Source organism: Chelonia mydas, chromosome 19 (assembly GCF_015237465.2).
Source record: "Chelonia mydas isolate rCheMyd1 chromosome 19, rCheMyd1.pri.v2, whole genome shotgun sequence".
In the NCBI taxonomy this organism is placed as follows: Eukaryota; Metazoa; Chordata; order Testudines; family Cheloniidae; genus Chelonia; species Chelonia mydas.
The window spans coordinates 8,074,494-8,144,847 of record NC_051259.2 but is presented as its reverse complement, the minus strand read 5'-3'; the positions used below and the strand labels follow the sequence as shown (position 1 = coordinate 8,144,847).

General features: G+C 40.6%; 4 protein-coding genes and 1 long non-coding RNA gene across 10 annotated transcripts in view; 3 read left to right on the top strand and 2 right to left on the bottom strand.

Annotated features, from left to right (window-relative positions):
• MYOM3 (myomesin 3) overlaps positions 1-35,316 on the top strand; it is a 72,756-nt gene extending 37,440 nt beyond the window's left edge. The window contains exons 11-37 of the mRNA XM_037882006.2: positions 718-859; positions 1,167-1,366; positions 2,074-2,127; positions 3,244-3,371; positions 4,272-4,455; positions 5,418-5,592; positions 6,894-7,015; positions 7,693-7,880; positions 8,958-9,084; positions 10,083-10,261; positions 10,338-10,452; positions 14,547-14,703; positions 15,313-15,422; positions 16,157-16,201; positions 16,700-16,836; positions 19,940-20,084; positions 21,228-21,287; positions 22,718-22,785; positions 23,078-23,188; positions 24,082-24,169; positions 25,307-25,345; positions 26,352-26,457; positions 27,344-27,507; positions 28,162-28,198; positions 30,088-30,110; positions 30,211-30,266; positions 32,590-35,316. Coding sequence (XP_037737934.1) covers positions 718-859; positions 1,167-1,366; positions 2,074-2,127; positions 3,244-3,371; positions 4,272-4,455; positions 5,418-5,592; positions 6,894-7,015; positions 7,693-7,880; positions 8,958-9,084; positions 10,083-10,261; positions 10,338-10,452; positions 14,547-14,703; positions 15,313-15,422; positions 16,157-16,201; positions 16,700-16,836; positions 19,940-20,084; positions 21,228-21,287; positions 22,718-22,785; positions 23,078-23,188; positions 24,082-24,169; positions 25,307-25,345; positions 26,352-26,457; positions 27,344-27,507; positions 28,162-28,198; positions 30,088-30,110; positions 30,211-30,266; positions 32,590-32,853 — 3,224 coding nt within the window. The 3' untranslated portion in view covers positions 32,854-35,316. The remainder of the gene's footprint in view (positions 1-717; positions 860-1,166; positions 1,367-2,073; positions 2,128-3,243; positions 3,372-4,271; positions 4,456-5,417; positions 5,593-6,893; positions 7,016-7,692; positions 7,881-8,957; positions 9,085-10,082; positions 10,262-10,337; positions 10,453-14,546; positions 14,704-15,312; positions 15,423-16,156; positions 16,202-16,699; positions 16,837-19,939; positions 20,085-21,227; positions 21,288-22,717; positions 22,786-23,077; positions 23,189-24,081; positions 24,170-25,306; positions 25,346-26,351; positions 26,458-27,343; positions 27,508-28,161; positions 28,199-30,087; positions 30,111-30,210; positions 30,267-32,589) is intronic.
• A 2,649-nt stretch (positions 35,317-37,965) lies between these two features.
• LOC102931185 (fatty acid-binding protein, liver) lies at positions 37,966-42,634 on the top strand. 2 transcript variants are annotated; one of them, XM_007068033.3, is made up of 4 exons: positions 38,017-38,160; positions 39,547-39,719; positions 41,253-41,342; positions 42,452-42,634. In XM_007068033.3, the coding sequence occupies exons 1-4, from the start codon at positions 38,094-38,096 to the stop codon at positions 42,500-42,502; spliced, it is 381 nt and encodes a 126-aa protein (XP_007068095.2). In that variant the 5' UTR covers positions 38,017-38,093; the 3' UTR covers positions 42,503-42,634. The 2 variants fall into 2 exon arrangements, with proteins under 2 accessions (XP_043388378.1, XP_007068095.2); XM_043532443.1 differs by lacking the exons at positions 41,253-41,342; positions 42,452-42,634 and adding an exon at positions 39,878-39,996 and having other exon boundaries at positions 37,966-38,160; positions 39,547-39,765.
• Positions 42,635-43,939: 1,305 nt separating this feature from the next.
• On the bottom strand, positions 43,940-48,151 carry LOC114021329. Its single transcript, XR_003565934.3, has 3 exons — positions 47,844-48,151; positions 44,535-44,576; positions 43,940-44,108 (listed from the first exon to the last, which is right to left on the bottom strand). It is a non-coding gene; the product is annotated as an uncharacterized LOC114021329 (long non-coding RNA).
• On the top strand, positions 47,338-58,120 carry SRSF10 (serine and arginine rich splicing factor 10). Of its 4 annotated transcripts, none has more exons than XM_037882048.2 (6): positions 47,338-47,533; positions 49,855-49,959; positions 51,672-51,775; positions 55,283-55,445; positions 55,750-55,800; positions 55,964-58,120. In XM_037882048.2, exons 1-6 carry the CDS (start codon positions 47,469-47,471, stop codon positions 56,259-56,261), a joined length of 786 nt encoding a protein of 261 aa, XP_037737976.1. In that variant the 5' UTR covers positions 47,338-47,468; the 3' UTR covers positions 56,262-58,120. The 4 variants fall into 4 exon arrangements, with proteins under 4 accessions (XP_037737976.1, XP_037737975.1, XP_027686006.2 ...); XM_037882047.2 differs by having other exon boundaries at positions 47,338-47,539; XM_027830205.3 differs by having other exon boundaries at positions 47,342-47,533; positions 55,747-55,800.
• On the bottom strand, positions 50,692-69,146 carry PNRC2 (proline rich nuclear receptor coactivator 2). Of its 2 annotated transcripts, XR_006286625.1 has the most exons (4): positions 68,796-69,146; positions 66,898-67,103; positions 61,012-65,616; positions 50,692-51,838 (listed from the first exon to the last, which is right to left on the bottom strand). XR_006286625.1 is itself a non-coding variant. In XM_027830198.3 (3 exons), the coding sequence occupies exon 3, from the start codon at positions 65,596-65,598 to the stop codon at positions 65,173-65,175; it is 426 nt and encodes a 141-aa protein (XP_027685999.1). In that variant the 5' UTR covers positions 65,599-65,616; positions 66,898-67,103; positions 68,796-68,996; the 3' UTR covers positions 62,894-65,172. The 2 variants fall into 2 exon arrangements, 1 of the variants encoding a protein (XP_027685999.1); XM_027830198.3 differs by lacking the exon at positions 50,692-51,838 and having other exon boundaries at positions 62,894-65,616; positions 68,796-68,996.
• Positions 69,147-70,354: the final 1,208 nt, after the last annotated feature.

The window sequence follows — 70,354 nt, the reverse complement described above, 5'->3', positions numbered from 1 at the left end:
TGCTGGACAGTTGTCCAGTTCTAATTGCAGGACCTGTTTGCTTTATCAGCATGACAAATGTTTTTCACTCTGATCAGATGCTGGATTATTTTTTTTATACACTGAGTAGGTCAGTTCTTGTTCTTCTCAAGATCTTAAAAAAAATTGACCTTGTTATTAATCTTAAAAGAAATTACTCTTAATATGAATTATTCAGAATTGAATTTGCTAATATTTTCCATTCCTTGTACATTTATTAGGGTCACAGTATAATATAGGAAGTTCCTCCATTGTTGTATTCTGGAGTTATGTCTTCCTTTTAGAGCTCAATGCATTTATCTACAGTTTTAAAATGTGGATTTTTTCCTCACCATGCAGATCAGACAGTTTGTTTTCCCTACATGCTCAAAGACAACAACGAAACAAGAAAGAGTATAGATAAGATTGTAAACTCTTTGGGGCAGGGACCATCTTTTTGTTCTGAGTTTGTACAGCACTAGCACCATGGGGCCCTAAATGCTTCTGCAATACAAATGAATAAGAAGAGTAGGAAAGAACAGGATGAATATCTCCACGAGAGAGAGCTCAGAGTGTGTGTGTCTCCTCTGTTGCAGTCTGCAGCAAGCTGAACACAAAATGACAGCCTCTCTCTGTAGACAACAGAGTGTTTGGAGATTGAAAGATTCAGAACACAAGCAGGAAAGAACAGCTTAACGGAATTGCTCTATATTCCTTTAGATGCTATGGCAGCAACAGCCGGTGCACCTGGATCCCCCCTCAATGTGAAATGCCATGATGTAAATAAAGACTGCCTGCTCCTTTCCTGGGTAGCACCCAGCGATAGTGGAGGAAGTCCAATCTTCGGTTATTTTATTGAAAGGTCTGTATGATTATGTTATTGTAGTAAAGTGGTCATGATAGGGTTACTGGGGATACCCAGAATATTATGGGATGGCACCCTGCTCCACTCCTCAATTCCTGTTTAATCAATGGGAATTTTCTCCTCCCACCCCAATTATGTTGTGATGCAGTTAAATAGAGCAGCAAGTACCCAGCCTGCAGTCCTGTGAGTAAACATATGTTTGTTGCACTGAGCGGTCCCTTTACCAAAGTTATAGCCTGCAGAAGGCCCGCTGCCACATTGGGGGAACACCATGGAGGTACTGCATGGTCTTGCTTCATTGCAGGTGCGAGGCGGGCACAGACAAGTGGATGCCATATAATGAAATGCCCGTGAAGACCTGCAGGTGCCCTGTTTTGTGCCTCACGGAGGGAAAGACATACCAGTTCCGGGTAAAGGCTGTCAACCACTCAGGCATCAGTAACCCTTCCAAGGCCAGCGACCCAGTCACAATGAAAGATCCCAATGAGGAAAAAAGAGTGATAAGTACGTATCAGAAACAGGATATTATTCCCCTATGTGCTCTGTGAGGCTGCGGCGCTAACTTGGGATGACTTATCCCAAGTGCCCTATTCTCATAAACATCACTGCAGCCCCTATGCTGCAAACATGCCTCAGCCCTGCTGGAATCACGAGCTGAAGTCATTCGTCCAGACTGAAAAAGCTGGAGACAGACCGACCTAAAACACCATTCTCACTTTGTGAACAGCACTGGGTAGGCAAAGACTGTGAGTAGATCCTCGGCAGATGTAAATCATCAGAGCTCCAGGGAAGCCAATGAAACCAGGATGACTGACACCACCTGAGTGTCTGTCCCTATCATTCCATGTGTTACTCTCTTACCCAAACAGTGCTCAAGCTCTGCTCACACACCCCTGACTGTCTGGAGTGCTTGCAATGGGAAGACAAAAGTGGCAATGGGTAGACTGAATCTGGGCCTAAAATGTGTCTAACTCAAAATGATTGTTTTTGTATTTTTAATGTCAAGGAAGTTCCTATAATTTTTTAATTAGTTTTCAGTTTGTCGCACTTCTCTTGGTACAAACTGGTACAGCAAGGGAGAAGGCCAAACTACCCCAGCTTATGGGCTTTGTGTGCATATAGGGAAACTCAGGATTCTTGTCTCTGTCTTTCCACTAAACTTGTGGCTTTTTCTCCTTGTGAATAATATTGATTTTTTTTTAAATCACTAGCCATCCCTTATGATGATGGAAAGGAGATTACAATTTCCAAAGATGAACTGGAAGGTAATTTCAAACTTAAACTTAACCTTCCTTTTAATGCTTGTTATTGTACAATGATGCCAAAATAATACTTCATAGGACTCTGGGAGGAAATATGCACAGGAAAATGTCTTCTTACATTCCAAGAAAACGGAAGCATTCCAAAATACAAGGCCAGTTTATAATGGAGCCATTAGATACTGTTAGACTTGTGATTGTGTCAAGCCTAGAGACTTCAGTCTAAGGAGTAGTGTAGAGTTTTTATTAAAAGCAAAGGATTATGGGATAAAATTTTCAGAAGTGCCCAAGTTCCATTTTTAAAAGTGACAAAGGCCCAGATTTTTACTGGTATTTAGGCATTGTTCTTCACTGTGTTGCAATGCCTAACTGAGTGTTAACCATGGTGTTAGGCACCCAGATGCTTTTGTAAATCCCACTAGGCACCAAAATACCTTTAAAAATCAGGCCATAAGTCTCATTTTCAAAAGTGACTTTGGCACTTAGGAACCTAAGTCTCATTGAAACTCAATAGGACTTAGGATCCTAACTCACTTTTGAAAATGGTATGTAGGGACTTTTGAAAATTTTACTTGTGGAGACAACCCATTGTGAGGTTGCTGAGGGTTAGAATTCAGCCCAGACACAGCCATCTGGAACTCTGTGTTACCAGTTCAACTCCTGAGAGGGAGTTGTATCTGGAGCTTCAGGAACATGGCCATAGGATTAAGAAGGACCACAAGGTTCTGGTAATGTGCACCGCAAAATCCTCTAGTGTTTTGAAACTGGGTGTAATGGAAAGGGACACTGGCAAAGTAATGTACTCAAAGGTGGACATTGCAGGCAAGATCCTGGGCCCTTTGTACCTCCAGAGCAAGTGAGAGTATGACGACAGCTACATCCCTTTATTTAAACAAGAAGATGAGAGCAAAGAATGAAATAATTTATCATTAAAAATTATCAGAACATTGACAACCAAATGAACGCATATATATCCCCAATGCATGCAAAGAGTTAAAGGCCTCTCCTTTACACCAAAGGAGCTTACCTGATACTGAAAAAGCATAAACATCCCTGTTTAATAGGAGACTCCTTTCCTGGTATGTTATCACTGAACCGGTATCAAATTCTTGCTTCCCACAGGCAAGATTAAAATTCCTTTGCCACCCACCAATGTTCACGCGAGTGAGATCAGAGAAGATTACGTGGCCCTCTCCTGGGATGAACCAGATCCCAGAGGCAAGGAGCCACTGAGTTATTATGTGGAAAAGGTAAGGAAATAATCTATGGAAGGGTGAATATTACCACTCTGGACACTGGCAGTGGAATACATCCCCTTTTACCTCTAGGTTACGGCTCAAAGTCCAGCACAGGTCAGTAGTGACGGAATGCTTTTACCAGCTGATGGCTTGTCAGTGGCGGGCTATGTACAATGAGTGGGTGACTTGAAGACAGGCTTTGCACATCACAAAGGCTCTAGCACAACTAGTGCCCTTGAGGGTAGCCTCAGCAGAGAGGCAATGAGGTATGGATGCTGAGTTACGCTCTCTCTCCTAAGCATGGCCAGTCCCGATCTGGAACGAGACACATGGAGAGGGCAGTGTGTGGGGAAACTGCCAGTGCTGTGCACATTGTGTGGGTAACTGAAGGCCTACTGCCTCCGAAATGGCTCTGTCAGCCTTTCACTAGTACTAAATTTAAAAGAGCGTAAATCCAGATCCTGATGCCTGGCCCATGATGATAAGCCAACAAGCAGGCAGGGAGGAAGGAATCTTCCTTCCATAGGCCACATGCAGGAAACTACTCCCCCTATATGGATGGAATAACCTCCACGGGGCCTTACCCAGCCATCAGCAGTAGAGAGGATGGGAGGAACTGCACAGTACCAAACATTCTGGCTTCCCACCATCCCTCCCCTGCTCCATTCATATCTTACCCCCACGCGTCCATTCCCCATCTGCACAGTAGCACTGCACCACCTCTGCCGCAAAGAGGCCCTTTGTGGCCGACAAGGAAGGGGCTAGATTAGCCCCCAAGAAATATTTAGTTCAGGTAAAGAAGATCTTTATTTCTCAAAAACAGTACACAGTTATGTTGTAGGACCAGGGGAGTAACCGCTCCAGAAAGTTTTCATCACTCTGGATTGTAAATTGCCATATTTTCCTTTCCAGTCCATTGCAGGCAGCAACAGCTGGCAAAATGTCAATCTGGAGATGGTGGTGAATTCCCCAAGATTTGCACTCTTTGATCTTGTGAAAGGAAAATCATACTGTTTCCGAGTGCGATCTGCTAACAAATACGGAGTAAGCGAGCCATCCTTGCCCAGTGAGCCCATTACTGCTGGAACAACATTAGGTAACAATATAAAAAGCATGACACTAATAACATGGAAAAGGTGATATGTTATAACACTAGCATTGGCTTCTTTTCTCTTTCTTTTGTGCACTGCGGTACACCATTACAGCTCTCACTTGGACTTCAGGAAGTCTCTCAAAGCCTTAAATCCATATTTAATTACATTGCAGTTGCTCAGCACACAGTGTAAATCTAACCAACCAATGAGGCTGGAATTAAAGTTATTAAAAAGAGGAAACAGATCAAGTCCCTATATTCCATTCCAAGCATACTTCTGGGACTCACTCAAATGTCTCCTGTGTCGTGCATGCTCTAAGACAGATGTAGCACATAGCAGCACAAGAAGGAAGGCCACAGCCCTATTCTACAATGGTGGGTGATGGAGTCAGTCTCTGGGGACTCCAGGATGAGCAGCAGCAGGGCATGGGATGTTTGATTGGGGGCGATAATTGTGTAATATTTGGGCTGAGATGTCTAGAATACGAGGAGGCAAAGACTCATGTTTCCCATGTGTCATGCCAAAGTTAGGCCTCTAGGCCTTGTGCTGGCCTTTTTCATTCTCTCGTTTGAAGGTGGCCTGAAGTTCATTCAGGGTGTTCTGTGCCTCTGGCTGCTCCCATTTAGTGTGACCTTTGTATTTTGTCCCCAAAACAGCATGTGGAGTTGGGAATTGGGGCCTGATTCTCCTCTGATTTAGGAAGGTATAAACCCCAGGAGTAACTCCTGTGTTATCAATGGAGTTACAATGGTGTGAGAGGAGAATGAGGCCTTATAAATCTAGAGACAGACAAACAGACACACCCACAGGCTGCAATCAGGAGATTGGATCAAGACACTGTGCTCTGCTTTGGGAAATGATGCCCCGGCCATGAGGATATCAAACATCCCAAGTCACCCCTGGAACTGAGTTACAATTTATAATAGATAAACCTTATTTTGTTCCATTTTTTCCCCTTTTTCAGCTCCGCTCCCACCTCCCTCTCAGGTTCTAGCTTTCAGAGACACCAAGACGTCTGTTGTTGTGCATTGGGATAAATTGAAGGAGGATCAGGAGCCCCTCGGCTATTACGTATATTGTCGGGAGGTTGGGACAGATGAATGGCAGACTGTCAACAATAAACCTGTGACGTGTAACAAGTGAGTTTAGCAATTGACCTCCATTCAGCAAATACGGTGCATTCACTTGGATTTCTGTGTTTATGGTAGGAATGGGGTGCAGATAAAAAAAGAAGTTCCCTACACATACGCGCACACATAACACACATCTGAAACCTTTGCCTGTTTTTAGAACCGAACCACTGTTCAGGTTCTGGAATGTCCAGATTTAATTTAACATCTGAGGCAAGTTAACATGTGGGGCAGCAAAGTAGCACATGTTTCCATGTGTTGTCAGAACACAGTCATTACTGGGGAGGTAGATCTTGCAGTGTCTGTGGAACAACAGACCATTTGTATTTGCTCTGTGGTTTAACAATGTGTCATCTTTCAAGAATGGGGAGTAAGGGAATGCCTCTTGTTATACGGCCTGATGTTAATGAATTAGAAAATGCCTGTAATAATACCTAGCTCTTATATAGCCCTTTACCAAGAAGGGCAGTATCATTATCCCCGTTTTACAGATGGGGAAACTGAGGCACAGGGAGGGGAAAGTGACTTGCACAAGGTCACCAGCAGTCCAGTGGCAGAGTCAGGTCTCCTGAGTCCCAGTCCAGTGGTCTATCCATTAGGCCACACTCCCTCAGAAAGTGCAATTTTGGACAGTGGGCAGGCATGGTCTGATAGAGATGCTTCTCGTGGAATGCGTTTTAGGGGATGCTCAGCACATGCTCAGTCACCCCATGAGTAAAATGCACTGGTGCCCACAAAGGGCAGGTGGCATCAGAGCATAGATACCTGTCAGGCTGAAACTCAATGGGGCCGGATTCTCATTTACATAAAGGCTGCTTTACAGCAGTCCAGCAGCACAAAGAGGTCTCAAGGTGAGTGAAAACTTTTAAGTCCCCTTTCCACAGGCAGAGCAGTGTAAAGGGACCTTAGTGTGAATGAGACTCTGATCCAATAAGAAGAGCTGGGAGACAGCCATTAAACACCCTCTCTCTCCAAGTTTGCCCCGGTGCAGAAGGCCTTCACTAAAGTTTCTTTTATCGGATCCAGATGTTGAGAGGTGCCAAATGCCCACAACTCCGGTTGATTTCATTGGGAATTGTAGTGCCTAGAATCAGCTCAATAACTCTCAAGATCAGACCCCTATTTACTGATTGTTCTATAGGTAACACTTTTGTGAGTCAATGCGCTTTAAGCTACAGGGGTAAAGAACCACATGACACAGAAATAAATTGTAGCACACTGATAAAACTATTGAAATGCCGTTTTCTTCCAAAGGGCTCTTTGCCTTACTTTGAACACCTATGTGTAAGCAAATTAATGATCTCTCATAGGTTTACTGTTCCAGGGCTTCAGCCTGGGAAGGAGTATGTATTTTGTGTGAAATCTGTCAATGAAGCAGGAGTGAGTGACAGCTCACCAGAATCTGACCCCATCATTGTGAGGCCGGCTATCTGTAAGTATTGCATTGCACATGCACACGCACAGAAAACTAGCTCCCTCGTCAATGTATCTTTTATGCACAGCTGGGTCTAGCCACTTGTAAATGATCCCACCCCTGAGCAGGTAGAGGTAGAGGGGGCTTTATTCTCTTCGGACTTGCAGCTTGTCTCCTCATTTGCACTTGTCCAAAGTGACTGTAGAATGTTATCACTCTGATTTGTTAGTGTTTCACATTGCATTGCATGCATTTGGCACAGGTGTAAGTGACCACACAAAATGCAAGAGAGCAGGGAATCTGGTTCAGTATCTTCCACTTCTCCGGTGCAGACCCCATTAGTAGCCTCCCAGCAGTCATGTCACGTGCCTTCATCGTTCTCCATTATCTCACACTGCTGCCTTTCCCCGACCCTCTCTTGCATTTGCCCTGCACCAGTTAAAACTATAAAGCTCCGAAACACCCAGGAGTTTCCCCACAAACAATTTAAATGAAAATTAGGCCCATTTGAAGGCCCCTTTACATAGCCAGAGTAGTGTAATGAAATGAAAATCTAGCCCAGTGTGAACATGCCTGGCACAAATAAGTCACTCTCACTGATTCAACATCAACAGCTCTTTTCTGGATCGCCAGCGGGATCCCAAATATATTTCATACAATATCTATTTTCCTCTCTCTTTTGTCCTCACCATTAGCTCGTCCGTCAGCCCCACGTGACTTTGCCCTGCTGAGCTGTGGGAAGAACGACATGACTATTGGGTGGAAAGCCCCAAAGCACAAAGGAGGAGGAAAGATTCTGGGCTACTTCCTAGATCAGCATGATGCTGCTGAGCTAGACTGGCATGAAGTCAACATCAGACCTATTGTTCAACGAGTTTACAAGGTACTGATTTCATAATGCAATACTGCATTTCTGTGTGAGGGAGTGGTGGCTAGATGAAGAGGTGAGCCATTTTCCTCCTCCAGCCTTGACCCTTCTGTAGCCCAGACCCCCTCCCCATCTTGCTCTTTCCCTGTTCCTCATCCCACACCTTTGAGTGTCCCCAGTAAGTCTGACAACTTCTCTGTTGGACCTGGGGGATGCAATTCAGTTCAAGTTTGTCCCACAGTCTGATGCCCAGTGCATCTGGGGCTGTTTGGAGAGTTCTGAGTAATACAATGTTGCTGCTATTCTTAATTCATCATAATTCAGCATCACACATCTCTTACTAATTATTCTACAGGGTTACTAAGACCCTGTGAGGTCTCGTTCCGGCTCAACAGAAAGAGCAATCAAGCCCCTTTATGGCATTGGGTATGGGGGCTACCACCCAAGGACCTAGGCCACACAGTAGGTCAGAGCTCAGCTGTGTGGACTGAAGAGCTTCCCTGATTGCGAGGTGTAGGATATCTGTTGCAGGTTGTGTGTGTTAGAGCAGAAAGCCAGGAGAAGCAGCTGTGAGTGTGACTCGAAGCGGAAGTAGAGGGATATGGCTCCTTGGACATGGAGCTCACAGGAGTGGCAGAGTTAGGGATTTCTGAGCAAAAAAAAAAAAAAAAAGGCCTGCTGTGGTTTGTTTCTACTTTGTTCAGGGAAACAAGACTTTGTGTAAGTTTTTTGTAAACGCACCAGATTACACCAAGACTATGCCTGACTCATATCAGTCATTTCTCCTCCTAACAGAAACAACTCTGCAAGACCCCACATTTTGGCTAACCACTCAGGCCAAAGGGGCAACAGTATGTTTTCAGGGTATCTTAATTGGCAGGTTGCTCTTTTCTTTCCTAATACAATGTGTACACAGGATGTTTTTAACAGATGCACTGAATTATCTACAAACGCTCTTTGTTACTAGGTTAGGAAGGGTTTTTATAAACCCTTTCCATGCCATCCTAAAAACATGCCCTTAAAGATCCTAATTACAAACACACTGTACTATACAAAGCTATGCTAATAATCTCTTTGCTTCTGATCTCAAAGGTTACCAACCTCAATGAAGGACATTTCTATGAGTTCCGTGCTTGTGCGACGAACATGGCGGGAGTCGGGAAAGTATCTGAACCCAGTGACTTGTTCAAGTGTGAGGAATGGACGATGCCACAGACAGGTAAGGACAACATGTCAGCAACAGCCAGAAAACAATTCTAGGGACATTAACTATCCCCCTTTCATAAGATAAACTGACTTACTCTTCTGTGATGTTATGAGATTTTTGGAAAACTATGGATTTGGTCATATTGATGAGCTCCGGTAAGAACCCTGGATTCAAACACACTAAACTTTGGGGAAGTTTGCATCAGAAGCCGTATTGTGATCTGTATAGCAGACAGAACCAGAAGCCCTGCTCAGAGCTCCTTCCACATTTTGGGAAGGCTGGGGTTGGAATCTGTGCCAGAGTTTTGCAGCTTGGGCCCATCTCCCAGTCACGCAGGTGAGTTGGGAATCTGAATCCCTTTCACTAAAATGTTAGCATACATGTCACCAGGCAAGGAGATACAAACCGTGCTGGTCCCGGAGAAGCACCTCTTACCTCAGGCATGCACAGAGGTGCAGCTCCCCATGGCCCCTAGCTTAGGACACCCTTTTTCCTGGGACTGTACTAAAGGAACACAGATAAAAAATAAGTCATCTGCTACAAAATAAAGCAGGCACCTCAGGCTCTGAGATCCCATCCTCAGAGCACGAGGAGAATCTCTATGGGACAGAGATCATCTTTTTGTTCTGTTTGTATAGCGCCTAGCACCATGTGACCCTGGTCCATGACTAGGATCCTAGGTGCTACAGTAATACAAATAATAAAGAAGAAGAAGGATCATTGTACACTACGCCACGTAGCCAGTTGGGAGCCCCATGCTCTGGAATCCTGTTGCCAGAGAATGGGGAACCCTGACGCACTATGTAAACCTCTCTGTATGTTACATAAGTACAAATGACATTAAATAGAACAACATGGCCATTTTCATACAAAGCCTGCTGGAGAAAGGACCTCTTCTGAACCCACCATTCATTCATTGCCCTCTGCGATCTGAGGCTCACACCAGAGGCACGTTACTGCATCGTCTGTTGTGATGTCCCTGTGTGACAGTCTACCCTTCTTCCAAACAGGCCCCCCCTATGATGTGAGGTTCACCGAGGTGCGGGACACAAACCTGATGCTGCACTGGGAAGCACCGTTGTATACAGGAGCAGGTCCAGTCACTGGATATTACATTGATGTCTGTGAAGAGGGGTCAGAGGAATGGAAGCAACTAAATAAGCAGCCGACAGCCAACACCCACATGAGGGTTTGTATACAAGCCAAGCAGGCAAGCATTCCTTATTATTTAGCATGGTGTAATTCATTACATTGGGTTTCCACAGGTTTCTGACCTGGAGACGGGGAAATGCTACATTTTTCGAGTACGGGCATTGAACAAGGCAGGGATTAGTCTACCTTCCATCCCCTCTGATCCTGTGGTGGTTGAAACCAAACCAGGTATGAGCCTAAGGGTGAACAAATTCTGTCTTTGTTGAGTGCCTCTCAATAAAAAGACACTAGGGTTAATTGCACAGGCTGAAGTGTGAAAGGAAAACAGAGTATTCTATCTAGTATACGTCTCCTGTCCCTGTTACCATAGGGTTCGCGCACCTCGTAATCTCCAACACATTTATCCTTCCTCGCAGCACACTGTGAAGTAGGGAAATGCTAGATTTCCTTGTAGTACAGAGGCACTCAGTGATTTGCTACACTTCACACACAAGTCCGTGGAAGAGCAGGGATCTGAACACAGTGCTTCCCAGTCTAAGGCGAGCATCCTACCCAATGGACCATCCTCTTTCACTACTGATTAGCTGAGTTTACAGTTCATCTCGTGCTATGATAAACATTTGCAATGTGTGTGAGAGTACCCACTGCACCTGCAGTGCAAACAAAATCACAGGAGTGTAGGGCTGGGGGTTAGGGTTGGGACCTCAAAAGATCCTCTACTCCACCCCCCCACACTGAGGGAGGATTAAGTATAAGGGACCAGCTGGCTTGCATGTACTGCATATTAACATGCTTCACAGTTGGACCATGTGCAATAAAAATGGTCCCATCTTGTGTTTCAGTCTGCGTGGATGTAATCTGTTCTGTCCTGCTAAATGAGATTAATTTAGCCCTGGCATAAACACATTTTATTTTATTCCAGTGCAGTTACACAAAGGATGAATTTGACCCTTTGCTTTAGGGGAAAAAACTGTCTATCACAACAGCCCAAGCATCCATAGCAAGGGAGTTTGCTACATATCTCAGAGATGCCGTGCTGTGATTTTTAACGGGGTACACCAAGACAGATTTCTCTAAAAATCTTATTAATACTCTGATAAGAACCTGCTTATTAAATATTTAGTTCCATTTTTATTTATTTTTAACAACAGCAAATGGAGTGACAAGATTAAAGGATATAGATGAGCAAATCCAGTGGCCAGAAATGATCTAAATTATATAGCTCTGGACTTCTCTGAAAATACAGAATACCGTCTTTCTTTGCATTCAGATCCCATCTTTGTTTGCACTGTGTGCCAGAGAGAGAGAGAAAGCTGAAGTCATCTGTGTGGACACTGTGTCCTGCTTTGTTTGGATAAAGGATCTTAGAAATGTAGGCTTGGAAGGGACCCTGAGAGGTCATCTAGTCCAGCCCCCTGCGCTAAGGCAGGACCAAATAAACCTAGACCTTCCCTGTCTGGTCTTTGTCTAACCCATTCTTAAAAACCTCTAGTGATTGGGACTAAATGAATCAAACTGTGCCATAAAATCTCTGTGGATAGAAATTCCATGCTAGAACAATAAGACTATAGCAGTAGGAATATACTACCAACCATCTGACCAGAATGGTTACGGTGATTATAAAGTGCTCAGGGAGATTAGAGAAGCAGAAAATGCAATAACCATGAGTGATTTCAACGATCCTCATATTGACTGGGTATATGTCACCTCAGGAAGGGCTGCAAAGATAAAATTTCTGGACCCATAAATGACTGCTTCTTGGAGCAGCTTGTCCTGGAACCTACAAGGGGAGAGGCAATTCTTGATTTAGTCCTAAGTGGAGCACAGGATCTGGTCCAAGAGGTGAATATAGATGAACCATTCAGTAATAGTGACCATAATGTAATAAAATTTAACATCTCTGTAGGGAAAACATACCAAAGAAACCCACCACATAGTATTTAACTTCAATAAAGGGAACCACACAAAAATGAGGAATGTAGTCACATGGAAATTAAAAGGAACTGTCAACAAGGGTGAAATGCCTGCAAACTGCATGCATATATAAAAACACCATAAAGGCTCAAACTAAATATATACCTCAAATAAAAAAAATAGTAGGAGAACCAAAAAAGAAAAAAGAAAAAAAAAACCACCCCCAGGGCGAAACAGCAGAGTAAAAGAGGCAGTTAGAGGAGAAAAAGGCATCCTTTAGAAATTGAAGGTCAAATCCAAGCGAGGAAAATAGAAAGGAGCATGAACACTGGCAAGTCAAGTGTAAAAGTAAAATAAGGCAGGCCAAGAAAGAATCTGAAGAGAAACTAACTAAAGACACAAAAACTAACAGCACAATATTTTTTAAGTAGATCACAAGAAGCCTGCAAAACAGTCAGTGAGGGCGCTGGATGATTGAGGCATTAAAGGAGCACTCAAGGAAGACAAGGCTGTTGCAGAGAAGCTAAATAAATTCTTTGCATTGGCCTTCACTTGCAGAAGATGTTGGGGGGGACTCCCACAGCTGAGCCATTCTTTTCACAGGACAAATGCGAGGAACTGTCCCCGACTGAATTGTCAAGAGAGGAGGTTTTTGAACAAATTGATAAATTAAACAGTAATAAGTCACCAGGACCAGATAGTATTCACCCAAGAACTAAAATATGAAATTGCAGAACTATTAACAGTGGTATGTAACCTATCACTTAAATCAGCCTCTCTATCAGATGACAGGAGGGTAGCTAATGTAATGCTGATTTTTGAAAAAGGCTCCAGAGGCAATCCTGGCAATTATATGCTGGTAAGCCTAACTTCAGTACCAGGCAAATTCGTTTAAACTATAGTAAAGAACAGAATTATCAGACACACAGATAAACATGATATGCTGGGGAAGAGTCAACACAGCATTTATAAAGGGAAATCATGCCTCACCAATCAATTAGAACTCTTTGAGGGTATCAGCAAGTATGCGGACAAGGGTGATCCACTGGATATAGTGTACTTGGACTTTCAAAAAGCCTTTGACAAAGTCCCTCCCCAAAGGCTCTTAAGCAAAGTAGGCAGTCCTGGGATAAGAGGTAAGGTCCTCTCATGGATTAGCAAGTGGTTCAAAGATAGGAAACAAAGGGTAGGAATAAATGGTAACAATGGAGATAGGGAAATAGCGGGGTCCCTCAAGGATCAGTGCAGGGACTTGTGCTGTTCAATAATCTGGAAAAAGGGGTGAATAGTGAGGTGGCAAAATTTGCAGATGATACAAAATTACTCATGATAGTTAAGTCCAAATCTGACAGCAAATTGTTACAAAGGGATCTCACAAAACTGGGTGAGAAAATGGCAGATGAAATTCAATGTATGTTGATAAGTATGAAATAATGCACATTGGGAAAAAATAATCCCAACTATACATACAAAATGATGGGGTCTAAATTAGCTGTTACCACGCAAGAAAGAGATCTTGGCATCATCGTGGATAGTTCTCTGAAAACATCCACTCAATGTGCAGGGGCAGTCAAAAAGGCTAACAATATTAGGAACCAATAAGGAAAGGGATAGATAATAAACCAGAAAATATCATAATGCCACTATTTAACTCCATGGTATGCCCACACCTTGAATACTGCATGTGATTCTGGTCACCATAATCTCAAAAAAGATATATTAGAATTGGAAAAGGTGCAGAGAAGGTCAACAACAATTATTAGGGGTGTGGAATATAGCTTCCATAGAAAGAGATTAAAAATACTGGGACTGTTCATCTATGAAAAGAGACAAGTAAGGGGAGGATATGATAGACGTCTATAAAATCATGAATGGTGTGGAGAAAGTGAATAGGAAAGTGTTACTTACCCCCTCACATAACACAAGAAGTAGGGAGTCGCCCAAAGAAATTAATAGGCAGCAGGTTTAAAACAAAAAAAGAAAGTACTTCATCACACAATGTGTGGAATTCATTGCCATGGGATGTTGTGAAAGCCAGAAGTTTACCTGGGTTCAAAAAAGAACTAGATAAATTCCTGGAGGAGAGATCCATCAATGGCTATTAGCCAACATGGTCAGGGACCCCATGCTCTGGGTATCCCTAACCCTCCAACTGCCAGAAGCTGGAACTGGATGACAGGGGATGGATCATTCAAAATTGCCCTGTTCTGTTCATTCCCTCTGAAGCATCTGGCACTGGCCACCATCAGAAGACAGGATACTGGGCCAGATGGACTGTTGGTCTGACTCAGTATGGCCGTTATGTTCTTATTTCACAACCTCCTTTGGAAGCCTATTCCAGTGCTTAACTATCTTTATAGTTAGAAAGTTTTTCCTAATGTTTCCAAAATTTTGTTTCTCTTATGCAGGCACAAATGAGATTGAACTGGGAGTGGACAAAGAGGGCTTTATTTACATGGCCTTTGAAACTCCTGATATGTGTGACTCTTCTGAATTTATCTGGTCAAAGGATTATGAGGGACCTCCAGATCCTAACCGAGTTGGAATTGAAGATAAAGGCAACAAGTAAGTGGGCAATGCACATTGGGAAAATGAGTGTTGGAAAGAGAGGCAGAGGACTGTTTACACACTAAGCTGGGGAAAACTTCAGGACAAAATATTTGCCAGAGAAATCATGGAAAGCAAAGCTTTCAACCTGCCAACCCAAATGTTCAACCTCTCCATTAGAGATGGTTGAAGAACCAGTATGGAAAATGTAAGATCCTTCCTCTCGCCCTTCAAACCTCAGATAAACATTTGCACTTTTACGACACATCTGACAACGAACCCAAACTTCCAATCTTATTAGGAACTCCAGACAACACTGCTGATGATACACCAGGGATGAATTTGACCCATTGCTTTTATTTCCCAAGCATATCTGGGCTACTGTCCTGACTTCCAAATGCAGAGCCCATGATGTGTGGAACTCAGTTAGGCCTTGAGCATCACAGAAAGGAAGAATCAGAGTTATTCTTCTGCTAAGGCTTTAAGACATTTTGGCTGTGCTACTCCCACAGTTGCATTCAAATTACTACATGTTTGCTCCTCTAGATTTACAAACTATGTTGCATTCTTCTCTCAAATAGCCCCATTTTAGACAGACCCCTACTGTGTTTCTTTTTCTTCTTCAAGATCTAAACTCATACTGAAAAATGCATCAGAAAAGGATCTGGGGACATATTCAGTGGAGGTAACTGATGTAGATGATGAGATCTCCGCCAGCCATACTTTAACCCAGGAAGGTAAAAATCCCTCATTACAAATATCTTCCCATGGGCTGTAATTTGTTAATTCTGAATGGCTGGGCAAAAGCTCTTCCCAGACCTTTAGCAGAAGAAGTGGTGCCACATAATGGGAATAGAAAGGAGACTTCCTATCCTTTAAATGGCCAGATGTGACTGATTACTCCTACGGTATGAGAACTTGAAGGTCATGACATATGGCATCAGAAAAGAAATGTTCTCATAGCCTCAGGGCTTGTCTACACTTAAAATGCTACAGTGGCACAGCCACTACCTACACCAACAGGAGAATCCTTCCCATCACCGTAGCTAATCCACCTCCTTGACAGGCAGTAGCTAGGTTGATAGAAGAATTCCTCTGTCAACCTAGTGCTGTCTACATGGGGATTTAGATTGGCTTAACAACACTGATCAGGGGTGTGGATTTTTCACACATCTGGCCAACACAGATAAACTGACCTAATTTTCTAGTGTAGACTAGGCCTCAGAGTTTTGCATATTACCACAACATCACAGTAATTTAGGCTTTTTTTAAAGCTGTTTCTCTAACTGATGCCAGCATTGGATATTATTTTCCCAGCTTCTTAATCCCTTCAACTATGACTTGTTTTGTACCTGTTAAGGACTACTTGACTGGATGATGAAGGGTCTGTTAACAAGATAAATTGATAATGAGTTGTGGTTTCAGTTTGGCTTTACTGATCTAAGTCCTGTGCTGTTCTTTGCATTTTCAGAACTGGACAATTTGCGGAAAATTAGTCATGAAATCAGAAACCCATGTAAGTTGAACTAGTGGCAACAGGCATTTGGGAACATCATACAGAGACTTTCCTGGGGACTGTGGGAAGACTTTTGTGTGCCAGTGGGAATTGCATGCCTGGGAGTTGTGTGCCTGGGAGTTAAGCCAGCAGGAGTTTGATCTCTTGGTAGGGGCACCCAAGCTGGACAGGTCAATGGGGAGGGACTAGACAAAGAGCCATCCACTGGCCCTCCAGGCTGGGGGTTGAATGATAGCTTTTTTATGAGGCTAGGTCATTGGCCTAAGTTACGGAAAGACAATATGGTAGTCATTCCAACAAAGAGCACAATAGACAGGGATGGAGGAGCCTTGTTTGTGCCCAAAGTGTCATCTGATAGCATGGGAAGGATTTAGATTCAAATATAATGCACAGTAAGGGTAAAATTGAGATCAGTATCTAAACTCCAACTGATACCATTGGATCAGGATTTTATCCTAAATCCTCAACCATGACCAGCCACATTCCCCCTCCTTCCAGTGATTGAGCTGATCTCCGGGTGGAACATCGATGTCCTTGAGAAAGGAGAAGTGCGTCTGTGGCTGGAGGTGGAAAAGCTGTCGCCAGAGGCAGAGCTGCATTTAATCTTCAATGGGAAGGAGCTTTCAAGCACTCCGGTACGTGTGTTCCTTCTAAACTCCCAACGTGTGCGTGACTTCCTCTGACCCGTCTTCACAATGGGCTAGACTGTCTCTATGAAACCAGAGCTCAGAGGAGATCATTGATTCAAAAGCCTATTGTTTCCCATCACATATTTTTATGCTTCGTCTTTTCAAACACTCCGGGCTTCATTCCCCACCGTGCCCCAGTGGTCTGAGAGAGAGCCAGTCACTGCTCCCGGATTCTCAGCTGTCAAGTCCCAACATTAGTTAAAGTCTATGATGTAACGTCCCTTGGGCATCTTGTGCCAGCAGAGAACTGAACATGAGAGAACCTCACTCCACCCTGACCCCTTCCCATCCCCATTCCTGACACACACCCTACATCCCCTTATGCTGAGAAGGGGGTTGGGAGCTGCAATGAAGAATATGACACAGTCAGGCAGCAGAGCTACCTCTGCCGTCTTTGCACTAGCAGACTTTCTCCCCGAACAAGGGGGTTCTCCAGGGGCAATCTCCAACCATTTTAAGTTCACTTTACATGATAAGCGAGCTTGGTGCACCAAAGAATCCAGTCTCCCATGACTAATTTAGCCTTGGTGTGAGCATGTGCTAAGAAATACTGTCTTTGCCAGTTAGATGAGGGGGAGGCTTAATGCTGCCCCTTCTGTACTACCCAGCAAGCCTGGCTGATTTTCACACCCGTCTTTGAGTTGGCTGTGTATAAATCTTCTGGCTTTTGAGAGCAGATGCATGCAACCCGTTTCCAAATTGCAGACATTGAAAATAACATTGCATCATGTGTCGCAAAGTACCCTTGCATTGCTGTACATTTAAAAGAACATATTAACCCCTTTTTGGCCCTCCCATCCCAAAACCTAATGCTATATATGTTTTAAAAAGTATTTACTTTGGGGGACTCGACGGTTCAGAATTAAGAAAAGGATAATGGAACTATTCACCTGTGGTTCAAATGCAGTCTAACAATGTCAAAATAACAAAGTCATGGGTGTTTTGTGATAGGCAAAACCTGAAGCCTCTCCTAGACTTTGTTGCCATGTGTTCTCCAGACACAGAAAGTGTCTAGCAACATTCTTTGAGGCTTTCCCTATGCAATCACTATCTTTTCTCGACTGTGTGGTTTATGTGGTAATGCATGATTAAACAGTGCATGTCAAGCTCTTTGTATTGGTAATATTTGCTTGCGGCAAACAGGTTGGCCACGACTAATGATGACAGCTAACATTTTTAAACGTCTGATGGATTTAAGCGTGTGTATATATAAATGTTCATGGTATATTAGTGAGTGCACAGTGCCATGGGGTGGAGGTGTTACCCTCACTACCACCCAGAGGTGCGACTACTTGCAACACATGGCTGCTGCTTTCAAGAGCTCTTTTTCATTACATAAAAATCCATGTGATCGCACAGAATCCTGGCGAGTTGGGAGTTTTAATACGCAGCAAGGGAGAATCTATTGTACTATGTGTTACAGTGGAAACCTCTTAGGCTGTGTTCTCTACAGAAACACCCTACCACAAGCAGGTTCCCCTGTGCTGATGTGAAAACCCAGTACACAAATGCATATGGACTTTTAATAGAAAACAAAAGTCATTTGGGAGTCAAATTCTGGACCATGATTACACCAGAGTAAGGGATGGGCATGAGGAGGGAGAGGGTTTGTTGGCCCCATTGTAGCCCTGGGTGTGTCTACACTGCAAAAAAGAAAAAAAAAGGTACATTCTTAACTTGGGTTAAAATAGCAATGAAGACATGAAAATAGACAAAGAAAATAACAGAACGCCACTAGCCGTCACCTTCAGCCCCCAACTAAAACCTCTCCAGCACATTATCAAGGATCTACAACCTATCCTGAAGGACAACCCATCATTCTCACAAATCTTGGGAGACAGGCCAGTCCTTGCCTACAGACAGCCCCCCAACCTGAAGCAAATACTCACCAGCAACTACATACCACACAACAGAACCACTAACCCAGGAACCTATCCTTGCAACAAAGCCCGTTGCCAACTGTGCCCACATATCTATTCAGGGGACACCATCACAGGGCCTAATGACATCAGCCACACTATCAGAGGCTCGTTCACCTGCACATCTACCAATGTGATATATGCCATCATGTCCCTCTGCCATGTACATTGGTCAAACTGGACAGTCTCTACGTAAAAGAATAAATGGACACAAATCAGATGTCAAGAATTATAACATTCATAAACCAGTCGGAGAACACTTCAAACTCTCTGGTCACGCAATTACAGACATGAAAGTTGCGATATTACAACAGAAAAACTTCAAAACCAGACTCCAGCGAGAGACTGCTGAATTGGAATTCATTTGCAAATTGGATACAATTAACTTAGGCCTGAATAGAGACTGCGAGTGGCTAAGTCATTATGCAAGGTAACCTATTTCCCCTTGTTTCCCCCCCCCCCCCCACTGTTCCTCAGACATTCTTGTTAAACCCTGGATTTGTGCTGGAAATGGCCCACCTTGATTATCATACAAATTGTAAGGAGAGTGATCACTTTAAATAAGCTATTACCAGCAGGAGAGTGGGGTGGGGGGAGAGAAAACCTTTTGAAGTGATAAACATCCATTTTTTCATGGTCTGTGTGTATAAAACATCCTCACTGCATTTTCCACTTTATGCATCCGATGAAATGAGCTGTAGCTCACGAAAGCTTATGCTCAAATAAATTGGTTAGTCTCTAAGGTGCCACAAGTACTCCTTTTCTTAATGAAGACATGGAGACTCGACTTCTAACTTGGGTTAGCAACTCAAGTTTTATCCCAGGCTCCCTTGCAGGGTTTCCCTTGAGCTGCTAACCCGAGTTAAGAACCAAGCTGCCATGTCTTCACTGCTATTTTTACCCAAGTTAGCTAACCTGCGTTAAGAATACACCTTTTATAGGCAGTGCAGTCATACCACAGGTATCCAGGGAAAATATACCAGGGTGGTTCTACAGGTGTAGAGCGAAGCCAGGCTCTATAGCTCCAGCCAGGCTCTATGTTGAAGACGGCATGGGGCTGGGATTTGATGCTGGAATAACTTCCCTATGAAAAACTGACCAATTTACCACCAATACTTTGTTTTACGTAGACACATAAGATAAACTTTGACAAAGCAAATGGCCTCATAGAACTAATAATCCAGGACTTCTGTGATGACGATAAGGGGACGTACACAGCCCAGCTGCAAGATGGAAAAGCTAAAAACCAGTTCACTCTGGCTCTCATTGATGACAGTAAGTAGAGATTCAGGGCTTAATCCAAAGCCCACTGAACTCAGTGGGAGTTTTTCTACTGACTTCAGTACATTTTGGATCAGACCCTTAGAGAGAGTGCCAGCTAATGGCCACATATGGTTTCCCACAGTTATATTGTGGGTAGTGATTGAAGGTATCAAGTATTTATTTTAATGCATTTATTCAAAAGCCAGGAATCAGTCTTCCAGTAGAAGCTATCTGAATGGCTCCTTAGCACAGATCCAAGACTTTAGTTTTATATCTGGAGTCCTGGATAATAATCTTTGGTCCTGCTAGAACATCACAGCCATGGATCTGTGTTCATATATTTTCTTCTTTATTTGCTCTATACACGTAATTCCCTCACAACAAACTATCTATTGACACACAGGGGTTGATGCTGTGTACTGTGATTTTTAGTCATTTTATCTTATCATAACATTGGCCTGAAAATTCAAGGACGTTAACAACTACATTTGAATAAGTGCAATAAAGAAACTGCAGTGAATAGAGAAAGTCCATATGGAAAAGAGAACGGAGCTCTGTAAGGTGAACAGATAGGCCCATATATGCAAGTGTACAGAAACATTTTTGGCTCTTTATGAACAGAAAGTTGGAGTTTTCCAGTCTAAATTCTTCCCTAAATAATACTGTAGCCTTTATTTGACAGTTCTCATTTTTAAACAGTTTGGCGATTGTTTTTAATCTTATTGGATTGAGTCTCTTGATGCCTGAATCTGTATTTCTAATATTTCTCCCTTGAAAAGTTTCAAGTTCCAGGACTCCATCTTGTATTCTTTACATACCCCAAAAAACTCCTATTTAAACCGATGGGAGCTTCCACTGCCTAAAGATCAGCTCTTAAAAGCAAATTCACTGTATCTTCTTGAAAATAAATATTACATTCTGAGCTGCTAGCAGCATGAAAGGCTAATAGAGTTGACCTTGCCAAGGATTCTATACTGAAGAACAGAGTTTAACTGAGGCTGGAGAGATGGCTCTTAGAAATATCATACACTGTATGTGTTTTAGAGTAACATCCTTCCTGGTTAGGAATCTATACCATATTACATGGAAAGGGGTTGTAATGGTTGTTTCAATGCCCTTTTGTTGACCCTGATCTGTCACTGTTTGTTCTTTCAGGTTTTGATAAAGTTGAGGCGGAGGCTGATGCTAAGCGGAGAGACTGGAGGAGAAAGCAAGGTAAGATAGCCTCAAGGTCACTGACTTTGCCAGGACTGGTGAAAAGTTGGTGAAAGCTGAAACAAGGATATTCTACTGAGAGCCCAAACAATAACTGAAAAGTAAATTGCTCTCTTCAGTATACTCTTATTTAAACTGCTTGCTGGACTAAGATAGAGCATTTTATTTTAGGTTACTGTTTTCTGGCCATTAAAAATCAAATCAAAGTTTGATTTGTTTTAATAGTTCGAGGCATGTGACCAGCTGTCTCTGGAAGAGGGCCCCTGAACCAACACCCTGACTCTGAACATGCCTGAGATTCAGAAAAGGTCCAGTTCAGATGGGACTCAGGTCCATCTTTATCTCCTGGTGGAAAGCAGAGAATGTGGAAATCTTCACTGTCAATGGGAGCAGTACATTCCCCTGTCTCCCTCCCCTACCTTGTGGCTGATGTATAAATAATGAGTATAAAAAAGCTGTTTTCATGGAAAAGAGTAGCTGATTCATAGATTCCAAGTCCAGAGAGACCTTTGTGATCATCTAGTCTGGCCTGCTGCATAACACAAGCTATATAGAACTCCCCCAAAATGATTACTAGAGCAGAACTTTTAGAAAAACATCCAATCTTGATTTTAAAAGTGTGAGTGTTGGGGAATCCACCACAACCCTTGATAAATTGTTCCAATAGTTAATTGTTCTCACCATTAAAAATTTATACCTTATTTCCAGTCTGAATTTGTCTAGCTTCAACTTCCAGATATTGGACCAAGTTACACCTTTCTCTGGTAGACTGAAGAGCCCATTATTAAATATTTGTTTCCCATGTAGGTACTTATAGACTGTAATCAAGTCACCCCGAGCCTTCTCTTTGTTAAGATAAATAGATTGAGCTCCTTCAGTCCATCACTGTAAGGCAGGTTTTCTAACCCTTTAGTCATTATCATGGCTCTTCTCTGAACCCTCTCCAATTAGTCAACATCCTTTTGAATTGTGGGCACCAGAACCAGATTAAAAATGGACAGATGAATTTGCCTTTTAATTGGGTTCACAGGTAGTTCATAGCAGGAGAGCAGATTGGAATATTTACACATTATCTATTCCATTGCCCTCTACCTGCAGAATATCCATAATCTTTCAATACTGACCTGACACTCAACCTAAATGAAAAGAGTAATTGGAGAGCATAATCTACCAGCATTTTAAGAAAAGTCCTGTTAGTCACCATAAGAACTATTGTCCTCGGGAACTTTTTAAAATTATACATCTAACATTATGGTGCCTACTGCATATAAAATACAAATTCCATAAAATTGGAACACAGAAGAGTTAATACAAGGAGGACAGTGCCGCGATTTACCACTAGATGGAGCCATTGCATGGTCTAATATTAAAAGCAGACCTGCAGGAAGGACTAGCAAGACTGGTTTTTTGTTTTGTTTTTTTACTTGTAGGTCCTCATTTTATAGAGAATTTGCAGTGGAAGGTTACTGAGGATTGTGAAGTTCTGCTGACGTGCAAGGTAAGTATTACTATACAATTGTTACTATGTACAGTAGCATCCATCTATTGTTAATATAGATGTGCATTTTAAGGAGACTGCATAAATAACACCAGCTCTAACTAATTGATATTTGCCTACTGATAAAAGGCAAGAACTTGGAAGTAAATCCTAACAGCTCTGGAAAACAAGGGGGAAAGCTTCACCTAATACTGAGGGAATCCCCTGGGACAGCTGAAGTCTCATAATTAGAAAGACATCCTTGCATTCAGAAAGATCAGTATTCTGATTGCTAAACCTTTACTTTGAACAGGCAACAAACATGAAAAAAGACACCAACTTTAAATGGTTCTTGGATAAAAAAGCACATTTGGACGGTCTGTATGATCTGCAGACTGGGACTGGAACTCTTCGGATTAAAAAGGTGAAAAACATAATGCAATTTGGGGGCATTCGTGATATCACTTCAACATGCAATAAATGTGGGTAGATATTACTAAGATATTATTATTATTATCATTTACTGTTTGTTTCTGGCAGTACCCACAGTGTGCTAGGCACTCTTCAAATACAGAATAAAGCATGAAAGAAAAAACAGCAAAGGCTGGAAGATAAAGCCAGAGAAGTTCAAATTAGAAATAAGGCTCATATTTTTAACAGTGAGAGTGATTAACCATTGGAACAAACTCCCAAGAGAAGTGGTGGATTCTCCTTCTCTTGAAGTCTTCAGATCAAGACTGGATGCCTTTCTGTGAGAGGCTTTGGTCAAACCCAAGTTATTGGGCTCAATACAGGAGTAACGGGATGAAATTATATGGCCTGTGATCTGCAGGAGCTCACTCTAGCTGATGTAATGGTCCCTTTTGCCCTTAAAAATCAATGAATCCTTGACCCACAGAGCATCAACAGGTGAATGAAGGGGGCTCTGTGGTAGAGTTAATGAACTAGAGTTTTGTCTGTGCAGAGTTATCCTGCTTGGTCTCAGTTTTTCAACTTAATTTCAAATAAACCATTTCCGTATCAAAAACCAGTATATACATAAGCGTGAGTGGCAATCTCTGCTTAGATGAGACCCAGGACCATCAATATACATCAATCCTGCAGGTGGAGACTGATGTGTATCAATACAGCTGTATAGGGGAAGCTTGCAAGGGGCTGCTTTCATTCTAGTCAATACTGTTGTTAACTCACCAAATTCACCCAGATGACCGGGGGAAATTCACCAGTACATTACAAACAGAGCTCTGATCTCACCCGCCCAAAACTGTCCCATTCTTTAGTGATATGGGAAATTTCCATTTTGAAATATTTTGCCAGCTTACCAGAGAGGATAAAGGAATATACAAAGCGGTTGTTTCTGATGACCGAGGAGAAGACATTACTGAACTTGATCTCAGTAAGGAAGGTAGGATGATTTCACACTAATAGGCAATATGTTACACTTTTTTATATGTGTGTGTGTGAGAGAGAGATCAGGCTTTCAACACGGCTTTAAAATTAAACTTTCCACCTGTTTTAAGTGTTTTCTATAGTACTCATTATTTTAATATATAAATGCTTCCAAATGTAATCAGGTCTACATTATGAGCTCTCTAGTGGACTTCAAGAGTTTTCTACTCTTTTCTCTTCTCTGGTACAGGAGGCTATGTATTCCTTTATATATGTATGTTGTAAATTTCAAGAATAAGAAGTATTTAAATGTGGGATTAGGATCAGAAAATGTACCAAGTACAAATAGCTCCTTTTTACTTACTATCGTCCTGATCCAAAGCCCACTGAAGTCAATGGATCATATCCTATGGCTACTCCTTGCATGTGTCTCTGTCATATCTCATTTAATGACTGACATATGCAAGTTTAAACTCCTGCTAGCTCTGCAGATCCTCAAAAGTGAGGGAAGAGCAACTGGGTACTGTTTTCCATTGTGCAGCCTCAACAAAACTGAGTTTCTGATTGCAGAATCTTTAGTACCAGTGATGTCAAATGCAAAAAGGACACTTTTACTTTCAACCCCCTGCTTTAATTAGCAGTGCTGTGAATTCTTCTAGAAGTTAGAGAGAGAGTAAATATTGACAATCCTCCCAATGTCATTCCACACAGTCATTTTTCAAATCGTGACCGTGCTATAAAACCTCTCGAGCAGCAGGGGATAGAAGGGGTGAAACTCAAAGATATTCCGCGCATTTAAACTCAGCAGGAATCAGGAGACTCTTTTCCCCAGGCTTTAAACTCTGCCATGTCATCTGGCATCTATCATTTAATCCTGATAGGTAAATTTGTATCCCATACGAGATACATCACTGTGTATGCTGAATGTTAAGGAAGCTGACAACATCTGAATAAAGTAAGATATGTCCAACATGTAGAAATAAATGAGTCAATGGCAAAAACTTTATAGCCAGTGAAGTTTACCAATAGGAAAACAACAAAATAAATACCATATACAGTAGGTTTTATGATCTGAAGAGGCTGTTGGTGAATCAGATGCACATTGCTAGTGAACGTATTTATGGCTGATTGAAGCTTCTTTCTGTGTGTGCAGGGTTTGAAGACATTCTCAAAGAGCTCTGCAGGGTTAGTGGTAAGTCTGTTTCTCATCTGCTTCAGACTGTAAAAATAATACTTATCAGAGGTATGTAACTATTATAACTATTGTACAGATGGGGAAACTGAGGCAGAGGGAGGCAAAGTGATTTGCCCATGGTGGGAGAAAGAGCTGGTCTCAGGGCTGGGATTGGGACTTAGGAGTTGTCCTTTGTTCGATCAAGAGGCCACTCCTTTCCCTCTGAAGTAAAACTCCTCTGTTTTGTAAAGGTGGCAAATGGGGAAGTAAAGTGAATGGGGAACAGGAGGCATTTAGACTCTGCTGTGAGTTTGGGGGGATTTGGGGAATTGAAGTATGGGGAGAAGAGTCAGTAAACAGCTGGAAATGAGAGGGGAAGAGAAGTGAGCTGAAGGCAGGGCTGCTGCAGCAGGTGAGAGAGGAGTTAAATATATTCTACTCCTGTTTTTCACCTGATCCTCCCAGAAGGTCAGGAAATGTTATCTCTTTAACTCTTGCTATGATCTGTTATTTCTGCCCAGACACCTGCAGTTGTCACATTCTAACATCAAAGTGAGCTGAGACCTAAGTCTCTCTGGCCTTGTCTATAGTAGGGAATGTGCCCATTGCTGACAATGGGTTCTGCTGGCCTGGTGCAGTGTAGACCCGAGCAAATCCCGTTCAGAAAGCATCGTTAAACCCTGCACAGAGCAGGCCTAGATGATGTGGTGGTAAAAATGTTACTCTACCCCCATCATTGGTGACTGCCCCAGTATTAGAACAATGAAAGGTGAGGTTGAGAGAAGGCCCTAATGTGTCTATGGGACCTCCTCTACTTAGGATCCAGGCCACCGGAGGAAGTATGCACATTTCTGCTGGGTGGAAGCCATAGCGCCTTCATATGCTGGAACGCCATGTCGCTTTCAGCTGCTCGTGTTCTCCAAACAGGGTGAAACGTTAGGTTCTTTTTAAAAAAAAAAAAATTGCCAGTATATAGACTGGCTGGTCACCCAGTGAAATTCCAGTCTTTGAATTCTCTTCTTAGCCCTTTCTGCTAAACCTCTGAAAGTCCAGCCAACTGCAGAAGGCATTCGAATCTACAGTGAAGTGAAGTACTACACGGACTACATGAAAACAACCTGGTATCACAAGTATGTACTTCAGATATGCTGGCAAGGCTCATAACATATGGACAGTCTGTATTATCTGTCATGGAAATTAAAGCACACTGGCTGAGAGCCTCAAAGTATTGTAGGCTCCTAACATCCACTCAAATCAATGGGAGTTAGGGGCCTAAATACCTTTGAGGATCGGGGTCATTGTGCCCGAACCTGCACTCCTTGAAGACAGTGGGGGATTCGTCTGAATGAGGATTGCAGGATTGGGGGGATAAGGGGCTTTAAATTCAACTGTCTCTTTACATTGAATCGTGTGTGGGAACTCGTCAGTTACCAATCATGTTCTATTTATTTTCTGCTGCACAAGTACTCCTGGGTGACGATTTCACTGGTGTGATAATGATACTATCAAATGACAGGTTAGCTACAGACATGGGAGGATGTATTTTTTTAAAGTACTTCGTCTGTGCAGCTTTATACTTCTCTGAATGACCGCCTCATCCCACTCTGAATAACTAAATGCTACTCCCGCTTTGCATTTATACACCCTTTTATTTGAGCATATCAAAGTTCTTTCCCAACATTAGTTAATTTGGCCTCACAACACCCTTGCAGAATAGACCCATTTTCCAGATAGGCAAAATTTAGAGGTGAAAGGGCCAAATTTTCAACGGTATTTAGGTTTGGGCTTTTGAAAATCCCACTAGGTGCCTTTCTGCATGTTTAGGTGCCCAAATACCTTCCAAATCCAGCCCTAAGAGACTTGCCCACAGTGAGTCTATGGCCATCAGGAATAGAACCCAGAGTCCTAGCTCCCCGTCTCTTGTTCTAAGCAATAGATCCTAAAAAGACAGTTTAATCTCAAAACTTGTGCAATTTTACGTCAATGTTGTTAAAATGATATAATTTGTTTCCTTAGGGAGAAGCGACTAGAAAGTGGTGAGAGGCTGAAAAGCGGAAGTACAATGGACCAGATCTGGCTACACATACTGAACCCCACGGATTCGGATAAGGGAAAATATACCCTGGAAATATTCGATGGGAAAGATTCTCACAGACTGTCAACTGACTTGTCTGGGAAAGGTGAACTGGAGCAGAACATTTCTGTCTGAGGGAAGAGCTAAACACCTGTTACTTTCTGAGATTTCCCCCTCACTTGGGCCTTCAGGCTCATCTCCCTCATGCTGAGATGGGGAGCACAGAAGAGGGGGAACTCTGTGAAGTGCCAAGGGGATGGTATGCTGTGAGGAGGGGGAGTGGAGGGAAGTGCACAGAGGAGGGTCATGTGCAGCACAGGCAGAGTAGCTAATGGCAGGAAGACTCCAACCCCCCTTAGGGATCATTACTGCCATGGGAGAGGAAGCTTCCAGAGAGTAGGGCTGTCCTGAGAGATGACCCAAAATTGATTTGCTTCCCCCACAGACCCTTTGGGGTTTGCAGGAAGCATCCCTGCCCCTCTCTTGGAGGAGAGAAAGTGACTCTCACTCTGCCACTGGGACCTCTCAGAGTTGTTCAGATTATTTTCCCCTTCCCTGGGGCTTCTCTGTGGGAACGGAGCATCAGGGCCTTGATCTTTTAGCAGCACATATATAGATCGCATGTTTCCTTGAGGCAGCTATAAATACTGTTCTATGTATGTCTCTACATGTCCCTATTATCACACATGTTAGGTTAAATCTATTAAATAACAAACCACAAACTGCACTTTCTTCTTAAAATCTCTTCTATTCCTTGCAGCTTTCGAAGAAGCAATGGCTGAACACCTACGGCTAAAGTGAGTTTCTTCTCAAATACTTTCACATTTGAAGCTGAACTAAACGTTTACATTTAACATTTAAAGCTAAACTGCCTGGTTTATTTTTGTTAATAAATGAGACTCTGCAGCTTGGATTAACCTCCACGCTGCACATCCCACCATGGAGATCCAATCCTGGCAGATTTCTCTTTTACAAAGAGCCTTGGTAATGTGAAAATTGCTAAATGCAGGAAATTATTCAAAGCTCATATTTGCAGGGAGGAGAATGTCTGGGCAAGGTATAAGTAAGCCATAGCTTTGGAAGACAAGGCAAATTAAAATGAATTAGTACCAAGGGAGAGAAGGTCCATATGCATTTAGATAATATCCTTCTTTACTTTAACCAACGTAAGTCAATGTGTGAGATGTTGTCCAACAAAATAGAAAATAGCATTTTAGGACCCTGTTTGCCCTCACTGCTGTAAAGCAGATCCATACACACAGAGCCCCATTGCCCATGCAGAGGCCCATTGATATCACTAAGGCCCTGTTTGGGGCAAGGATCTGCCAGCATGGAACCAATTTCAGAATCAGGGCCTGTTTGCACCATCTAGGAAATGGATCCCACAGAGGGATGAATGGCTTAGGGTGTTGGTTATACTACAGTATCTTCTTCCACTAAAACCCTAGTTTAGAGGCTGCTCTGCTTGCTATCCACTAACTCTCACTACCCTCTGACAGCTGTGCAGTGGACCTGATGTGACGTGAGTTGGTGGATGCAGTCTAGAAGCTGATGGACTGGGGCCCCTGTAGCAAAAGGCACAGTACACTAGTGGTGCCCACAGCCATACGCCCATTACGCACAGTACATATCATTGACAATGGCGAGGAGGAGCAGCACTGACTGTCCACTGCCCACTCAGGTTTGGCCCCCACAGCCCCTCCATCACAACAGAGGGGCCACAAGGCCAAACCTAAGTAGGCAGTGGGTCACTCAATGCTGCTTCTCCACAACATTGCTGTCGGGCCAGCTCCTGCACCAGGGCTCCCTCAAGGGGCCTGCCCGACCCCATCCGCTTCCAGCAGGCCCTGTCCCCTCTCGGGGGATGGGGAGCAACACTACACCTGGGCAGGCCAGGCTGGAAGGTGGGGGCTGAGTATGGCATTGGTGCAGGAGAGGCATAGGGGCCAGTAGCTACAGCAGGGATGGCTCCACAGGGATTGGCAGCATGAACCATGGGAAAAAATGTTGGGTCAGCAGAAAAGTCACTGAAGGATCATGGCCACTCCTAAGTCTGAGATGGAGTTCCCTCTCGCATGTAGGAGTGACCCTTCCAGATCAGGTTTGAGGCATGATGATGGGATCCCGTGAGGAAGCCTGCATTTCCTGGTCCCTGTGCGGTACCTCTTCTGTAGATACACAGAGGGCTTCCGCTTTCGAGACTGTCACTCTGGGACAGTTTTCAAAACTAAATTCACTTTTAAAGAAGAAGAAGTTTTCCTAGACATGAAGCTGAAACTCCGACATCAGCCTTTTCTTATAGTGACCAGCGAATCAGAAAGGACCTCTGATCCTTCTTGGGTGGAGCACTTGTGAGATCAAGCCTTAAGCAAACATTAGAGGAGCTGCATTATCCATTATCAAGAATTAAAAAAATTTGTTTTCAACATGTCTCTCTATTCCAGAAACAGGCCAAAAAACCCTTCCTCATCCCCCCCACCCCAGATGAAACCTAGAGAATCCCTGAAAATTTCAGACATTTTCCCTGTTCCAATATCTCACCTTACTGCACATCTTTGCTTTCACTTTGGAAGTGAAGTTCTCTATAGAAATTAGGGAACAGGTTCCTATTAAAAACATTCAGGGTACATATTTAATAAATAAAAAATACTATATTTCTCTTCAATTATCTTTTTCTTACTTTCAGGGAAGCGGTGATAGCAGAAAAGAGTAAGTAAACGAATGTTGCACATTCTCCTTGGTTCTGTCATACATATCAAAGGGCCATACCGGTATGTAAAGTTGAACAGTCACATTTGTTCCTTCCCAGATCGTGCCAGAGTTGTTCAAGGTCTGCCAGATGTTGCCACCATCATGGAGGATAAGGTACTACTGAGTAACTGTATACCTATCATGGCCAGGTTGCACACATGGCTGGCAGGAAGAACACAAGGAGCTTTCCCCTACTTTGTGTCCCCATATAGGGGATGGCCACCGCTGCAGTCCCTGTGCTTTCCTGAGCCACTGCAGTTGTCAGAGGCCTGGTGTGATACCCATTGCTAACAACACTGAGCAATATGATGGTGGGTGGTCCTTCCAGACACACACACCTTCTCTATAGGAGAAAATTTTGGGGGGTAGGGCGGGGGTTCCCTTTGAAATCCACAAATCTAGCTAGGCCTCAAGGTTCCATTTTTGTGAACTTGTGAAGTGCAAGGATAGTTTTAATGCTAACCATAGGAAAAGTTACATGAACATCTCTCTCCTTACTCAACTGCCCTCCTTAGACATTAGACCCTGGTTTTCAGGTGCTGACAATGGTATATGGTAGCTGTTTCACATGCCCCTAGTCTCCCTTCCCAATCCCTGCTTTAGGCTAACAACTTTAAATATGAGTCCTGATTCTTCTGTCACACTAGTCTTATAATCTATTGGGCTGGATTCTCCTTTACTCTAAGAGCACTGTGGCTGAGTAAAGAGGCTTTAAAATGACTGTAAATGTAATTTATGCCCACTTTAAGGTCCCTTTACACTGCCAGAGTGGTGTAAAGGGGCCTTAGCACAAATGAGAATCAGGCCCATTGACTTCAATGGAAGTATTCCTGATTTACCTGGGGAAAGTGGCAGAAGAAAGAAGCCCACGTCTAAATCTCACTGACTGGCCAGTCCCATCAAAAATCCTAGCGGCTTCTGAGGTCACTTAAAATGCCTAACTTCTGTTTAGACACGTATAACCCAGGTTTTGAAAGCGATTAATATAAGCCACCTGCACTTCATGTAACCACAGCTGTGCCCATGGAACATGCAAGGAAGAGTAATTAAATTTTAACCATAACTGCCCTTTGTTTAAAGCTGCAGGCTGGAGAAGGTAATTCTATCTCATTGTGATGCTGTGACTTCTAAACAAAGATGCCTCCCTGCAGGGAAACCTACACCCCTGCAGGAGCTGTAGACAGGTTGCAGTTGGTGTGTTTGTACCATGTCAGACACACCATGGGCATGCACTAAATAAATAAAAATGTAGAGCAGTCATTCTCTCCATTCACATTATTCTGGTGTGTAAGACCCCCACACCTATCCAAAAGAAGATAAACCTGCCCAGCTTAACAGCCTGAGTAGCCATGATAATTTGTAATTTTAACAACCTCATATGAAGTATTTAGGTTTTGCTTTGGTAGATTTGTTCACTAATAATATAAATCTTGCTCACCCCCTCAAGAACCTAGTTCTGCCACCTCTGATATACTTCTCAACTCAACTAGATCCTACTATTGAGGGACTCCTGTCCTATATCATAATTAATAACTCCTTCATAGCCTAGAAACTAAAACAGCCTTGAATTTTATGGTCACATTAATGATCCTTAACATTTTGAAAGCAGTTAAACATACTTCTATTGCTAATGGCCCCAAACAGAGTAGCAATGATTTCAGCTGCATGGTTTCAATTTTCTATATGGCTAAATATTTGTGCACTTAAAAAATGCAGCCTTCCATTTCCTGGCAAGCAAAATGGTATTGTAAGATCATGCTGTCCTAGGCACTGAATAAGAGAAGTACAATATCTGTTTTAGGTACAAAAATTGCTGGGATCAGAATCAGGCCCATAGACTTGTATTCTCAGACCACTGCCTCTCATGCTGACCATATCATCTCATGGTTTCCTCTTTACTTCCCATCTGTATCCAGCTGTTGTCTCTTGTCTTATACCTAAAGTTGTTTGGGGGCAGGGACCATCTTTTTGTTCTGTATTTGTACCACGATGGGGTCCTGGTCAATGACTAGGTCTCCTAGGTAATACAAATAATTAATAAGAATGATAATACATGAGAGAGAATCTCATCTCTTGGGATCAACACAGCTAAAACAATACTGCGAACAATAATAATCCATAGCATTTATACAGTGCTTTCCATCTTCAAAGAACTTAACAAATGTTAATCAGTTAATCCTCTCAAGTCCCTCTCTGGGGTAGATGAATAAGCAGTATGATCCCCATTTTACTGATGAGGAAACTGAGACAGAAAAGTGGATAAGTAGCTTGCCTGAGGCCAGAGTGTCCGAGCTGATAAGAACTTATGAGTTCCTGGATCAGTGAAACTTGTGGTTTCTGGAGATCCATTTTTATCTTTTTCTTTGCCCAATTATACTTTAAGCCACTGGCTGTGAATTGTCACTGTAACGCTGTATTTACTATATTTTTAAAACAGACCCTGTGTTTGACATGCTGCATATCTGGTGACCCTTACCCAGAAATTACTTGGTTCAAGAACGAGAAGGTAGTAGTTTTTAAAGATCGTTACAAAATGGACGTGAAGGGGATAGTTGTCACAGTTACCATTGAGAAAGTCTGCAGTGAAGACACAGGAAAATACAGCATCTATGTCAAGAACAAATATGGCTCTGAAACAGGGCAGGTTACTATCAGTGTGTACAAGCATGGAGAAGAACCGATCGAGCTACGGGAAAAATGATTTCCAACACACTCAGAAACGCAGGTTGGGATTTCCAAAGAGGCCTAAAGGCATTAGGCACCAAACTCCCATTGAATGTCAAGGGGATTTAGACACTTGGTTTCCTTTGAAAATCCTGGCCTTAAAATTCAGACTCTCTCTCTTTTTATTATCTATGTATAAAATAAAGGTTTTCACAGTGATTTACAGTATAAGAAATCACAATGTACCCTCTTAAAAGCACCTATAGAAAACTGGAGAAAACCTTCAAAATCCCACTCTAACCCAAAAGAATTAGACAACTGCTTCATAAAGTGTACCACTTTTCAGCTAACAGCACTATGTATCGGACACTGCGGGGGTTCATGTATACAAGAACTTATCGTTTTGTATTAAGCCCTTGTGTGTTATTGACTATCCTATAGCAGGAAAATGTTGATGTGTGTGTTGTTGTTAAAACGTAACCCTGCTTGGGCCCAATTCAGCACAGTACTCAAGCACATGCATAACTAGATGTCAGCGGGACCACTGGTGTGCTGAAAGTTAGGCATGTTCCTAAATACCTCGCTGAAACAGGGTCTTGATGCACTCATGTTTACAAGTCTAAGCCATGTGGGAGGAAAGTAAGGCAGTGGTTTTGAGCCTCTGTGGCTTTGCAGAGGAGCATGTGTGCGATTACTGTGTGTACTACGACGTAGTGCAAATTTAAACACATTTAAACTACACAGCTGTTATTTCACTCTGACGTATTGTAAACTCTCAAATGATGCTATATCTGAACACGTTTAAGTGATGACAACTGTTTTGATCAGTGACCGGGCCAGATTCAGCCCAGATTAGAGTAGTATAAACCCAGAGACAGAGTTCCAGTGGCAGGAATATTTCCAGAGGAGAGCTTATGGTGTGGAAACTCATCGCTATTTCCTCTTCACTAGTGCTTAACCGGGCAGCGCTTTTTGGAGAGGGGGCATGGTCAGGACAACAGAGAAATGGGCTATTCAGTGCAATCGCTCAACAGTTTCCACAGGCAGTCACACAGAGGGGAACTCACCCCAGCCTTAACATAAAGCTACCCCAACTCCTTCCTTTGAAGTGAACATGCTGTATGAGCTAGCTGGCACAGAGTACAATTTACACTTTCCTGCACCAGAAAGGTAGGGAAGTTTTTTTTATTCCGGCCCAGTATTTTAAAGCCCAGGTGTGAGTGATGAGGCTGAATTTGGTTCTTTATTCAAAAGGCTGAAGGTTGAAAAAAAAATCATGGGAAATTTTTTTTCCCTTTTCACCTAGATAAATGACAGTGAATTACATAACAATATTAGCTCATGTGTTTTAGCATATTCCTTTATGAGATACAATAAAGCTCCCTATCCCACATGGTGTAATTGCCTCTTCATATGAATGAGATTAGAGGTTGTGTAATAACAAATTACCTCTCAAATCACATGAAGTGACATGTCTAAGCAACTGCTAAATTATTCTGAACATTCTCAGACACACCAGTCCCCAAACTAAAGCTTAGTTTCTGTGCAGAAGAGGAATCCTCAATTGTACAGAACTCACTTCCTTCTTCAGTTTTTAGAATTCAGCTCCCATAAAAATTAACTGAAAAATGCTGTGTCACAAGCATGATGGGCTTTTTGACGTAACACTCCAAAGAATCAGTAGCACAGCTGGCTTTTATCTGAGAACACAGAAGATTTTTGTAGAGGATGACAATAGAAATCCAGAGGAATGAAATAACCCTTGTAACATGACATATAATGCTGTTTTAAATAAAGATCAAGGTACAAATAGAAAAATTCATTTTTAAAATGTTTGACAGCTACTGGTTCTAAACTACCCACACTTTCAGAAGAGGGTTTCCATGCCACTGTTTTATCTGTTACTATTGATCAAGAACAGTGTTTGCCTGTCATACTGTAGTTGATCCTGTATTCTATGCAGTGTTTAAAAGGTGTGTAAATAAAAAATGTAAAACTTGACAACAATACAGGAGTGAGTCATACCTAAAAGTGTCCATAGAAAAGATTGTTTAGAAACAGATTTGTGTGTGCAAGGGAGAGAGCAAGAAATACAAACTTTTCTGAATTGGAGGTAACTTCCCTATATGACTAATTACATTAGTTTAAACAGAACACACCTTCTACAAAGGTGTTTGTGCAGTGCCAGGTACAATGGGCCTGTGATCTTGGTTGGTCCGTAGGCAGTTCTATAACAAACATGATTAATAATGATAACATGACATAGTATTTGGAGGATTACGCATGGTTCTTGACATTCAGAATTTGGGCTGGAGTTGGTGTGGGTTCAGGGTCTAATTTCAGTTAAGGTCAGCAGAGACAGGAAGAAGCTGTGGTGGAAGGGCTTTTATTTGTTCTTCCTTTTATTATTAATTATTATTATTACATAGAGCAGGTGCTGAAAAAAATCAGGCGCACAAAATACAGTCCTAAATATCTGTTCTTGTTCAGATTACATGGAATCCACTGGCTCACAAACTGCAGTTACATATTCAGATTATTAAGAGCATCTGGACTAATATCACTTCGTATTTCTAAGACACAAAGAAGATGAAAAATAAGTACATCTAATGAAAAAGGACTTTCTAAATTCATATTTCTTACAATAAAGACATACAAACTGAATGTTGCTGATGAATTTTATCAATTTAATAATCTATCGTCGTTGATTACATTCTATAACTATCAGTGTTCAGTTTTACCCAGTTATTCTAGTTAATAGTAGTTATTCTAGTAAATAGTTGATTTAAGCCGGCCTGTTATCAGGCTTTGATTTTGCAACGAGATCTGCACAGGCGGACCTTTGCACCCGCACAGATCTGATTGCAGGACTGGGCTCGCAGTGAGTAATTTTAAATTAATCTCTTAGTTTCTGATGTTTATTCGTTTCGGTTACATTATTTTATATGGCTTTAAAATAGCAGTCCCTGTCTGCAAAATAAAAAACCTACATGGAGGAGGCACAGAATGGCAGCAGCCTCTGTTCCAGTCTCTAGCAAGAGTAGCAGCTGCAGAGATGCTGCACTGTAACCCCATAGCCTTGCTATGGATTGATGTATATGTGAATTCTGTCCCTAATACGTGTGTACACACACACACACACACAGAGAAATCCCTTTATAAAGCCTAATTTTGAGTGCAACAGATGCTTACCACTGTTGTGCACTTTAGTTTAATGTTTAGCTTCGCAAGGTCTGGCCGTTGGAGGACAAGTCACTATGAAAAGTTTAACAAAATCCGTGAGTCAGTGAACTTTTCCAAAGTCAGAGTCTGGTGTTTGTGCATGAACTCCTCCCAGAAATTGAAACTTCCAGCTGCAAACAGATGAGCTGCCCGATGAGCAGCATTGCATTGTTGGCAAGGTGCAGTTTGTATATTCCCCCTTCCTGTGAAGCATCAAGTATTGGCTATAGCTGGGGACAGGATAACACACTGTTGGATCAATGGTTTGCTCAGCTAAAGCAAATCCTTTACAAATATGTTTTAAAATTCCTTATTAACAAACATATATTAATCTTTTAAAATCAGAAATTGGATCTCTAAAATTAATTTTAAAACATTCAAATGATTAAAGACAATATAGTTTAGGGCAGTGTGCTCTTAAAATCAAGTGGAGGTTTAGTAGCCAGCACTAGAACTCAGATCTCCTAACTCTTAATCCTGTGACATACTTACTGATTAAAACTGTGATGACTTAGAGATAGTCCTGAATGGTCCCAAAGTTTGGGGTGTATTTGGATCTCTGATCCCAATTTGGGCTAGTCTCTAAAAATTACAACTGGACAACAGTGTAAAGTAAATTTGTAAGAAAAATTCATCATTATTTTCCCACTCAACTAAAAACTACTGCCTAGTCTGTAATACAGTACTAGAAATGTTGATTTAGGCAGGTCAGTCACCTCTAGGGCACAAACACTATTTGAATTAAGCAACTTTATTGCAAACCACATACAGTTTTACCGAATGCCTTCCAAAGCCAGCAGGCAGGCTTGATCAGGGAGGGATGAGTATTACACTGTGAGTGAGGAATTCTGAGGTTATGAATGTGGAGAGTAACAATCAAGAATTAAGTACTTCCATTTATTTTCCACTTCAATCCCCAGGCAACAGTTCCATGTTTTGTTTCCCCCTTAAATCTGTATGTCTGGGACCATCATTAAATACATTTAAATATTGTAAGAAACTGATTAGTGCATATGTGCCCCACTGATGTCTACTAGATGGAATCACAACTGATCAGCTGTGGGTCATAGGCTCTGTACTGATAATGGCTAAGGGAGATTCTTTTTTTCCTCACGTCGTAGGGGCCAGTTCTTTTGGAAAAGACTGATCTGTGTTCTATCTTCACTGTCTCTGTGAAGTTCCAAGTACCCACATGCAGCATAGTGAGTCATGAAGTTCTTCACATGCCATGGATTTATTACAATATATAAGAAATATAATTTCACATCCAGTGACTACTTCTCTAAAGTTTTATATAACTGAACACTTGTATTTATTTATTTAGAATATGGGTAAAATTTTCAAAAGTGCTTCAGTGACTTATGAGCCTAAGTATCATTTTAACTAATGACTTAGGCCTGGTCTACACAGTTTATGTACCAGTATAACTGTGTCAGTTTTGGGTGTGATTCTTTTTATTTATATAGTTATACCAGTATAACCCCTAGTGTGGACACAGTTATATCTGTACAAAGGTGCCTTACACCAGTATAGCTTATTCCCCTTCCTTTACGGAATAAGCTATACCAGTATAAGCAAATTTATATTGGTGCATCCACACTGGAGAGGTTGTATTGCTTTAACTATACCATTATATTTAAAGTGATATAAATTTTATGAGTACACAAACCCTTATGCTTTAGGAGCCTAAGTACCATAGGCTTTCAATAAGACAAGGGCTTGCCTAAAACAGGGAAATAGCCTGGAATAGCTATTCCACATTAGCTCCCCATGTGGCTGCATTTTGTACTTTAGTTTAATCTATTTTGGAAGCAATAAACTTGCTAGGAAAGAGACAGTCACGGTAAAGAGACAGCCACAGACCACAATGAACTAGAGGTTATTTCTATTAAGAATAAACAGATGATTAATAATTGATACTATATTGTTAATAATTAGCAGATTATGTCATATGAGAGGCCACATTTTCTTTCTGTATAAATAGCATTTAATTCAGTAGACGGCTGCTCCATTCTCTTTCTGGCATCACTGCCATACTGTACGGCACCATCCATAATGGCATTCAATGGAACCTGGCGGGTCTATGCTCAAGAGAACTATGAAGAGTTTCTGAAAGCTCTTAGTAAGTGTCTTGTTATTTTTTTTCTGTAACTTGCTGGATTTGTGAAATATAACAACATTTTGCATTTAAGGAACCTTCCATCAGGGAATATCTAAAGTGTTTTTCACAAACCACCTTCCATGTAGGGTGATCAGACAGCAAGTGTGAAAAATCGGGACAGGGGGTGGGGGGTAATAGAAGCCTATATAAGAAAAAGACCTAAAAATCGGGACTGTCCCTATAAAATTGGGACATCTGGTCACCCTACTTCCATGAGTTAAGTAAGTGTTACTAGCCCCATTTTAGATATAAAGTGAAGTGAAGACACTTGCCCACAAGTCACACAGAAATCTGTGGAAAAGCCAGGGATAAAACCCAGATCTACTCAGCCTTAACCACAAGACTCGTCTTCTCATGAAAGGAAAGGTATTTCAGTAGAAGCATATCAGTTGACCTGTTTCAGTTTATAACGTTAACTAGGAGGGAATTGGTAATGGGATATAGAGCCTCTCAGCTCTGTTACCAGTTCACATAGAGCCTCTGACAGTAATCACTGATTACCTTATGGCTGTTTGTTAGCCTATGTGAAATGAGTTTGATGGTCTCTAGCTAGTTGTCAGAGGTGTCTAGGTTACTAAAAAACACCACCATAGTTTGCATTGTTAGTTGCAGCAAAACAATCAAATTAAATAGAGCGGAATGCCTTGCTCAGTGAAAATCCCTTCTCAAAGAGCATGTTGCCTGAACTACACCCTCAGCCCCAAAGGCGATCCTTTCAGGTCAGCATTGAAGCTTATTGATGAGAAAGCCTGGGGATACTTGCACTGTTTTGCCCTGTGGCTATGCAGAGGACTTCAGTCTGTCCTGGGGGAGGATGAGAGAGAAAATGAACCTTATGTAATGCTACTCATGTCATTTAGTGCAGTACTAAAGGTGCTCAGACATTACAGTGATATAAAAAAAAACCTATATAGAATGGAAAAGAACATAGAAAAGGTGGTCAGCCTTTCACCAGTGTTAAGTATGCACACAAAATTTAAAAAGAGAAATTAATTTATTGTACTAATGTAATATTAGGGCAAAAACACTTCAAAGTGCTTGTAAATACGACTATATATAGGGAAGATCCTCAAAATCTTCAGAAAATCAGCGTACCTCATAAAGAACTGGCAGTGAAACTCCAAGATTATAAGAAAAGAAAATGAATCTAAAACCAAGTATCCCACTGATGAAATTGTATGTCCATAGAGAACAGGGTAATCTAACTCTGACATTCTTTTCTGTTGTTGATTTGTGTCAACCTTGTCACTTCACTGAATCAAAGTATTATATTTGCATAACATACAAACCCCACACTTCCCTCTGCATAACAGAGAAGTTAAAATTCCATTTTTCCTCTTTCTGCAGCATTGGCAGATGACCTCATCAAAGTTGCCAAAGATATTAAGCCTGTTATTGAAATACAACAAAATGGAAACAACTTTGTTGTGACATCAAAAACACCTAAGCAGTCTGTAACAAATTCATTTACTCTGGGGAAAGAGGCTGATATCACTACTATGGATGGCAAAAAACTAAAGGTAATATATTTCAAGAACAATAACTGCTCCCTCACTAGTACTTCAGGTTTCAGAGTAGCAGCCGTGTTAGTCTGTATTCGCAAAAAGCTTATGCTCAAATAAATTGGTTAGTCTCTAAGGTGCCACAAGTACTCCTTTTCTTTTTACTAGTACTTCAGTATCATTTTGCAAGTGGAATTTCTTTGTACTATTCCCACTAGGAAACTTCAATTGCTTCTGACGAGTAAGAAATTAAGTAAAACTTAAAAGCTCTAACGAGAGCATGCAGGTTACATGGTAAGTGAAGGAGCCAGAAAGACTGTTTGTCTAGCTGGCTTTGTGGTTAGTGACACAGGGAATCTAAGTTTGTGTCACAAACTGCCATGTTAGCAGGTCCCAAGAAAGTTGTGGTGGCAACACATTAAGCAACTGTGGAGGAGCAATCACCTTACACCACTCTAGAGCAAACTCCTCTAGCTTCAGAAGGAGCTGCTTCCAGACCCTTTCAGTTGGAAAAATGGTTGCTGCAAAGCACAGTTTGAAGAAACCCCCATTAACCTCTAAGAAAAAATGAATGCTTTGTACTAATTCAGCTCTTGTCACACAACAGCTCATTAAAACGCTCAGGTAAAAGGTAACATTTCTTAAAGTAGTCAAATCTGCTGCTTCAGTGCATAAGTTGATCAATCCAGGGGTCAGGGAGGAATTTTATTCCCCATGTACATGAATAATTGGCTACATATGTATTATGGAGTTTTCCACTTTCTCCTGAAACAGTGATTCCCAAATAGTGGTGTGTGGAGCACACCTGGTGGTCTGAGTAGAGCTGACTGTTCCCATGGTTCTAGCTCTCCATGTAGTTTCTAGCTGATAAAGCACATTGAAAAGATAAAACACATTAAATGTGTTCTTACTACAATTTTTTCATGTAGGGTATTGCTATAGCTACCAGTTATGGCAGGGGAGTTGGGTCATATGTTTATGGATAGAAATGAAGGTAGTTTATGAGAAAATCTTTTTGTTAAGATGTTGTCCACACTATTAAAAAAAAAAAAAAAGTTTGAGATCCCCAGCCACCACTGCCAGAAGAAGGATAACATCCTAGATGGACCAACAGTTTGATCCAGTGTGGCAAAACCCATTGTATAGTCTTACATTACGTAGGACAAATTTTACCCCCATTTTGCATATTTCAACTGCCAGTTAGCTTTACACACAATACCAATAACTGTAAAGTCTTTCTAATATATCTGTATTTCCTGAAAATGATCTGCACACCAAGAAGCAGCATTTATACATGCATTGGTATTGTTTCAACAGTTAAGAGAAGTTTTCATTGAATGCTAAACAAGATGCTCATTACTCCTGTCAATCTGAAGTTAGCATGAGATTAATGAAACATCAGTATCTGCAATTCCATTCTTTCTTATCTGTGTATCTAACTACCATTCTAACTGAATTTCCCAGTTTCTACCTTTTGGCCTAAATTGCCTACCAGAAATGTACTTGCTGGGCTACTATAAATACTTACGTTTTAAAAATCTGTGTTCACAGTGCACGGTTAACATGATAGGTGGGAAGCTTGTGTGCAAAACAGAAACATTCTCCCATGAACAGGAAATTAAAGGAAATGAAATGGTGGAGGTAAGTGATTGGTAAATAAAGGTGCAATAGGAAAAATAATGGGGAAACATTTTCTATGCCTGTCAGTTTATAAAATGATACCATCACTTTAAAAAGTCCCGGTGTTGAGCACAGGAATTACTACTGTGAGCATGGATTATGTCACTTTATTAATGAAAGAATATGTAACTTTATAATCCAAGGGTGATTGCAATCAGCAAGAAACAACATTAGTTACCATTTAGTACAGCCAGGGTGATGCATTGCTACTTATTGACTTAATTGAATCTCCTCTACACATGGACAATGCCTGTGGCTGTCTGTTATAGTTTCACTCTATACATTTCTATCACTGAAAGTTGCTATTCATCACTTCCCAGGATACATTAAGCCAAATTCATTTCCGTTATCATTCCATTTTAGGCACTCAGGTTTAGCGTTGTTAGCTTTTGACCATCATGTGGGCAGGCTCTTTGCAAGATTTTTCACAGGGTTGTACAGCTGGGATGCTCTTGAGCAGAGAATGAAAACTGAATCAAGCCATGCTAATTTACATTTTCACCTGTTTCATTTACAAATCCTAGGAACTTATAATGTGTCCTGAACGGTTTCCTACTGGCACAGAACCCTTCTCCCAGGGAGTTGAACTTCCACTTGCCAGGCTTTTAATATGTATTCCAGTTGGTGTGATCATTGTTATAAGAATTACAGCTAAGGTTTTCAGAACTGCCTAGGGATTTTAAATGCCCAGTTTCCTTAGATGGCTTTGAAAATCCCAGCCTACTTTCTTTACAATAAATCTGCAAAGAACCAGATCAAAAGTACTTATCTGGGGCAGTGGGTTTCTAGTATAGGGAACATACTTGTGACTGAGGTTACTCCAACAATACACTTGAAGATAACATTTGACTATTTAGATTTTCAGTGTTCAGAACTGGTTCCCTAAGAAGAACACCATTGTTTCAGTATGAATGTAATCAGCATGTCCATATGCAGTTGTTGTAACTGTATTTTCAGATGATATGAGATGGAATTACAAATATACTACAGCAACTTCAAAGCTGTTAGCTACATACAGGTCCCCCTACAGTATAAATGGAAAACAAGTAACATATTTGTGTCTTTTACAGACTATGACTGTTGGTTCAGCAACACTCATCAGAAGAAGCAAGAAGGAATAAACAATAAGAAGAAAGATGCATTTTATTTTGGACATTTTTACATTCCAGAATAAAGTGCATTTGCCATCAGTTGTGAAATTTGTTATTTTGAAAAAATGCAATGGAAAATAAAGAAATAGGATCTCTGCTTTCTTTCCATGCTCACACTTGATTTACACTAATATAAGAATTCATTTTCCCTGACTATAGAGACACATCCCATACTCTAACTTCTGGTGGCCTACTTCCCATCCAGGCAAACCTCCGATTAACTTCAACAAGAGTTTTGCCTGTGTAAGTACAGGATTGGACAGCTAGTGAAATGGTGATTTGCCATAAGGATTACAGGGAGAGGATGAAAGCTATTAGGAATGTGTCTCTGCCTCTTATCCTTATTAAGGAAGGCGATAATTTCAGTGAACGCCAACACCTTCTCTCTTTCTATCTGCCCAATAAGTCTGGGAAACCTACCAAAAATCAGATATCTAATTCCTACCCAGCAAGTGTCACTGCTGATCTTTCTGTCATCACAATAGTAATATAAATAGAAATATTTTAAAAAGCTATAAAAAGTATTGTACATGTTCAGCAGGTAATTATACACAAAGAAAACAAAGCTGAGGCACCAAAAGCAATTAAACTCAATGCCTATTAATTAAATTTTCAAGATCTAAAACGATTAAGCATCTCAGTTTGTAACAGTCTTGGTGAGTATAGCTGGAATATTTGCTTTCAGATTTGATAGGTATCTGTACTCTTTCTGGGATGAGGTATGAATTATACAGGACTGAAGCATATGAGAATAATGTCCCTGCACTTATACCTCCTAACTGTCCCTCACTACAAAGTGCATTCCTCTTTTAACACATTATCCTCCATCCCACACAAAATCTGCGGTTATCCCACATTTGACATTGTCATTTAATTGTCCCATGGTCATGAGCTGTCATCCCATCAGATCTCTGGTTCAGAATCACTGAATCTGCTCCCTAGTATATTCCCTACTATGGCAGTCATGCCACTTATCAGGTCACCAGTTTTGTGGATTCTATTATATCTAGTGCCAGTTCTATTCTTCACCCACTGAAGTCAACGGGAGTTTTGTCAAGTGACTCAACTGGGAAAAGAATCTGACCTTCAACAAACATCACCACTTTGAAAGTGCCATAAGTTAAATCAGAAAAAAGCACTCTTATTCTGGGATAAGAGTGTCCACATGGGAAGTTTTGTCAGTATAGCTATGCTGGTAATTTCCCCTGAGTAGACAAGCCCTTACTCTCAGAGGCATGCTTGTTAAAGATCAAATTAAATTCCCAATTGAATCACTTGAAAAAACTCTCATTGACTTCAATGAGATAAGAATGTCCGCATGGGGAGTTTTACCAGCATAGCAATGCCAGTATACTTACACCTGCATAGGTATGCTGGTAATTTTCCCCATATATATAAGCCCTAAAACTTGAGTACAGTGGAAGTTGCACACATATACAAAATCCCACAGAGGCACAAAGAGATGTTGGCCAGAACAAACATGGGAAGAAAGTTCTTTTAATGTTTCGTGGTGCAAGAAACCATTCAATACAGCTTGGAAAGGTATGTTTGTAAGTTGCTTGGTAACTGTTGCTAGCTAGATAAGGAAACAATACAAAAAGAAATTAGTTGTCTAACGGTAAATTCCCAGGAAACCACAATGCTTCAACAATCAGGTGCTGCATCTGTAAATTGCATTGTACAAGAGATTTGACACGTTCAGGTTCTTTTCTGAACTAGTCTAACTAAAAATATATTCAATTTTGTAAAATAAAATTGTAATCACAGGTTTTAAAACTTGTAAAAATGTATGCTACATTGCTTTTTACATATTATGACATACACATGTATTTATTTAGATTTAATTTAAAGCAAGTGTCTAAAATGCTAAGCACTTATGTGTTTAAGGAAAACACGCACACATACAAAAAGTTACATTGGGTTAATGCCCACAAAAGAGCTCCCAACCCTCCACAAATAAAAGACTTCCCCATACAAACCCACTCAGACCCATTCAACTCACCAACTCAGTGAAAGTCTAGGAAAACAGTTCAGCGGCCATGCTCTGTAATGCAAAGGGAGATTGGGTTATAGAATGGTAGGATGTTCTGAAAACAGTACCTATCAATATACAAAATTAAAACTGTTTTTTAAAATATTTGTGTTTAAACCTCCATAACAAATTCTGAAAGCAAACACAGTGCAATGTCCAAATTATTTAAGCTTTAACATTGCCTACTACAGGGCTATTCATAGCAACATAGTCTCAGCACATTCCACTGCCATGTGAGAGATCTGAATTTGAATGTACGTCCTTTGTGCAGGTCCTTACTCCAACCTGTCAAGAACTGGGGGCCCTTGCTCTGATTTACAGTGGGAGGATGCTATCACATAGCAGAGGCAATTTTGGGAAAAACTGGGACCATCCCGCAAAAAGAGTTGGTAATATGACCTCTTGACAAAGGCAATCTGCAATGGGAAGAGCAATGGATTAACTGGGTGGAAATGTAGACTGGTTAATGACGCAGGTGATGATTCTATAGTTTAGGCCAAGGATCTTATGTTACTGGTTTGGGAAATAAGTCATTATTTACACATGGAAAAGTCTTGCAGTGAAAGAGGGATACATCCACCCTCTCCCAAAATCAAGTGAAACCATGTGCAGTACCCCTCAAGGGAATATTTATATAATTGCATCTTGTAATTCTGAACACTGCAGAATGGACATGGTCCATCTAGTTGAGAACCTTGTCTCTACCAGCTGCCAATACCAGAGGCTTCTGAACAAGATATGTAATTACTCCTGGCTACATGTATTTATTGCTATGCACCAAATTCTGCCATGAAGCGATTTCAGTGGTTCCACATGGGTTTCTGAGGGCAGAATTTAGCCTATCAATAGCTAGACACTTTGGTACTACACAGCTGCATTATGCTGTGCTCATATATGGTAAGCTTAATCCTCAACCATCTTTTCTGGCTTGCTATTACCAGTTTCATGTTCTTTTAAAGAAGCTTTTGTGCGTGCATAGAATTTTATTGAATATTTACTGCACATTGTACTCAGCTCAAATGCCCACTTCTAATAAGTATACTGCAGGACAGAGTGTTAGAAAGGGAAACACCTATTGTATAATTTACAAATTACTGTAGGTCGGGATCCTTATCTCTACTCCCAAAGAGCAAAGTACATCACGTAAGTCAAAGGCCATAGATTTTACTCAGTGTTAGTCAGACACAATAACCACCAAGGCACTTTTCTATTTGGAAGAATGCAAATACAAGGCCTCCTTTTCCAGTGATCTCACTTCTTCAACCTTGTTGAACCTGCAGTAATGACAAACCATTGTGGGCATGTGAGAGAGAACAACAGGATCTGAGTGGGAGCATGTGTCTGTAACTGCTACAGTTTTACTCATGTTCCACCATCTAAAATGACGCAACCGCAAAGTCTGTACGTTAAAAGGTCAAAGAAAGATAGGGTTGAATGCTGGCAGCATCTTGTTTCAGGCTTGTGGTGATGTCTCCATCTGTTCCTCAGATTTGTTATACATTACCACACCCAATGTGATCTGAACCTCAACAGGTTTCTTTAATGAGCACTTCATTAACTCAGCCACTACAGAGGTTGGTTTAATAGTTGGTGACCTCTCATTTATTTGTGTAAAGCACCATGCACAAGTAACACACCATGCACTGTACAAGTAATGATAGTGTTAATGGTATAATTACCCCATTTTACATATGGGTAAAACAAAGTACAGAAAGGTCAAGTGACTTACCCAAGGTCACCTAGTGAGTCAGTAGCAAAGGCAGGTATGGCACACAGGGGCCCTGACTCTCAGCCAATCGCTCATACAACAAGCCCATGCTCTTTCCCATAAAATAAGAAACATCATGACTTTGGTTAACAGCTATCCTCTCCTTGAGTCCTGAAATCACTTTTTGGTCCTGTGAAGCATCCTGACTGACGCTTCTATGTGTAACATCATGACCTTCCATTGCGATGCAGTAAGACATAACGGCACCAAAATGAAAGGTTTTGACAGCACCAGCTAAGAGGTTACATGTCAGCATTTTGGATGGTGCAGCATGTTGAGATTTGAATGCCATGCAGGCATCCAAGGTGGGCTAGCACTAGCATTCCAATGTCACCTTGTAAATTGCTGGTGTCATGGTAGAGAGACTTATCCTGCCACAGAGCATGGCATTTCAGGCTGTGTATACCTTGCTGGATGAGGATTGGGGTAGTAGGCACCGTTACCCTGCATCACTGCACCTACGTGTGTACCACTTTGCCCTTCATTTAGGGCAGAGCTGTCCTTGTCTATTGTCTGGCTAGACCGAGGGGTGTGGTGCTCTACAGTAATAGTGTGGGGTTGGGGGCTCTCTGCCCCTTACAGCAGCAGGCAGCGCCATGGGTTATGCTGCCCCTCAGGCGCCGGTTCCCCTTCCTCCATCTTCCCCATTCCTCGCCTGAGAAGGGAGAGTCAGGCGCGCGCTCAGCGCCTCAGCTCTGTTCCGGCGGGAAAGGGATCGGGCGGCGCGCACCCAGCCAACAGCACGCCACTGCCGCGCGAGACAGCAAGCGCGGGTTGAGCGGGCGGTACAGTGCAGCGCATGCGCTGAATAAGCGGCGGGCGGTACAGGTGCGGAAAAAACAGGCGGGAGGATCTCTGGAGCTGGCGGCGAAGCAAGGACAGAGGGGTTCGGCGCGTGCGCATCGCCACGAGAGGACTTGGCGCACGCGCAAAGCGAGGTGCGGCGGCAGTTTGGCGCCTGCTCTCTTTCTTCTACCTCCCCTCCTCCTTGTTCTGGCTGGGTTCTCGCCGGAAGCGCTCCGAAGTCTCGCGAGAGGCGGCGAGGCCGTTGATAGTGGTGGCGCTGTCTCTCCCCGGAGAGTCGCTTCGCTCCTCTTTTCTCCTCCGCGTCTGGGCCCTGCCTGGGAGCCACCGCCATGTCCCGCTACCTGCGCCCCCCCAACACCTCGCTGTTCGTGCGGAATGTGGCCGACGACACCAGGTGTGTGTAAGTGCGGGGGGGATCCAGGGAAGGGGGCTCGGGCAGGGGCGGGCGGGCGCATGGCGCGAGGGCTGCGCAGGCTTTGGCGGGCTCACTAGGCCGCGCAGGCAGCCACCATATGAGGGGGAGGGGGGGTTCCCTGAGGAAGGGGAAAGGAGCCCCAGGCCGTTTCCTTCTTCCCCATCCTTCTCATAACCTCCATTCCTCACACGCCTTCCGTTTTCTCCCTCCCGCCCCGGCTCTCAGCCGCTTGCCCCAGCGCGCTGAGTTCGGGAAACCGCGGGACAAAACCCGGGAGGGAGAAACTTACGGAAAGCAGGGTCGCCGTAGAGACCCCGCCGATTAACTGGCGCTTGCTCAGCGCGAGGCAAGGGTTGTGAGGGTAACCCGGGGGCCAGATTCTGTGCTCCAGGACATGTGTGCGCCATCACGTGTCGCTTCCCCACACCCGCTGGTTTCAAACACTGGCCCCTCGAGGGTAGAGTCTAGAGCCTCAGGAGAAACAGCGATTGCCGGGAGCTGGAAAAGCGCCAGAGGCTCTTAGTGCGCCGAGGCTGCGCGACCCCCACACCCGTGCGTAGTGTTGGTCCCTGTTGGGACAGGCTGTTACTGCACCAGTTCTTCTGTAGGGTGTTGAATGGCGGGTTTTCCGTAATTAGCGAGAAATAAATAAGGGGAGGAGTTGTCTAAAGTTACATTTCGCGTATCAGAGGGGTAGCCGTGTTAAACAACGAGGAGTCCGGTGGCACCTTAAAGGTTCTTGTTGTTGTTCTTACATTTCACGGTTGTCTAAAGTAAAAGTATCCACGTTCCCGATACATAAGACTGCTGAACCTTCTATTTCATCAAGAAACGGAAGTGTTAAGGAATTGTATAACATATTTTTCTGTTTTGTACTCTGGGTATTTTAGCAAACTGCTCATTCTATCACATTTCCCTTATACCTTTTTAATATCTTCTGACACTTATAAACGTTGTAGTTTTTATTTATAAAGTTAGTGTTTTTGAGTTTGGTAGTTTATATAAAGTACATTTATAAATTAAAGGTCAGAGATTTCTCTATAAATCCTATTTAAGTCAGTAAGACTGTTGCTTTTGTGGCATGCAGGATTAAGGTCTAAGGTTATAGTGTTTACCTTGCTATCAGGAAAATAATCTACCCTAAAGGAGTCATGCAATAAATAACATTGAAGTAGAAATGATGGGATGAAGTAGGAGTTGCATTTTTTTCCGTATGGTACTGATAGTTCTGAATTGGAAATAGGTTATGTGTTGAGAGCTTTTTTTGTGTGATCACCTGCCTTTCCTCTGTGATTATACTTGTGATTAGTTTTAGAGGGAAATGTATTTAATGACCACAACAGTTGAGGAAGAAAACTATTACATACAACTTATGAAAAGAATGGGGAACCTATTTGGTCCCTTTCTATAACTTGCTGTGAAAACTCTGCCCTTTGTACAGATACCATGATGTGGAGATTTCCTATTGAATCTTTGTTTATCTCCTGTGTTCTTATAACTGGTGTGTGTCATGCATTCTTCCACAGGCTGTGAGGAAGAGTGAGGAAATAGTGGTAAATTTTCATCATTGACTTTCCCAGCCAGGGCCATTTTATGCATCTAAAATAACATACAGTGAAATCTGTATGAGAGAGTTGATGATGTTGGAGGGGAAGAGGGGATGATTCCAAACAGTGACAGACCTATTGAACAGAATTATACTCTTTTGTTAGATCACCTCCATGAAGCAATTAACTCTTAGTGGCTTGAATGGCTGTTTTAGACTAGTGTTGTTTGATGTGTCTGAAAAATTCAGCGTGTTAGGTAGTGACTTATTTTTGTGGATCTTTCTTGAATTTCCAAATGTTGTAACTTGCTGTTTTCATGGTGCAAAAACATGGAATTAGAAGTCTTACAAAAAAATTTAAGAAAAAGCTTCTCTGAGATCTGCTGTTTCCCATCCACCTTCAGTAATTCAGTACTGTTTACTAAATATACATTACATGTATTTTTCTCCATTTACACTTGCCCAATATTGAATTACACTGAGTTTTCAGATTCTAAGATGCTAGCATAAAATTTTAATTATTCCAAGATTTTAAACACCTTGGGAGCTTTAGCACCCACAGTTGATTTAGGTTTTTAATTTATTCTGATTAATTTTATCATAAAGACTAATTACTCAGATTTTTTTTTTGTACTTTATCATCTAGTTAGTTCTAAAAGCAAGCTTTGGCCATATTTGATTCAAAATTTTTTCAATAGTTTCTTTAAATGTAAAAAGTGAAAGAATATATAAAAATGTATTTATGGTATTTCAGGTCTGAAGACTTGCGTCGTGAGTTTGGTCGTTATGGGCCTATAGTTGATGTGTACGTTCCACTTGATTTCTACACTCGTCGTCCAAGAGGATTTGCTTATGTTCAATATCCTTTCTTCAGATGGCTGATTAGTGAGGGGTGTTGAAGTTTGAAATTCAAGTTTGTGTAAGAGGTAACAAATCTAAATGAAAAAGCAGTTTACTTTTGTGTTGTATCTAATAAATGTCTTATTGTGGCGTATTCCATTTTTTTTCAAAGATTAACTCCTCACAAATTGCTCTTTACCTTTTTTGCAAAACTTTAAACCAAATCCAGTAAGATAAGAGCTATTTTGTTGCATATCTGTCACTTAAATTGATACTATATGATTTAAATGACAATTATCACTGACTCGGAAGTGTCTACCACATTTTTAATATAACTGATACTGAAAGTTAATTTGTTCTTGTGCTTAGCAAATTGTGGCTGGTATTCATTGTTAATTTAAAAACATGGAAATTGGAATCACTTGATCAAAAGCAGTTTGTATAAAAATGAGGTAAACTTCTTTCTTTAATATTGTCCCCTAATTTACTGTCCTCTGTTGTTGCCTCAGAGAATGTAAAGCTGTACAGTAATGGCGACCCCAAAGAGAAAGCATGAAAGAACCTTTAGAGTAGAGTTCAACAATTAAGGCAAGTAGACAAGCCAAAGACCTCTTAAGGATCAGGCTTGAAGAGAAGGGAGAGTTTGGGAAAAGAAAAAGTAAAGAAAAGCTGGAAGAAGGACAAGCCATAATGGGAGACAAAGCTTCGCTTTATCTACAAAAGGGGGAAAAGGTTGTTTTTCAAAGTAAAAGATAAAGCCATCTGTCATTTTTGACCAAGCATCTCATGACAAGTCCTTCTGACAAGCACTTAAAGAGTTAAAGGTCAAGATGAAGTTGAATGGTGGCCAAGATTAAAGGAGTCATACCTGATGTATCCTACAGAATAACCGTTTTTTTTCTGTTTCTCGTGTAAGTGGTAACTTGATAAATTATTCTGGTTTAGTCTGTTGACAGAACCTATAATATTCACTTGTGGGTGGTATTGAAATTGTAACTGTCTTGAATGAAATGCATTCATTCTTGGTTTATTTATCAAGATAAGTATACCTATATGGTAACCAGGAGATGATGGACGAAGTTGGTATGCAGACCAATACAGATGATTTAGTCTTTCAGGTCAGCTAGACAGAGGAATATGAGTGAATTACAGTGAACAGTCTTATGGATTAAAGATATTGATCATCTAATCCATAGCTTAATGTTTCAGTATATGCTTTATTTTTTAATAGAATACAGTGGTCTATATATTTGAGTAACAATTGCTGAAAGTCAGAATCAGTTTTAAAGGAGTAGGTGAAAAAGGGAATAAGTTTCATGAATACAGTCATGTAATGAATGCAGAATTTTCACTTTTTACTAATGTTGCTTAAGCATTTTAAGAGTTAGCATCCCCCCCTCTTTTTTGGGGGGCGGGAGGGTAAGGCAAACCTAGAGAATCAGATCACTAATAACTAAACTTCTTTAACTACTTTTGATACATCAGTGTATATATAGGAGAAAAGAAGGCTAAGGAGTTACATGGTGATTGTTCACTAAAGGATAAATACTCTTGGTTGTACCTATATCAAAAGATTTGTATAGTATTCTCTCTCCAAAAATTCTCCTACAACCTTACAGTTAATGGGAGACCGTTTTTAGTGTGCCCTATAGTGAGATTAAAAATCCAGGAAAAACTGTTAATTTGAAGTTGTTAACTACTCAAATTCCCAAGTACCTTAACGCTTAGCACATTTGAAGATGTCCGTGATGCTGAAGATGCCCTCCATAATTTGGATCGGAAGTGGATTTGTGGCCGTCAGATAGAAATCCAGTTTGCGCAGGGTGATCGGAAAAGTAAGTGCCTTTGGGCGTAGTATCAGAATGTAGTTTTATCCTTAATGTTAGGAGAGTTCAGTCCTGGGAAGATAGTACACAACCATTATTTCAACATTAATCAAAAATTATTTTTCATACTTCATAATAAATGCAATTTGATTCTTTTTCTTTAGGGCTCTTTTCTAGATACATAAAGTCTCTTGATAACCCCTGCACTCACATAATATACTTTAAGTTATTTACCACAAGGTGACTATTAGAATTGGTCAAAAAATTTTAGTTGGAACAGATTTTCATCACAAAATACGGTTTCACTGCAATCAGAATTGTTTGCAGGAACATGTCAATTTCAACATTTTTCAACTTATACACTTTTAATATAAATTATAGGGCTGTCAGGTGATTTAAAAAAAACTAATCGCGCTGTTAATAGAATACCATTTATTAAATATTTATTTAAAGTTCTCTACATTTTCAAATATATTGATTTCAATTACAAAACAGAATACAAAGTATATACTGCTCACTTTATATTTTTTATTACAAATATTTGCACTGTAAAAAACAAAAGAAATAGTATTTTTCAGTTCACCTAATACAAGTACTATAGTGCAATCTCTTTATCATGAAAGTTGAATTTAACAAATGTAGAATTATGTGCAGAAAATAAGTGCATTCAAAAATAAAATTTAAAACTTTAGCGCCTACAGGTCCACTCACTCCTACTCCAGCCAATTGCTCAGACAAACAAATTTGATTACAATTAGCAGGAGATAATGCTGCTCGCTTCTTGTTTGCAATGTCACCAGAAAGTGAGACAGGCATTCACATGGCATTGTTGTGGCTGGCATCGCAAGGTATTTCTGTGCCAGATGCGCTAAAGATTCATATGTCCCTTCATGCTTCAACCACCATTCCAGAGGACACGCATCCATACTGGTGACAGGTTCTGCTCAATAACAATCCAAAGCAGAGTGGATCAATGTATGTTCGTTTTCATCATCTCAGTCAGATGCCACCAGCAGCAAGTTGATTTTCTTTTTTGGCAGTTCGGGTTCTGTAGTTTCCACATCTCAGTGTTGCTCTTTTATGTCTTCCGAAAGCATTCTCCGCACCTCGTCCCGCTTGGATTTTGGATGGCACTTCAGATTCTTAAACCTTGGGTCAAGTGCTGTAGCTATTTTTAGAAATCTCACATTGGTACCTTCTTTGCGTTTTGTCAAATCTGGTGTGAAAGTGTTCTTAAAACGAACGTGTACTGGGTCATCTGAGACTGCTATAACATGAAATATATGTCAGAATGCGGGTAAAACAGAACAGGAGACATACAATTCTCCCCCAAGGAGTTCAGTCAAATGTAATTAACACATTGTTTTTTTAACAAGCATCATCCGCATGGAAGCATGTCCTCTGGAATGGTGGCCAAAGTATGAAGGGGCATACGAATGTTTAGCATATCTGGCACGTAAATACATTGCAGTGCCAGCTACAAAAGTGACATGCGAAAGCCTGTTCTAACTTTCAGGTGACATTGTAAATAAGAAGCAGGCAGCAGTATCTCCCATAAATGTAAACAAACTTGTTTGTCTTAGCGATTGGCTGAACAAGAAGTAGGACTGAGCAGACTTGTAGGCTCTAAAGTTTTAAGTTGTTTTATTTTTTAGTGCAGTTACGTAACAAAAAATCTACATTTGTAAGTTACACTTTCATGATAAAGAGATTGCACGACAGTACTTATATGAGGTGAATTGAAAAATACAATTTCTTTTATCATTTTTACAGTGCAAATATTTGTAATCAAAAATATAAAATAAAGTGAGCACTGTACACTTCGTGTTGTAATAGAAATCAGTAATTTGAAAATGTAGAAAAGCATCCAAAATACTGTATTTAACACACACCAGTTGGTATTCTATTGTTAGTGCAATTAATCATGATTGATTTTTTTTGTTAATCGTGTGAGTTAACTGCGATTAATCGACAGCCCTAATAAATTATATAATTTACTTTGTTTTGACAAATGAAAATAAATGGTTTGATGGTTCTGAATACAAAATGATACTCTGATTATATAAACTATTTCACATTTAGTATGGCATATGGTATAAGAAATCTTGGGTGTTTATCATATAACTGAAAGTAAGTAGTCTTATTCTAGTTTTGTAACTCTAAAACAGAACTAATATGGTTGTAATGAGTATTATACTTCAGAAAATGGCTGATTTTAAGTCTGCATTACAAGAAACTTGTAACATGTTAGTATTCTAAAACATGTATATGCAACTTCAGACAAATGAGACTAATGCGTTGGCCCAAGGATCTTGTAGTACAAACTATCGGAGAAACAATATACCTGTTATGTTCTCCCACAAAAAATTACATGCAACCCTTGAAGTCTGTGCAGATTGTGTGCATGCAAGGACAAAATTCAATCCTGTGTGTATGTATGTTTGGTTTTGGGAGGGGGAGGTGAGGGTGGCTAGAACATTGCCTTAAATTTCTTTCGGAAAATGAGTTAATCCTTTACCATGCATTTGATAACTACTAGTGCACACATCACAAGTGTGTGATCCCAGACACTGGCTTCATTGGAACATGGAAAATGATTAAAATATACATTGAAGCATAGCATAGCAGTGTGAGGTTAATATACCCATTTGCTTCAGATTTGGATGAGGGGTGCATTTAATTAAAGGGGAAAATACAATGTAGTAGTAGTAGTAGTAATGTGCTACTATATCTAATCCAAATACAAAAGGACCAAGCCTATTGCCTGCCAATTTTGGTTGCAGGGTCATAATCGATGTATACTTCACTCTTGTTTACCTTGTGTATAATCAGTTTCACCACTTTCCCTATATAGATTCTGGTTTTTGTTTCCAAAAGGGAGAATATTGTTTTAAAAAAAAAAAAAAAAGTAAGACTGCAAAAATCAGCAGACTGTGGGGCGGGTGTAATACCTGAAACTTTTTGCTGATTTCTTTAAAAATTGACTAGATTTCTCATTGACTGTCCTCTTAACTGAATTCAGAAATGTCAAGACATAATAGGGCCATGAAGCTGGACTAACAGGCCAACTGAAGATTCTAAGATTTTCTCCAGTGGGGTAGAACCAGCATAGCCAGCTTTTTGCTACCAGTTGGTATATATGGGGCAGGGGTATGACTGAAGCACTGCTACACCCAGGCAATATTCTGTTACCCAAATCATCATTCACAGCTGGCAACTGGCCACAACTTACAGCAGCCCCAAGGCTGCTCTAAACAGCAGTAAGGGGGCATAAAGATGGTGTGCAACCACTTTTACATCCCTCGTGTGTCCATTCCGGTCTTCATGAAGAGTGCATTGGCTTGACTCAGGAATTGAACCCAGTTAAATTGATTTTGAAAACATGGGTGCTACCACTAATGCATAATTGAAATTCAAAGGAAGGGGCAGGGAGAACTGATCTGGAAATTAGAAAGTTATATTTGATTTTTTTTTTTTTTTTAACAAAAAAGTTAAATTATTGCTATCTTTCTGCAGCTCCAAATCAAATGAAAGCCAAGGAAGGGAGAAACGTGTACAGTTCTTCTCGCTATGATGACTACGACAGATATAGGCGATCTAGAAGCCGGAGTTATGAAAGGAGGAGGTCTAGAAGTCGTTCTTTTGATTACAACTATAGAAGATCTTATAGTCCTAGAAAGTAAGTGTAGTGTTTGGCTTCAACTACACAGCAGTCAGTTGGAGAAGAAAAATCACACTGACTATTTAGTTGTTAACATTTTGAATACTTTTTTTGTATGCTCACTTTGTAATCACATGCGTGGGAGTTACTGTATTTTGCATGCTTCATCAAAAGAGAAATATTGAATGAAATACAATTCTGTGCTTCATATTAAAGAATTAAAAGCAAATGCACATCTCAAAAAAACTAAACTTATTAATCATCTATATAAATACAAAGGTATTTGTCACCGTTTACTTTTTCTGATGTACCTTTTTAGCAGTAGACCTACTGGAAGACCTCGGCGTAGCAGGAGCCGTTCGGACAATGATAGGTAAAAAAAAAAAAATTTTACACCATTTAAATTCAAAACTAGATTACTATAATCCTTAACTTTAGATTAAAAATTTACTCCTGCAAAAATGGTTAAAAAAATGTACTAGATGTCTAAGAATAGCATTTTTATATTCAAATCTCTCTCCCCTTTATTCTGATAGGTTCAAACACCGCAATCGATCTTTTTCAAGATCTAAGTCCAATTCAAGATCACGATCCAAGTCACAGCCCAAGAAAGAAATGAAGGCTAAATCACGTTCTAGGTCTGCATCTCACACCAAATCTAGAGGCACCTCTAAAACAGATACTAAAACACAGTATAAGTCCAGCTCAAGATATGAAAAGGAACCGAGAAAAAAAGAACCAGCTAGATCCAAATCTCAGTCAAGATCACACTCTAGATCTAGGTCAAAATCCAGATCAAGGTCATGGACTAGTCCCAAGTCCAGTGGCCACTAACAGTGTAACCATCTTGTTTTTAGGCATGAATCATTCATTTACACACAGTTCAGTTTTCTTAAATTATCAGGAATATGATGTTGCAACAGTGCTAAAAAGAACTTCTTTTTGTCAGTTTTCCCTGTAGCAGGCAATGGTTATAATTAAAATAACAGTGTTGAGAAGCCACTAAGAGAGTCCACTTCGTGAAATGTCATGGGCAGCTATTGATTTGATTGTGGTGTCTATGTATATTTTTGTAAAGATTTGCATTTTTTGATGCTTAAAATATTGGTGATAACTTGATTGACCATAATTCGCAACATTGTCCTATTGCAAATTTCACACCCACAGAGAAATTGGTGTGGAGCAGTTAAACTAGCAGTTTAACTTGTTCTTCAATATTAAAAGTTTGCAGTATGAATGGAAAACTGGGCAGCTGTAGTGCAACGCTGTCTGCTGTGAAATAGACTGGCAACGTTACGTTTCCATTGTTTAAAGGGAGGAAATCTATATTTTTCATGCCCACCTACAGCAAGTAGACATGTGGTGTTGAAGTTTCTTGTTATCCCACCATCTGGAGAGATGGTACTAACATTGCATATAGTATACGGGGAGAGTCACAGTCTTGAGGATTCATGGGAGATCACGGAGTGTCATGATTGTTGTCAGGAGAGGGCTTCATTGTTTTTACCCGTCTGCTAATATTAGATGTTTAATAAAAACATATACATTTGAAAATATTAAGGTCACATTTAAGCAAATGACAGAGCAGCTACAATATTAGGTTAACGTGTACATTTTATTCAGTTTTTGTATCTATTCTAAATTTTAGTGAGCAATTAATCATAAATTGCTTAGTTTCCCGCTGTTAGATGCAAGTAGATTGTTTCAAGTTGTGTGTGTACAGTATATAAGAACTAAACTTTTATGCCAATTACTCTTGTGGTTAGTTGGTGCATTCATAGATATCAAACTCTAGCCATCTCTCTATTTGTGAATAACTAAAGGATTGCTTTTACACTTCAAAATTTATCTAGTCAAGCAAGCCTAAATTACGTCCCTTCCTACCCAGACTGGATAGTGCTTTGGTTACAAGGTTTCATTTTAAATTACTTAAGAACAAATCTTTCAAGTTGGGTGTGAATTAGAGCTGCATCTCTAGCTATTTTGTTTATCACAAATACAGTATCTTGAGTAAATTGATGTGAAAAATAGTACAATACCAGTATGTAATCTCACAAGTATTTCTCTGGAAGGCAAGATGTTTTGTTAAGAAAATGGCTTCTGGCTTTGAATTTAAATAATAATAAAAAAAGCCAGTGTCAAACACCTTATGTTCCTTGCTGTCTATATAGTAGTCTATGAAGATGTTGGTGAAAAATTCTTTTTAGAGAATTACTTTTAGGTTTTGGTTTTAGCAATTTCAGCAGGGCCTTTGAGGAAACAGACGGCTTTTTAAATTCTGGCTGTTGAATGTGCTTAAGGGGTTGATTCTAGAACCTTTGTATACTTGATAGTATTTCTAACTTTTTTTCTTTACTCTTTGCAGTTAATGTTCATGTTCTGCTATGCAATCATTTATATGCACGTTCCTTTAATTTTGTAGACTTTCCTGGACGTATAGTTTAAAAACAGCAGTCTATTTAAAGCTAGCAGTAGCGTGCAGCTCTAGCAGAGGAAAGTTGTGGGATTAAACTTTGTATTTTCTTTCATATAGGGGCTTCTAAAAAGGTATTTTTATATGTTCTTTTTAACAAATATTGTGTACTACCTTTAAAACATCAATGTTTTGATCAAAATAACTAAAGACCCAGCTTATTTTCTGCTTGCTGTAAATTTAGCAAACATGCTACAATAAAAAAAAAAAATGAAGGAAATACTGATCCACTGGAGTTATTGTAGCTTTAGAATTTGATTCTAGAGCAGCATTAGGAACAAGGCTGTGCATCTTCTGTGAAGTAAAATACCTCTTTAAGGTTTAGTGGTAAAGTAGAACAGGAGTCCATTTATTTTGTCTGTCTAGATACAACTGTATTTTTCTTTTTTGTTTAAAGAGGGCTAATGGGTGAAATAAGAAGAATGTTAAGTATACCTTTGGCCTAATAATGCAAAATAGATTTATCCTAACTTTCAGGATTGCTCGGCAAATATACAGATTTCCCCATTTATCATATCTGAGATAATTCAGTAGACAAATCATGAGTTGTTAAACAGCATTTAAAGATGCATAAGGGAACAACATTTCTAAGTAACAGCTAGCAGTTACTTACACTTACCATGTCTTGCACTGTACCAAAAGCATTTATCTGGTAGATTACATAGAATTCTAACAATAAAAATTATTTTTTATCTTTTCTTTTCATCAACCTCTCAAAGCCTAAGATGGCTTTTGGCAATAGTGGAGCATGCATAACTTGTGAAAAAAGGGAAAATAATGTCCTGATAAAATTTACTTTGGACTCCCAATCTTGGAAAACATTTTAAGTGTAGAGGCTTAAAGGAATTTTAAGCATGTAGATAAGATTGGGGCCTGTAGTTACAATGAATTGTTTTCAGATATTAACAGCAAAAGAGAAATTGACTATTTGGAAAATGTTACAGTGCTAAAAACAAAAACTATGATTCAGAGGTTATAGTGCAGTTTGTATTTGGAGTTTGATAGATTTTTTTTATAAAACAGAGTCCTTTATTTTGAAAGCCAGCTCAATTGAAGTCAAGTGTAGCATGACTTTAACTTGACTTGTGCATATGAGCAAGCCAGACAAGCTGAGCACAAACACACAACGTTGCAAGAGTGAAGATGGTACCCTGGTTTTTGCTCCAATTGGGAAAAAATGTTGAAAAGGCTGTTCTGTGGGGTCTTTCAGCCAGGAAGGGATTACCAGGACATGGCCAAGGAGACAAGGAATATTTGTGTATTTGTGCCAGTCAGCCCCTGCAGACACCATCATCCTTCCCCAATGCACAAACATTATTCCTGCTTTAGAGCAAATAAGCCCCTCTTGTGCAAGCTTTCTGCAGGCTTAGCTGCAGGAATGTGTGCATCTGAAAAACAATATGTATATACATCTTTGGAGCGGTGAGAAGAGTGGGAGTTATGCTTTTCTGTGGTAAACTAGAATTTGCATCTAATGCAGATTCTGTAGAAGTGAAATAGTGTTTAAAAAAAAAAGTGGGGGAGCTGCAATCCATAACAATTGCAGCAGAAACAGACAGTTCTACTGGAACTTCTATTCTATGTGACTAGGATTAAATCCAACAGTCCATGCACCCAACTGTTAATTTTAATGAAAATCTTCAAACACAATGGATAAAGTACTGTATCTGGATGTTCAGATACAGGTGTCTCTGAAACAGCATAGATGTTTCTCTGTTATGTGCCTTTTTAAATGCTTACACATCTATGTACATTATGAAAGCTTATTTAGAGTCTGAAAGTTTTACATGTCTTGACATTTCTGCTCTTCAAAGAGCCTCTTAAAATGTTTAAAATGAACTTTGTATTGCTATAGCTTGAAACATGTTAGAGGACAGTTGGATGTTATAACTAGGATTGCAATGTATTACAGAACTGTTATGTGGGGTTTTTTGGTCAGGAACACTGCACAAAATATTTAAAAGTATGAAGGAATATAAAATTAACATTTAGGAATATAATAGTCCATTAATATTCTAACAAGATAAATGCAAAAAATGTAGCAGTGCTGCTTAAAAATCTTCTAGACAGCTGCTATCAGATTTGCCTGAAGACATTATCATTTGAAAATGTGTGTATGGTGAGGGAAGACTGTACCCTGTTGTGTGTTTGGGGAAAAGGTGTTTTATTTGTACACCTCACTGTCCTGCCTTAAATTTTCTATGTTCCATCTTTTCAAATATCTCTGTGAATTAGGAATAAAATGTATAGGATTTTGGCTATATCCTGAAAGCACCTTCTGACTTAAAATGAACACAGCTGTAGTTTGTTCCACATCAGTCACATAGTGGTTGTCCCACCTTGAAATACCTGTGAACAGACTTTCCTTAGGCCGAACTGTTTGTGGAACCAAAGTGTACTCATAAATAGCAGACCCACTGGGAAGTTAATGCATAGAAGAAACTTTATTTTGAAGTTGCAGCTGTGAACAAGAGTTGATCAGTGTTTTGTCAAATTTCCTTTTGTGTCCTCTACTTGGAATATAGGTTTTTATTTCATTGTTCACATTTGGAAAAAAGTATTGGCTTTCTACTCCTCAGATCGTATGCAGCTTTCATTTGGCTTTTTCTGTTCTGCACAAGTTGATGTGAAAAATGGCATGTTTTCCTTGTTTTACAGTTAATCTGTAGTCTTAACATCTCAGTCAGTCTAGCTGGCATTGAAACTTGTAGTTGACAAACTGAAAGCTGCATCCAGGCATAATAATTTGAGTAGCAGCTGTAGCGTCAAATGCATACAATTTTTTTTTTAATTTCAACCAGGAATAGAAATCTTTCTTTCAAATGTCCACTTACTGAGAAGCTGATGGCACTAAGTCACTATCAAATAACGCTAGCACTTATTTCAAATAAATAGCTAGAGATAAGCTATGAGTTTTAATCTGAGCAGAATTGGCTGTTTTCATGGCATTTTTCAAATAAAATTTCAAATTAAAGATTAAGGTTTGAAGTGTGCAAATTAATACTGTAATCTTCACACTAAATTAAATTTCAGAAGTGAAATTTGCTCTCGTTCTGCTATTTGTAAACTGCTTGAGCTGTTTGAAATATATGAAGAAGAAACACTACTCACTGAAAAGTTGTTTTCTGTTGTAACTTTCAGGCTGTCCTGGTTTGTAGTCTGTTGTATAGGGGGTATTTTTCTCTCCCATTTTCAACTATTCATTTCATATAAATCTGTAAATACTTGAGTTTAGTAAATCAGATCCCTACCTGTTCTTGGTAGGCAGCTGATACTTAAAATTGTGAGAATCTTACATTCAAGCAATTTTATATGGGCCCTTGTTACAGTAGTATTTGAACACCTTGCAACCACCATGTGAGGTAGGTATTATCCACATTTTACAGATGAGGAATCAAGTCACCAGACACCAAATGAATTTCAATAGCAGTTGGGGGAGCCTAGAAAGATTATTTAACTGAAGTGCAAGTTAAAAGTAGGGGAAATTGGAAGGTGAAGCTGAGAATGTAAACTATATGTCCCCTGTGCTGTTTACCATTAATCTGTTTGAAAAAATTGTGTACTACGCTACAGAAGAGCAGAATGTTTAAATCCACTGCTGTTGGAATGTCTTGAGAAGCACTGTTCTGTAGTAGCCAGGATCCCATCATGGTAGTTGCTATATGAACACAGAACCATCTCTTCTGGGGGGAAAAGCTTTGATTTTTCTAATTCCAGTTACTCACTTTGAACCAATATTGAGTTTAAATCTGGATTTTTATAATTGTTCATTACACCTACTGGATTTAACTGCAGCAGAGCATTGAAAATGTATGGATTGTGTCTATCTTTTAAAAAAAAAAAAAAAAAAAATTCTGCTCATTTTATGACATGACTATCATGCTAAGTTCTCAGGCTTCAATGGTGAAGGGAAGGAGGATTGAATCTCTTGCAAAGAGTTTTCCTTTCAGGCATTGGCGTTAAATGGGTATGAAGACTTTTTAAACCTATCCCAACCAAGTATAGCTTGGGTTTTGGTTTGAAGCCAGACCCACTAGGGAAGACCTGACACTTGTGTAAAATGTTTCAGCCAGCAAAGAAGTGCATGCTTTCTCCATTAGAAAAACTAGTCAACTTTGGAAACATACACAGTAAAAATAAGGAACAAGTAACTTGTCTTATGGTTTCTGACCTTCATACTAATGAGTCTCAAGCAGTTAGAAATTAGCACATGGTTTCATTGGTGTAAAATAACTCAGGGTTGTTACTTTCAAATACTGATCCCTCTCACAGAAAGAGTGCTCATGGGTAATATAGGAGAGATCTGTATAGAACAGTTTTTTTTTTTTTAAGGGAAATATTCATCCATTTTTTCTGAAACCTTGTCCTAGGGCTTCAATTACCACTTCTATACCACTAATTTCTAAGTCTACCTAGCTCTACAGTTGTCATTTTATTTATATTCTAATAGTACCCAGTAATGGATCAGGACCTTAATGTGCTAGGTACTGTACAAACAACCCTGCCCAAAAGAGCTTACAGTCCAAATACAAGACAAGATACAACTTCTGGTCACAGACAAGAGTATGAGGAAACCAACATCTCTTTAGGTGCTGTCTTTACTCCTGAATGTTTTCTTCTGCCTCTTTCAATTTACATTTCCACTATCATTTGTATCTCCCAGGCATAAAATGTAATGTGTGTCTCCCTCCTACCCCCCCCCCCCCCCCCCCCCCCCGTTCAGCCATGCATTAAAAATCTCCTGTCACCATCTGCACAAAAATCTTTTACTACCCAGTCAGCTCCTGCTGAGTGCTCATGTTCAAAATACTGCTAAAGTCTCCCCTCTTTCAGTCTCTCTCACCTCAGAATCAAGCATTTTCAGAATACATTACAAAATCACCTCTTTCCTGGTCTTAATTAGAATCTATGCTGACATTCAATCTCAGTGTAAAATGTAAGGCTGTAGCAAGAAATGATTCATTTTATACAATTTTTAACAAAAACAGACATGTTTAAGGGGAGAAAAGGTTAGGTAGTTTATTTGTTTTGGTTTTTTTTTTTTAATTTCCAATTGATACATGTACAAGCAGTACTTCATAAACACTTTAAATTTCAAATATAACACAATTACACTTTGGGTACAATGGATGACATTTGGTGAGAGTTTGGGAGACAGGAATGTAATAATTTTAGAAAACTGCCAATCTGTTCATCTTATTTGGAGAGAACATGTGTAAACATAGATAGCTGCCAGCACATTTTGAATGTATAAACAGAACTATATGCACAGAAGTGTATCTTGAGCACTTAAAGAACCACTTTTGTTTTAGCAAACTACTTTTTGTAATCATTACCCTATTTACTCATTCTTCATTATTGCTGATTACTGTGTTTAAACAACTGTCTTCATATTCTTTCAGCATGTCACAAATCAGTTTCTTGCTTCCACAGTGGAAGCATCTGTGCTTTTGTAAACAGTGGATTATGGCATCGCTGAATAAAATCAAGCATTGGGTATCATATTACAAACAGCTTTTACTAAACACTAATATGCTGGCAACCAGCATACTGGGAATAAAGTCCAGAAGGAAGACTTAATAGGGTTTTATATATTTTTAAATAGAACAGCACTTCAGTGGTTCTTTAAGGGGAGGGACATTAAATACAGTATTGAGACATCTAAATTCCACATAATAAAAGCCAGATGTGGATGGCTCAATCTTCATTACAGTATCAATGGAGTTACTGTGCTCTCAAATACAAAAATGCTGGATAAAACCAGCTAGAATACTTTTTTAAATTGTAGGCAGGGCTCTAGCTCTTAGGTATTTATATAAACATTTCTACTGAGAGACTTTTACATTAATAGATTTTTAGAACCTTTTTAGCGTACTATAATAGTTCATCCCAACTAAAGTCACTTTTATACATTCAAAATAGATGTACCTTATACAGATTGGTGTAGCTTTTTTTTTTTAGGTTTTTTGTTTTATTAAAAATTCTAAAAGCCTCATTTGCACTGAATTTACTTAAAAAAACCAGCTTACAACAAAATCAAACAACGTGAACATTCACTGGTACTTAAGTGCAAGGGCATAGCCACGTGTGCTTTTACAGTTTCTTTAAACAAAATATTTTTTTAAATCAGGCCATGTACTCAGCATGGTCATCTTACATTCAGCAGTTTTGTACTAAAAATACTTTTTCTGCAGGAAAGCCCAGCATAAATTTACATATGCTACAAAGTTTTACATTTATTTACATGGCTCTTTTCCCAACCTATTTAAACGTTTCATACTTCCCACAAGCAACACCAGTTTAAACAAATTCACATTACAGGGTATCCAATTTAAGATTAGCTCAAACAATTCTATCATTTCAGCTTTTTCAAAGATATAAAACGGATACAAAAATGCATTTTAAAAACTGCTCAGTGCAATCCCAATAAAGGAAAGGTTTTAGAAGTTTTTTGGCAGTCACCTGGCAGTGCAAAATGCTTGTTAGTTGGCACATTTCAGATTGTGCAGGTTCAAAATAAAAATGCATTTCTAGATTTTTGAAATGAACACGGTGACAGGCAATTTTAACATCAAATTATTTTTTGCATCCTTACAAAACAATCTCTGGGGAGTAAATTTCCTAAGATCATCTAAATTTTAGACACAGGTTTGTCTGCCCTGTCAATCACTGATTCACGAACTCCAAATAAAGGTTCACTAATATAATTCAAAAAACATCTATCTCCTAGTGGCTAGATGTAGATTTGTTTTGCAAAAAAATGATCTCTTAATTCGCTTTCAACAGGTTTCACACAATTAACTGATCTGAAACAAGTATGAAAGATACTAGTTTAAGGTTTGAGTAGTTTTGTAAACTGCTTACTTTTTCCAATCAAAGCTGCATTACATAATGTAAAAGTTGGTTTTCTGCCATAGCTTTCATTTCCAGTGAAAAACTCAGCATATTTTAAGTGGTCACAGTTCAAATTCTGAGAACAATACAATATATTAGCATTACTGACCACCAAACTTTGTTTAGATTGCATACTGATATTGCAAGTACATAGTTTGTCACAGTATATGCACACAGCACACAAAACCCTGAATGAGATGAAGAGTTAAGTTGGACATCTTCAAGAGAGGTCCCCACATCATGTGACTCAATTTTTGTATGCAGCTAACAAATCTGATTCCATAAAAAATTGTGCATTTTGGAACTATGAATTTAACTAACATTCTCAAATTTGAAACCCTGTAAAAATTTTAACTTTTCAATTTTTAAAGTTACATCTCAAGCCTGGACTTTAAGTAAGGTTTTAAGTTGAAAGGTCATTATTTCTTTATCAGAAGGATTAAAGGAAACAGGTACCCAGTGGCTTGGTGGCTTAGGAAGAACACTTGGTGAAGGTGGCTCACTAAATTTTGCTCCAGCATAGTTCTGATTGGTTTGAGATGTGAAAAGTGAGTTGGGACTTAATAAAGTAGGACTCCAATTCTGATTATTTGGGAAGTGCACAGTGTTCTTGCCCCCATTTTGCATGGCCTGCCATGCAATAGATGATGAGCTACATCCATGTCCTCTTTCTTTCTTCATATAAGTCATCTTCATTTGAGAATTCTGATCTTTGCTCTTTTGCCTGTTATTAAATTGTTTATTCTTCTTGGTAATATTTCTAGACTGGGGAACTGGAATGCTGAACCTTTCTCCACCACCCATCTTCAACTTAAATGTCACCTGTATGAAAGGGAGGAACAACAGTCAGTGGGAGCTCTGAATGAGAAAACCAAAGTTAGAAAGTTTCTCAAGTTCTAAAGAAAAGAACTGAAGTCAAACTATACTCCCACTAGATTAATTAAAGGCAACTGTATACTGATAGCATGAGACTTAAGGTAGAACACATGATACCATTTTGTAATTCTCTGATTGGACAGACCTTAATTAAAAGTGTAGCGAGAGGGATCTTTAAATACCTAGCCAATTTGTAAATGTTAAAATTGGTCCGGTCCAGTCAGTCCACAGTTAAAGTTCTCCTAGCTTCTTCATTTATGCTAAACTCTCATATAGCGGTCATGAGCTAACACATTCTGACATCAGTGGCTAGATAGGAGATGGCATTCCAACCTGGCCTCAGTAATACACGCCTCAACTCCCTCCTGACTGAACTCTAGCAATGCAATCTACCTCGGCATGAAACAGTAGGCCCTCAGGACTCTCCAAATAGTATGAAGTGCAGAAGTTCCATCCCAGCAATACAGGTTACCAGAAGCACATCAAACCTGTCCTCCACTTTTTACACAGGCTCCCCTAGAATACTTTATCAAATTCAAAATATTAATCCTACTCTGAAAGGCACTTAATGATACCTATATCACCCAAAGCTCAGCAGTTGACAACTGATTACTACACAAGGTGTGTGTAGGAGTAGCTTTCTTGGTCCAGTTCAAGAGTGAAGTGCCAACTGCTGCAGAATCTAAGAACCATCACATCCCTCCTGTCCTAAGTGCAAATACACTTCTTTCAACCCTGCCTTCACCAATAGAAACATAGAATCATAGAATATCAGGGTTGGAAGGGACCTCAGGAGGTCATCTAGTCCAACCCCCTGCTCAAAGCAGGACCAATCCCCAATATTTGCCCCAGATCCCTAAATGGCCCCCTCAAGGATTGAACTCAGAACCCTGGGTTTAGCAGGCCAATGCTCAAACCACTGAGCTATTCCTCCCTCCATGTACTTTCTTAAAATAAAAACATGCAGCCTTCTCCCTGGAGAGAAAGGAAAAAGAAAAGAACCACACTTTTGGTGGCAGATTACTGGAACCCACTCAGATACCATGGTGATGGGCATGGCATAAGAACCTGTAGAGAATAAGTATACTATCTGGAATCTAAAATCCAATTTCAGACCACTGCTTTCTATAGCACTTGCAGCTAAGCTTGGTGCCAAATGACTATCTCCCCCATTTCTTCTTCCCCACCCACCACCACATCTTCCACAGTCATTATTATCCCCTTTACCTTTCAGTCTTCTTTTCAGACTCTGCAGCCTCCACCTCCCGTTCCCTTTCCTGCTGCCAAGCCCAAAAGAGTAGGTGCTGTCTTCTGTTGGACCCCTTCCTTTGGCTCGGAATGGAAGTTTTCATGGGCTGATCTGCTGTGTTCAGCCAGGAAGCCGAGCCCAACATCGGATTCTCGGCACACAGGCTCCAGAGGAGAAGTCTAAGCTATGAAGACAAAAAGCAAAACATTTAAACTCAGGTAAGGGGAAAACAGGTGCTAGCCAAAAGACAATTTGGGATTGAATCTAACTACCATTTACAGGTTTCAGAGTAGCAGCCGTGTCAGTCTGTATCCGCAAAAAGAAAAGGAGGACTTGTGGCACCTTAGAGACTAACAAATTTATTTGAGCATAAGCTTGTAGCTCACTTCATCGAATGCATTTGCAGCAACTTCTAAAAAAGGAAGGGGTTGGAAAGAATTCACACAAGGGACAAGTACAAATAATTTGTCCATCTTGAATCTGAAAAATGTGGGGATGATATTGATTTCACACAAATGTTTTCTATAAGGCTGAATTATTTTATACTTTATTTGTATACTACGAAGAGCATACTAGCCATGTTACAGAGATGAAAATTTGCTACATTACTAATACTTCACTCTTATTTTTGCCTATAGCTTTGTAAAGCATGAAAAGGCAAGCAGGACTTGACTCTTTATTTAAAGAGTCAAATATAACGGGAGGATGCTGATTTGGCATGGAGTCCCATAACGCCTCCCTATGGGTACTCCCGTTTAAGTCAACAGAACTGCTCACAAAAGCAGACAGGCATCACAGGACAGTGTTTACAGATTCCAGCCCTAACTGCCTGAACATTTTCCATTTAAAACATTTACAGTTAAACCTTCAAGACACTTCCCCTTTTGGTACCGCTCACACAGTCGGATTACTACGCTCTCCAGCTGATGCTTTCCATTTAACAGGAACAGGATACAGCCCCAGTTTCTAGGCAATGTACTGAATAGCCATAAGAAAAAGGAGGATTCTCTGTGTTTTGAATCTGATTACCCTGTAAGGCATTTACCATCCTGATTTTTTTCAGAGGTGATTCTTTTACTTTTTCTTCAATTAAAATTCTTCTTTTAAGAACCTGATTGCTTTTTCCTTCTTCTTAAGATCCAAGGGTTTGGGTCTGTGTTCACCTATGCAAATTGGTGAGGATTTTTATCAAGCCTTCCCCAGGAAAGGGGGTGTAGGGCTTGGAGGAATATTGGGTGGAAAGACGTTTCCAAGCACGCTCTTCCCCTGTTATATTTGTTAGATGCTGGGTGGTGGCAGCAATAAAGTCCAGGGACAAAAGGTAAAATAGTTTGTACCCTGGGGAAGTTTTAACCTAAGCTGGTAAAAATAAGCTTAGGGAGTTTTTCATGCAGGCCCCCTCAACTGTACCCGAGAGTTCAGAGTGGGGATTCACTCATTCTCCCCCCATGATAGCAAATCAATACGAGGGTCGGTTCATTAGCTCACCCAATTGCTTCTGGTGAAACTTCCCCGCCCCGCCCCCACTATCCCACGCCCTCCCCCAAAGCCCTGCAATGAACCAGCCACCCGCTCCTCCGACCTTTATTTTGTTGTGACCACAGAACGGCTCGCGGCTATTCATAAAGGAGCGGCGGCTCGGGGGCTTACACATGCGCACCAGAGTCCTCCCCCCAGGGCAGGGGCTTGGTACCCCCGGGTTACCTTTCCCCAACCCCCTTGGCATCTTCCTTTCCTCGGCCACAAGATTCCCCCCCAAACTCTGCCTGATCCTCCGATCGCCCCCGCCCCCTCAATCCGCCAAACCGTCTCCCCAACAACCGGGCAGCCCAGTGACAACAACATGGCGGCGGCTGCGCTCGGCTCATCCACTTACCGACTTCTGTCGGTCTCACTCGCTCCCACACACCCAGCCTCCGGGAACCAGATCCCCCGCTGCCCCCCGCCGCCTCTCCGCCGGCAACGCCACACTCCGAGCCCCTCAAAGCGCAGCCCGGGCCTCGGCTCCGCCGCTGCTGCGCTCGCTGCCTTCGCCACCCACACAAAATGGCGGCCGCCTTCCTGCGCTGGATACCCCCCAGCCACCACCCGCCCCCTCTCCCGGCTTTGACCAATGGGAGCGCGATGTAGCCCCGTCCCGGCCAATAGGAGCAGGAGCAGCCAGTTGCTGAGGGGGAAAGGAGGCAGGGTGGGGAGGTTAGAGCTGCTGTTGCTGTAGGTTTGAATCGCCTCAGAGAGGAGCATGTCGGGAAGGGAACAGAGAGGGCTCAGGGCAGCACGGGGCGGGGGTCCACAGTGCCCGTGAAAGGGGCTCTTCATGGAGTGCGGAGCTGGGGCGCCAGAGTGAGAGAAAAAGAGGCGCTCAGAGAGGGAGCTGGGGGGCCACACTGCGGGGGAAAGGAGCTGCTCGTGGAGGAGGAAGCTGAAGGGGGGCACACTGAGAGGAAAGGAGGTGCTCAGAGGGAGGAAATGGGGGGACCACACAAGCACCTTCCACCCCCGTAAAACCTGTGTACTGGCATATAGCTATGGATGCTTCCCTGCACAAAGTGTGGGTGTATGATTATGAAAGGCTGAGGGCACTGGGCACACCATTGAATATACCATTTTGAAACAAAGTTTAAATACAGCTTCCCATAAACAACCTGAAATATCCCCCATATCCATCATCACCCAAGCTCAAGACGTATTCTGAGAAAATAAAATAGTTCTACCCTATTTTCTAATGATAAACGTACTGTCCCTATTTTGCCAACAAGGGAAACAAATTCAAGAGGCAAAGTCCTTCCACTGAAAATACCCTTGCCAACATCCCTGATGTTTATATTTGATAATTCTCTGTTCAAGCAACCTATCTGATTTCAGCTACCTGTGTGGCACATGTCACTTGGCCTCTACAAGACGCAGAGCTTATATACTACTGTCTTCTACCCGCTTTGAATCTCCTATATAGATTCTTGTTGAGATCTTGGCTTGCATTTGAAGTGTTCAGTAACCAAGTACCATCAAAGATGGACAGTTCTCCCTTAGAGAAGAAAGGATCTTTTGTGTGATTTATACATAGATTTCAGGATATTTTATTAAACCAACAGGAATACTGATAGTATATACAGCACAGTAGTTTGAAATAATCAGTTATATCATGTGTAATGTTGCCCTTCTCCCAGGAGAGGAAAGGGATTTTTGACTGCATCTTTTAGAAGTATGCTTTAGAGATTTGAATACAATTTCCCCAAAGATGAGTTTAAATCTTTTTTTTTTTTTAATGTCTTGTTTCAAAGATGTAACCCAACAGACCTGTGCACTCAACTCTCTGTAAATCAAAGTCTGAACAGATATTTTAAATGTTTTTGTAAAAAGTGCTTATTATTGATAAATAAAACGAAAAGTATATCAGCTGTATGAAATCAGATTTTCACATGACCAACCCCCATA

What these genes read in the sequence shown, in the direction of transcription:
- LOC102931185 (XM_007068033.3), top strand. Translation starts at nt 38,094, where the DNA reads ATGGCATTCAATGGAACCTGGCGGGTCTATGCTCAAGAGAACTATGAA. An exon ending in AGAGTTTCTGAAAGCTCTTA is followed by an intron (nt 38,161 to 39,546) that starts GTAAGTGTCTTG and finishes CTCTTTCTGCAG; the next exon opens with CATTGGCAGATGACCTCATC. An exon ending in TGGATGGCAAAAAACTAAAG is followed by an intron (nt 39,720 to 41,252) that starts GTAATATATTTC and finishes CTGTGTTCACAG; the next exon opens with TGCACGGTTAACATGATAGG.
- SRSF10 (XM_027830204.3), top strand. Translation starts at nt 47,469, where the DNA reads ATGTCCCGCTACCTGCGCCCCCCCAACACCTCGCTGTTCGTGCGGAAT. An exon ending in GCCGACGACACCAGGTGTGT is followed by an intron (nt 47,540 to 49,854) that starts GTAAGTGCGGGG and finishes ATGGTATTTCAG; the next exon opens with GTCTGAAGACTTGCGTCGTG. An exon ending in AGAGGATTTGCTTATGTTCA is followed by an intron (nt 49,960 to 51,671) that starts ATATCCTTTCTT and finishes AACGCTTAGCAC; the next exon opens with ATTTGAAGATGTCCGTGATG.
- PNRC2 (XM_027830198.3), bottom strand. Translation starts at nt 65,598, where the DNA reads ATGGGTGGTGGAGAAAGGTTCAGCATTCCAGTTCCCCAGTCTAGAAAT.